This window comes from Myxine glutinosa, chromosome 4, assembly GCF_964187855.1.
Source record: "Myxine glutinosa chromosome 4, kmMyxGlut1.1, whole genome shotgun sequence".
Lineage (NCBI taxonomy): Eukaryota > Metazoa > Chordata > Myxini > Myxiniformes > Myxinidae > Myxine > Myxine glutinosa.
The window spans coordinates 204,074,936-204,147,024 of NC_136264.1; the positions used below are offsets into that span (position 1 = coordinate 204,074,936).

Sequence of the window (72,089 nt, forward strand, 5' to 3'; positions counted from 1 at the left end):
AGACAGCGAGAGGGATGGAGAGAGACAGCGAGAGGGATGGAGGGAGACAACGAGAGGGATGGAGGGAGACAGCGAGAGGGATGGAGGGAGACAGCGAGAGGGATGGAGGGAGACAGCGAGAGGGATGGAGGGAGACAGCGAGAGGGATGGAGGGAGACAGCGAGAGGGATGGAGGGAGACAGTGAGAGGGATGGAGGGAGACAGCGAGAGGGATGGATGGAGACAGCGAGAGGGATGGATGGAGACAACGAGAGGGATGGAGGGAGACAGCGAGAGGGATGGAGGGAGACAGCGAGAGGGATGGAGGGAGACAGCGAGAGGGATGAATGGAGACAGCGAGAGAGATGGAGGGAGACAGCAAGAGGGATGGAGGGAGACAGCGAGAGGGATGAATGGAGACAGCGAGAGAGATGGAGGGAGACAGCGAGAGGGATGGAAGGGAGACAGCGAGAGGGATGGAGGGAGACAGCGAGAGGGATGGAGGGAGACAGCGAGAGGGATGGAGGGAGACAGCGAGAGGGATGGAGCGAGACAACGAGAGGGATGGAGGGAGACAGCGAGAGGGGTGGAGGGAGACAGCGAGAGGGATGGAGGGAGACAGCGAGAGGGATGGAGGGAGACAGCGAGAGGGATGGAGGGAGACAGCGAGAGGGATGGAGGGAGACAGCGAGAGGGATGGAGGGAGACAACGAGAGGGATGGAGGGAGACAGCGTGAGGGATGGAGGGAGACAGCGAGAGGGATGGAGGGAGACAGCGAGAGGGATGGAGGGAGACAGCGAGAGGGATGGAGGGAGACAGCGAGAGGGATGGAGGGAGACAGCGAGAGGGATGGAGGGAGACAGCGAGAGGGATGGAGGGAGACAGCGAGAGGGATGGATGGAGACAGCGAGAGGGATGGATGGAGACAACGAGAGGGATGGAGGGAGACAGCGAGAGGGATGGAGGGAGACAGCGAGAGGGATGGAGGGAGACAGCGAGAGGGATGGAGGGAGACAGAGAGAGGGATGGAGGGAGACAGAGAGAGGGATGGAGGGAGACAGAGAGAGGGATGGAGGGAGACAGAGAGAGGGATGGAGGGAGACAGAGAGAGGGATGGAGGGAGACAGCGAGAGGGATGGAGGGAGACAGCGAGAGGGATGGAGGGAGACAGCGAGCGGGATGGAGGGAGACAGCGAGAGGGATGGAGGGAGACAGAGAGAGGGATGGAGGGAGACAGCGAGAGGGGTGGAGGGAGACAGCGAGAGCGATGGAGGGAGACAGCGAGAGGGATGGAGGGAGACAGCGAGAGGGATGGATGGAGACAGCGAGAGGGATGGATGGAGACAGCGAGAGAGATGGAGGGAGACAGCGAGAGAGATGGAGTGAGACAGCGAGAGGGATGGAGGGAGACAGCGAGAGGGATGGAGGGAGACAGAGAGAGGGATGGAGGGAGACAGAGAGAGGGATGGAGGGAGACAGAGAGAGGGATGGAGGGAGACAGAGAGAGGGATGGAGGGAGACAGAGAGAGGGATGGAGGGAGACAGCGAGAGGGATGGAGGGAGACAGCGAGAGGGATGGAGGGAGACAGCGAGAGGGATGGAGGGAGACAGCGAGAGGGATGGAGGGAGACAGAGAGAGGGATGGAGGGAGACATAGAGAGGGATGGAGGGAGACAGAGAGAGGGATGGAGGGAGACAGAGAGAGGGATGGAGAGAGACAGCGAGAGGGGTGGAGGGAGACAGCGAGAGGGATGGAGGGAGACCGCGAGAGGGATGGAGGGAGACAGCGAGAGGGATGGAGGGAGACAGCGAGAGGGATGGAGGGAGACAGAGAGAGGGAGTGACGGAGACAAAGAGAGGGATGGAGGGAGGCAGAGAGAGGGATGGAGGGAGACAGCGAGAGGGAGGGAAGGAGACAGAGAGAGGGATGGAGGGAGACAGAGAGAGGGATGGAGGGAGACAGAGAGAGGGATGGAGGGTGACAGACAGAGAGAGCGATGGAGGGAGACAGACAGAGAGAGGGATGGAGGGAGACAGACAGAGAGAGGGATGGAGGGAGACAGAGAGGGATGGAGGGAGACAGAGAGGGATGGAGGGAGACAGAGAGAGGGATGGAGGGAGACAGCGAGAGGGATGGAGGGAGACAGCGAGAGGGATGGAGGGAGACAGCGAGAGGGATGGAGGGAGACAGCGAGAGGGATGGAGGGAGACAGCGAGAGGGATGGAGGGAGACAGCGATAGGGATGGAGGGAGACAGCGAGAGGGATGGAGGGAGACAGCGAGAGGGATGGAGGGAGACAGCGAGAGGGATGGAGGGAGACAGCGAGAGGGATGGAGGGAGACAACGAGAGGGATGGAGGGAGACAGCGAGAGGGGTGGAGGGAGACAGCGAGAGGGATGGAGGGAGACAGCGAGAGGGATGGAGGGAGACAGCGAGAGGGATGGAGGGAGACAACGAGAGGGATGGAGGGAGACAACGAGAGGGATGGAGGGAGACAGCGAAAGGGATGGAGGGAGACAGCGAGAGGGATGGAGGGAGACAGCGAGAGGGATGGAGGGAGACAGCGAGAGGGATGGAGGGAGACAGCGAGAGGGATGGAGGGAGACAGCGAGAGGGATGGATGGAGACAGCGAGAGGGATGGATGGAGACAACGAGAGGGATGGAGGGAGACGGCGAGAGGGATGGAGGGAGACGGCGAGAGGGATGGAGGGAGACGGCGAGAGGGATGGAGGGAGACGGCGAGAGGGATGGAGGGAGACGGCGAGAGGGATGGAGGGAGACAGCGAGAGGGATGGAGGGAGACAGCGAGAGGGATGGAGCGAGACAACGAGAGGGATGGAGGGAGACAGCGAGAGGGGTGGAGGGAGACAGCGAGAGGGATGGAGGGAGACAGCGAGAGGGATGGAGGGAGACAGCGAGAGGGATGGAGGGAGACAGCGAGAGGGATGGAGGGAGACAGCGAGAGGGATGGAGGGAGACAGCGAGAGGGATGGAGGGAGACAGCGAGAGGGATGGAGGGAGACAGCGAGAGGGATGGAGGGAGACAGCGAGAGGGATGGAGGGAGACAGCGAGAGGCATGGAGGGAGACAGAGAGAGGGATGGAGGGAGACAGAGAGGGATGGAGGGAGACAGAGAGGGATGGAGGGAGACAGAGAGAGGGATGGAGGGAGACAGAGAGAGGGATGGAGGGAGACAGAGAGAGGGATGGAGGGAGACAGAGAGAGCGATGGAGGGAGACAGAGAGAGGGAGTAAAGGAGATGGAGAGAGGGATGGAGGGAGACGGAGAGAGGGAGTAAAGGAGACATAGAGAGGGATGGATGGAGGCAGAGAGAGGGATGGAGGGAGACAGCGAGAGCGAGAGAAGGAGACAGAGAGAGGGATGGAGGGAGACAGAGAGGGATGGAGGGAGACAGAGAGGGATGGAGGGAGACACAGAGAGAGGGATGGAGAGAGACAGACAGAGAGAGGGATGGAGAGAGACAGACAGAGAGGGATGGAGGGAGACAGAGAGAGATGGAGGTAGACAGAGAGAGGGATGGAGGGAGACAGCGAGTGGGATGGAGGGAGACAGCGAGAGGGATGGAGGGAGACAGCGAGAGGGATGGAGGGAGACAGCGAGAGGGATGGATGGAGACAGCGGGAGGGATGGAGGGAGACAGAGAGAGGGATGGAGGGAGACAGAGAGAGGGATGGAGGGAGACAGCGAGAGGGATGGAGGGAGACAGCGAGAGGGATGGAGGGAGACAGCGAGAGGGATGGAGGGAGACAGCGAGAGGGGTGGAGGGAGACAGCGAGAGGGATGGAGGGAGACAGCGAGAGGGATGGAGGAAGACAGCGAGAGGGATGGAGGGAGACAGCGAGAGGGATGGAGGGAGACAGCGAGAGGGATGGAGGGAGACAGCGAGAGGGATGGAGGGAGACAGCGAGAGGGATGGAGGGAGACAGAGAGAGGGAGTGACGGAGACAAAGAGAGGGATGGAGGGAGGCAGAGAGAGGGATGGAGGGAGACAGCGAGAGGGAGGGAAGGAGACAGAGAGAGGGATGGAGGGAGACAGAGAGAGGAATGGAGGGTGACAGACAGAGGAATGGAGGGTGACAGACAGAGAGAGCGATGGAGGGAGACAGACAGAGAGAGGGATGGAGGGAGACAGACAGAGAGAGGGATGGAGGGAGACAGAGAGGGATGGAGGGAGACAGAGAGAGGGATGGAGGGAGACAGCGAGAGGGATGGAGGGAGACAGCGAGAGGGATGGAGGGAGGGAGCGAGAGGGATGGAGGGAGACAGCGAGAGGGATGGAAGGGAGACAGCGAGAGGGATGGAGGGAGACAGCGAGAGGGATGGAGGGAGACAGCGAGAGGGATGGAGGGAGACAGCGAGAGGGATGGAGCGAGACAACGAGAGGGATGGAGGGAGACAGCGAGAGGGGTGGAGGGAGACAGCGAGAGGGATGGAGGGAGACAGCGAGAGGGATGGAGGGAGACAGCGAGAGGGATGGAGGGAGACAGCGAGAGGGATGGAGGGAGACAGCGAGAGGGATGGAGGGAGACAACGAGAGGGATGGAGGGAGACAGCGAGAGGGATGGAGGGAGACAGCGAGAGGGATGGAGGGAGACAGCGAGAGGGATGGAGGGAGACAGCGAGAGGGATGGAGGGAGACAGCGAGAGGGATGGAGGGAGACAGCGAGAGGGATGGAGGGAGACAGCGAGAGGGATGGATGGAGACATCGAGAGGGATGGCTGGAGACAACGAGAGGGATGGAGGGAGACAGCGAGAGGGATGGAGGGAGACAGCGAGAGGGATGGAGGGAGACAGCGAGAGGGATGAATGGAGACAGCGAGAGAGATGGAGGGAGACAGCAAGAGGGATGGAGGGAGACAGCGAGAGGGATGAATGGAGACAGCGAGAGAGATGGAGGGAGACAGCGAGAGGGATGGAAGGGAGACAGCGAGAGGGATGGAGGGAGACAGCGAGAGGGATGGAGGGAGACAGCGAGAGGGATGGAGGGAGACAGCGAGAGGGATGGAGCGAGACAACGAGAGGGATGGAGGGAGACAGCGAGAGGGGTGGAGGGAGACAGCGAGAGGGATGGAGGGAGACAGCGAGAGGGATGGAGGGAGACAGCGAGAGGGATGGAGGGAGACAGCGAGAGGGATGGAGGGAGACAGCGAGAGGGATGGAGGGAGACAACGAGAGGGATGGAGGGAGACAGCGTGAGGGATGGAGGGAGACAGCGAGAGGGATGGAGGGAGACAGCGAGAGGGATGGAGGGAGACAGCGAGAGGGATGGAGGGAGACAGCGAGAGGGATGGAGGGAGACAGCGAGAGGGATGGAGGGAGACAGCGAGAGGGATGGATGGAGACAGCGAGAGGGATGGATGGAGACAACGAGAGGGATGGAGGGAGACAGCGAGAGGGATGGAGGGAGACAGCGAGAGGGATGGAGGGAGACAGCGAGAGGGATGGAGGGAGACAGCGAGAGGGATGGAGGGAGACAGCGAGCGGGATGGAGGGAGACAGCGAGAGGGATGGAGGGAGACAGAGAGAGGGATGGAGGGAGACAGCGAGAGGGGTGGAGGGAGACAGCGAGAGCGATGGAGGGAGACAGCGAGAGGGATGGAGGGAGACAGCGAGAGGGATGGATGGAGACAGCGAGAGGGATGAATGGAGACAGCGAGAGAGATGGAGGGAGACAGCGAGAGGGATGGAAGGGAGACAGCGAGAGGGATGGAGGGAGACAGCGAGAGGGATGGAGGGAGACAGCGAGAGGGATGGAGGGAGACAGCGAGAGGGATGGAGCGAGACAACGAGAGGGATGGAGGGAGACAGCGAGAGGGGTGGAGGGAGACAGCGAGAGGGATGGAGGGAGACAGCGAGAGGGATGGAGGGAGACAGCGAGAGGGATGGAGGGAGACAGCGAGAGGGATGGAGGGAGACAGCGAGAGGGATGGAGGGAGACAACGAGAGGGATGGAGGGAGACAGCGTGAGGGATGGAGGGAGACAGCGAGAGGGATGGAGGGAGACAGCGAGAGGGATGGAGGGAGACAGCGAGAGGGATGGAGGGAGACAGCGAGAGGGATGGAGGGAGACAGCGAGAGGGATGGAGGGAGACAGCGAGAGGGATGGATGGAGACAGCGAGAGGGATGGATGGAGACAACGAGAGGGATGGAGGGAGACAGCGAGAGGGATGGAGGGAGACAGCGAGAGGGATGGAGGGAGACAGCGAGAGGGATGGAGGGAGACAGCGAGAGGGATGGAGGGAGACAGAGAGAGGGATGGAGGGAGACAGCGAGAGGGGTGGAGGGAGACAGCGAGAGCGATGGAGGGAGACAGCGAGAGGGATGGAGGGAGACAGCGAGAGGGATGGATGGAGACAGCGAGAGGGATGGATGGAGACAGCGAGAGAGATGGAGGGAGACAGCGAGAGAGATGGAGTGAGACAGCGAGAGGGATGGAGGGAGACAGCGAGAGGGATGGAGGGAGACAGAGAGAGGGATGGAGGGAGACAGAGAGAGGGATGGAGGGAGACAGAGAGAGGGATGGAGGGAGACAGAGAGAGGGATGGAGGGAGACAGAGAGAGGGATGGAGGGAGACAGCGAGAGGGATGGAGGGAGACAGCGAGAGGGATGGAGGGAGACAGCGAGAGGGATGGAGGGAGACAGCGAGAGGGATGGAGGGAGACAGCGAGACGGATGGAGGGAGACAGAGAGAGGGATGGAGGGAGACATAGAGAGGGATGGAGGGAGACAGAGAGAGGGATGGAGGGAGACAGAGAGAGGGATGGAGAGAGACAGCGAGAGGGGTGGAGGGAGACAGCGAGAGGGATGGAGGGAGACCGCGAGAGGGATGGAGGGAGACAGCGAGAGGGATGGAGGGAGACAGCGAGAGGGATGGAGGGAGACAGAGAGAGGGAGTGACGGAGACAAAGAGAGGGATGGAGGGAGGCAGAGAGAGGGATGGAGGGAGACAGCGAGAGGGAGGGAAGGAGACAGAGAGAGGGATGGAGGGAGACAGAGAGAGGGATGGAGGGAGACAGAGAGAGGGATGGAGGGTGACAGACAGAGAGAGCGATGGAGGGAGACAGACAGAGAGAGGGATGGAGGGAGACAGACAGAGAGAGGGATGGAGGGAGACAGAGAGGGATGGAGGGAGACAGAGAGGGATGGAGGGAGACAGAGAGAGGGATGGAGGGAGACAGCGAGAGGGATGGAGGGAGACAGCGAGAGGGATGGAGGGAGACAGCGAGAGGGATGGAGGGAGACAGCGAGAGGGATGGAGGGAGACAGCGAGAGGGATGGAGGGAGACAGCGATAGGGATGGAGGGAGACAGCGAGAGGGATGGAGGGAGACAGCGAGAGGGATGGAGGGAGACAGCGAGAGGGATGGAGGGAGACAGCGAGAGGGATGGAGGGAGACAACGAGAGGGATGGAGGGAGACAGCGAGAGGGGTGGAGGGAGACAGCGAGAGGGATGGAGGGAGACAGCGAGAGGGATGGAGGGAGACAGCGAGAGGGATGGAGGGAGACAACGAGAGGGATGGAGGGAGACAACGAGAGGGATGGAGGGAGACAGCGAAAGGGATGGAGGGAGACAGCGAGAGGGATGGAGGGAGACAGCGAGAGGGATGGAGGGAGACAGCGAGAGGGATGGAGGGAGACAGCGAGAGGGATGGAGGGAGACAGCGAGAGGGATGGATGGAGACAGCGAGAGGGATGGATGGAGACAACGAGAGGGATGGAGGGAGACAGCGAGAGGGATGGAGGGAGACGGCGAGAGGGATGGAGGGAGACGGCGAGAGGGATGGAGGGAGACGGCGAGAGGGATGGAGGGAGACGGCGAGAGGGATGGAGGGAGACAGCGAGAGGGATGGAGGGAGACAGCGAGAGGGATGGAGCGAGACAACGAGAGGGATGGAGGGAGACAGCGAGAGGGGTGGAGGGAGACAGCGAGAGGGATGGAGGGAGACAGCGAGAGGGATGGAGGGAGACAGCGAGAGGGATGGAGGGAGACAGCGAGAGGGATGGAGGGAGACAGCGAGAGGGATGGAGGGAGACAGCGAGAGGGATGGAGGGAGACAGCGAGAGGGATGGAGGGAGACAGCGAGAGGGATGGAGGGAGACAGCGAGAGGGATGGAGGGAGACAGCGAGAGGCATGGAGGGAGACAGAGAGAGGGATGGAGGGAGACAGAGAGGGATGGAGGGAGACAGAGAGGGATGGAGGGAGACAGAGAGAGGGATGGAGGGAGACAGAGAGAGGGATGGAGGGAGACAGAGAGAGGGATGGAGGGAGACAGAGAGAGCGATGGAGGGAGACAGAGAGAGGGAGTAAAGGAGATGGAGAGAGGGATGGAGGGAGACGGAGAGAGGGAGTAAAGGAGACATAGAGAGGGATGGATGGAGGCAGAGAGAGGGATGGAGGGAGACAGCGAGAGCGAGAGAAGGAGACAGAGAGAGGGATGGAGGGAGACAGAGAGGGATGGAGGGAGACAGAGAGGGATGGAGGGAGACACAGAGAGAGGGATGGAGAGAGACAGACAGAGAGAGGGATGGAGAGAGACAGACAGAGAGGGATGGAGGGAGACAGAGAGAGATGGAGGTAGACAGAGAGAGGGATGGAGGGAGACAGCGAGTGGGATGGAGGGAGACAGCGAGAGGGATGGAGGGAGACAGCGAGAGGGATGGAGGGAGACAGCGAGAGGGATGGATGGAGACAGCGGGAGGGATGGAGGGAGACAGAGAGAGGGATGGAGGGAGACAGAGAGAGGGATGGAGGGAGACAGCGAGAGGGATGGAGGGAGACAGCGAGAGGGATGGAGGGAGACAGCGAGAGGGATGGAGGGAGACAGCGAGAGGGGTGGAGGGAGACAGCGAGAGGGATGGAGGGAGACAGCGAGAGGGATGGAGGAAGACAGCGAGAGGGATGGAGGAAGACAGCGAGAGGGATGGAGGGAGACAGCGAGAGGGATGGAGGGAGACAGCGAGAGGGATGGAGGGAGACAGCGAGAGGGATGGAGGGAGACAGCGAGAGGGATGGAGGGAGACAGAGAGAGGGAGTGACGGAGACAAAGAGAGGGATGGAGGGAGGCAGAGAGAGGGATGGAGGGAGGCAGAGAGAGGGATGGAGGGAGACAGCGAGAGGGAGGGAAGGAGACAGAGAGAGGGATGGAGGGAGACAGAGAGAGGAATGGAGGGTGACAGACAGAGGAATGGAGGGTGACAGACAGAGAGAGCGATGGAGGGAGACAGACAGAGAGAGGGATGGAGGGAGACAGACAGAGAGAGGGATGGAGGGAGACAGAGAGGGATGGAGGGAGACAGAGAGAGGGATGGAGGGAGACAGCGAGAGGGATGGAGGGAGACAGCGAGAGGGATGGAGGGAGGGAGCGAGAGGGATGGAGGGAGACAGCGAGAGGGATGGAAGGGAGACAGCGAGAGGGATGGAGGGAGACAGCGAGAGGGATGGAGGGAGACAGCGAGAGGGATGGAGGGAGACAGCGAGAGGGATGGAGCGAGACAACGAGAGGGATGGAGGGAGACAGCGAGAGGGGTGGAGGGAGACAGCGAGAGGGATGGAGGGAGACAGCGAGAGGGATGGAGGGAGACAGCGAGAGGGATGGAGGGAGACAGCGAGAGGGATGGAGGGAGACAGCGAGAGGGATGGAGGGAGACAACGAGAGGGATGGAGGGAGACAGCGAGAGGGATGGAGGGAGACAGCGAGAGGGATGGAGGGAGACAGCGAGAGGGATGGAGGGAGACAGCGAGAGGGATGGAGGGAGACAGCGAGAGGGATGGAGGGAGACAGCGAGAGGGATGGATGGAGACAGCGAGAGGGATGGATGGAGACAACGAGAGGGATGGAGGGAGACAGCGAGAGGGATGGAGGGAGACAGCGAGAGGGATGGAGGGAGACAGCGAGAGGGATGAATGGAGACAGCGAGAGAGATGGAGGGAGACAGCAAGAGGGATGGAGGGAGACAGCTAGAGGGATGAATGGAGACAGCGAGAGAGATGGAGGGAGACAGCGAGAGGGATGGAAGGGAGACAGCGAGAGGGATGGAGGGAGACAGCGAGAGGGATGGAGGGAGACAGCGAGAGGGATGGAGGGAGACAGCGAGAGGGATGGAGCGAGACAACGAGAGGGATGGAGGGAGACAGCGAGAGGGGTGGAGGGAGACAGCGAGAGGGATGGAGGGAGACAGCGAGAGGGATGGAGGGAGACAGCGAGAGGGTTGGAGGGAGACAGCGAGAGGGATGGAGGGAGACAGCGAGAGGGATGGAGGGAGACAACGAGAGGGATGGAGGGAGACAGCGTGAGGGATGGAGGGAGACAGCGAGAGGGATGGAGGGAGACAGCGAGAGGGATGGAGGGAGACAGCGAGAGGGATGGAGGGAGACAGCGAGAGGGATGGAGGGAGACAGCGAGAGGGATGGAGGGAGACAGCGAGAGGGATGGATGGAGACAGCGAGAGGGATGGATGGAGACAACGAGAGGGATGGAGGGAGACAGCGAGAGGGATGGAGGGAGACAGCGAGAGGGATGGAGGGAGACAGCGAGAGGGATGGAGGGAGACAGCGAGAGGGATGGAGGGAGACAGCGAGCGGGATGGAGGGAGACAGCGAGAGGGATGGAGGGAGACAGAGAGAGGGATGGAGGGAGACAGCGAGAGGGGTGGAGGGAGACAGCGAGAGCGATGGAGGGAGACAGCGAGAGGGATGGAGGGAGACAGCGAGAGGGATGGATGGAGACAGCGAGAGGGATGGATGGAGACAGCGAGAGAGATGGAGGGAGACAGCGAGAGAGATGGAGTGAGACAGCGAGAGGGATGGAGGGAGACAGCGAGAGGGATGGAGGGAGACAGAGAGAGGGATGGAGGGAGACAGAGAGAGGGATGGAGGGAGACAGAGAGAGGGATGGAGGGAGACAGAGAGAGGGATGGAGGGAGACAGAGAGAGGGATGGAGGGAGACAGCGAGAGGGATGGAGGGAGACAGCGAGAGGGATGGAGGGAGACAGCGAGAGGGATGGAGGGAGACAGCGAGAGGGATGGAGGGAGACAGAGAGAGGGATGGAGGGAGACATAGAGAGGGATGGAGGGAGACAGAGAGAGGGATGGAGGGAGACAGAGAGAGGGATGGAGAGAGACAGCGAGAGGGGTGGAGGGAGACAGCGAGAGGGATGGAGGGAGACCGCGAGAGGGATGGAGGGAGACAGCGAGAGGGATGGAGGGAGACAGCGAGAGGGATGGAGGGAGACAGCGAGAGGGATGGAGGGAGACAGAGAGAGGGAGTGACGGAGACAAAGAGAGGGATGGAGGGAGGCAGAGAGAGGGATGGAGGGAGACAGCGAGAGGGAGGGAAGGAGACAGAGAGAGGGATGGAGGGAGACAGAGAGAGGGATGGAGGGAGACAGAGAGAGGGATGGAGGGTGACAGACAGAGAGAGCGATGGAGGGAGACAGACAGAGAGAGGGATGGAGGGAGACAGACAGAGAGAGGGATGGAGGGAGACAGAGAGGGATGGAGGGAGACAGAGAGGGATGGAGGGAGACAGAGAGAGGGATGGAGGGAGACAGCGAGAGGGATGGAGGGAGACAGCGAGAGGGATGGAGGGAGACAGCGAGAGGGATGGAGGGAGACAGCGAGAGGGATGGAGGGAGACAGCGAGAGGGATGGAGGGAGACAGCGATAGGGATGGAGGGAGACAGCGAGAGGGATGGAGGGAGACAGCGAGAGGGATGGAGGGAGACAGCGAGAGGGATGGAGGGAGACAGCGAGAGGGATGGAGGGAGACAACGAGAGGGATGGAGGGAGACAGCGAGAGGGGTGGAGGGAGACAGCGAGAGGGATGGAGGGAGACAGCGAGAGGGATGGAGGGAGACAGCGAGAGGGATGGAGGGAGACAACGAGAGGGATGGAGGGAGACAACGAGAGGGATGGAGGGAGACAGCGAAAGGGATGGAGGGAGACAGCGAGAGGGATGGAGGGAGACAGCGAGAGGGATGGAGGGAGACAGCGAGAGGGATGGAGGGAGACAGCGAGAGGGATGGAGGGAGACAGCGAGAGGGATGGATGGAGACAGCGAGAGGGATGGATGGAGACAACGAGAGGGATGGAGGGAGACGGCGAGAGGGATGGAGGGAGACGGCGAGAGGGATGGAGGGAGACGGCGAGAGGGATGGAGGGAGACGGCGAGAGGGATGGAGGGAGACGGCGAGAGGGATGGAGGGAGACAGCGAGAGGGATGGAGGGAGACAGCGAGAGGGATGGAGCGAGACAACGAGAGGGATGGAGGGAGACAGCGAGAGGGGTGGAGGGAGACAGCGAGAGGGATGGAGGGAGACAGCGAGAGGGATGGAGGGAGACAGCGAGAGGGATGGAGGGAGACAGCGAGAGGGATGGAGGGAGACAGCGAGAGGGATGGAGGGAGACAACGAGAGGGATGGAGGGAGACAGCGAGAGGGATGGAGGGAGACAGCGAGAGGGATGGAGGGAGACAGCGAGAGGGATGGAGGGAGACAGCGAGAGGGATGGAGGGAGACAGCGAGAGGGATGGAGGGAGACAGCGAGAGGGATGGAGGGAGACAGCGAGAGGGATGGATGGAGACAGCGAGAGGGATGGATGGAGACAACGAGAGGGATGGAGGGAGACAGCGAGAGGGATGGAGGGAGACAGCGAGAGGGATGGAGGGAGACAGCGAGAGGGATGGAAGGAGACAGAGAGAGGGATGGAGGGAGACAGCGAGAGGGATGGAGGGAGACAGCGAGAGGGATGGAGGGAGACAGCGAGAGGGATGGATGGAGACAGCGAGAGGGATGGATGGAGACAGAGAGAGGGATGGAGGGAGACAGAGAGAGGGATGGAGGGAGACAGAGAGAGGGATGGAGGGAGACAGCGAGAGGGATGGAGGGAGACAGCGAGAGGGATGGAGGGAGACAGCGAGAGGGATGGAGGGAGACAGAGAGAGGGATGGAGGGAGACAGAGAGAGGGATGGAGGGAGACAGAGAGAGGGATGGAGGGAGACAGCGAGAGGGATGGAGGGAGACAGAGAGAGGGATGGAGGGAGACAGCGAGAGGGATGGAGGGAGACAGCGAGAGGGATGGAGGGAGACAGCGAGAGGGATGGAGGCAGACAGAGAGAGGGATGGAGGGAGACAGAGAGAGGGATGGAGGGAGACAGAGAGAGGGATGGAGGGAGACAGCGAGAGGGATGGAGGGAGACAGCGAGAGGGATGGAGGGAGACAGCGAGAGGGATGGAGGGAGACAGAGAGAGGGATGGAGGGAGACAGAGAGAGGGATGGAGGGAGACAGAGAGAGGGATGGAGGGAGACAGAGAGAGGGATGGAGAGAGACAGCGAGAGGGATGGAGGGAGACAGCGAGAGGGATGGAGGGAGACCACGAGAGGGATGGAGGGAGACAGCGAGAGGGATGGAGGGAGACAGCGAGAGGGATGGAGGGAGACAGAGAGAGGGAGTGACGGAGACAAAGAGAGGGATGGAGGGAGGCAGAGAGAGGGATGGAGGGAGACAGCGAGAGGGAGGGAAGGAGACAGAGAGAGGGATGGAGGGAGACAGAGAGAGGGATGGAGGGAGACAGAGAGGGATGGAGGGAGACAGAGAGAGGGATGGAGGGAGACAGCGAGAGGGATGGAGGGAGACAGCGAGAGGGATGGAGGGAGACAGCGAGAGGGATGGAGGGAGACAGCGAGAGGGATGGAGGGAGACAGCGAGATGGATGGAGGGAGACAGCGAGAGGGATGGAGGGAGACAGCGAGAGGGATGGAGGGAGACAACGAGAGGGATGGAGGGAGACAGCGAGAGGGATGGAGGGAGACAGCGAGAGGGATGGAGGGAGACAGCGAGAGGGATGGAGGGAGACGGCGAGAGGGATGGAGGGAGACGGCGAGAGGGATGGAGGGAGACGGCGAGAGGGATGGAGGGAGACACCGAGAGGGATGGAGGGAGACAGCGAGAGATATGGAGGGAGACAGCGAGAGGGATGGAGGGAGACAGCGAGAGGGATGGAGGGAGACAGCGAGAGGGATGGAGGGAGACAGCGAGAGGGATGGAGGGAGACAGCGAGAGGGATGGATGGAGACATCGAGGGATGGATGGAGACAGCGAGAGAGATGGAGGGAGACAGCGAGAGGGATGGAGGGAGACAGCGAGAGGGATGGAGGGAGACAGCGAGAGGGATGGAGGGAGACAGCGAGAGGGATGGAGGGAGACAGCGAGAGGGATGGAGGGAGACAGAGAGAGGGATGGAGGGAGACAGAGAGGGATGGAGGGAGACAGAGAGGGATGGAGGGAGACAGAGAGAGGGATGGAGGGAGACAGAGGGATGGAGGGAGACAGAGAGAGGGATGGAGGGAGACAGAGAGAGTGATGGAGGGAGACAGAGAGAGGGAGTAAAGGAGATGGAGAGAGGGATGGAGGGAGACGGAGAGAGGGAGTAAAGGAGACATAGAGATGGATGGATGGAGGCAGAGAGAGGGATGGAGGGAGACAGCGAGAGCGAGAGAAGGAGACAGAGAGAGGGATGGAGGGAGACAGAGAGGGATGGAGGGAGACAGAGAGGGATGGAGGGAGACACAGAGAGAGGGATGGAGAGAGACAGACAGAGAGAGGGATGGAGAGAGACAGACAGAGAGGGATGGAGGGAGACAGAGAGAGATGGAGGTAGACAGAGAGAGGGATGGAGGGAGACAGCGAGTGGGATGGAGGGAGACAGCGAGAGGGATGGAGGGAGACAGCGAGAGGGATGGAGGGAGACAGCGAGAGGGATGGATGGAGACAGCGGGAGGGATGGAGGGAGACAGAGAGAGGGATGGAGGGAGACAGAGAGAGGGATGGAGGGAGACAGCGAGAGGGATGGAGGGAGACAGCGAGAGGGATGGAGGGAGACAGCGAGAGGGATGGAGGGAGACAGCGAGAGGGGTGGAGGGAGACAGCGAGAGGGATGGAGGGAGACAGCGAGAGGGATGGAGGGAGACAGCGAGAGGGATGGAGGGAGACAGCGAGAGGGATGGAGGGAGACAGCGAGAGGGATGGAGGGAGACAGCGAGAGGGATGGAGGGAGACAGCGAGAGGGATGGAGGGAGACAGCGAGAGGGATGGAGGGAGACAGCGAGAGGGATGGAGGGAGACAGCGAGAGGGATGGAGGGAGACAGCGAGAGGGATGGAGGGAGACAGCGAGAGGGATGGAGGGAGACAGAGAGAGTGATGGAGGGAGACAGAGAGAGGGAGTAAAGGAGATGGAGAGAGGGATGGAGGGAGACGGAGAGAGGGAGTAAAGGAGACATAGAGATGGATGGATGGAGGCAGAGAGAGGGATGGAGGGAGACAGCGAGAGCGAGAGAAGGAGACAGAGAGAGGGATGGAGGGAGACAGAGAGGGATGGAGGGAGACAGAGAGGGATGGAGGGAGACACAGAGAGAGGGATGGAGAGAGACAGACAGAGAGAGGGATGGAGAGAGACAGACAGAGAGGGATGGAGGGAGACAGAGAGAGATGGAGGTAGACAGAGAGAGGGATGGAGGGAGACAGCGAGTGGGATGGAGGGAGACAGCGAGAGGGATGGAGGGAGACAGCGAGAGGGATGGAGGGAGACAGCGAGAGGGATGGATGGAGACAGCGGGAGGGATGGAGGGAGACAGAGAGAGGGATGGAGGGAGACAGAGAGAGGGATGGAGGGAGACAGCGAGAGGGATGGAGGGAGACAGCGAGAGGGATGGAGGGAGACAGCGAGAGGGATGGAGGGAGACAGCGAGAGGGGTGGAGGGAGACAGCGAGCGGGATGGAGGGAGACAGCGAGAGGGATGGAGGGAGACAGCGAGAGGGATGGAGGGAGACAGCGAGAGGGATGGAGGGAGACAGCGAGAGGGATGGAGGGAGACAGCGAGAGGGATGGAGGGAGACAGCGAGAGGGATGGAGGGAGACAGCGAGAGGGATGGAGGGAGACAGCGAGAGGGATGGAGGGAGACAGCGAGAGGGATGGAGGGAGACAGCGAGAGGGATGGAGGGAGACAGCGAGAGGGATGGAGGGAGACAGCGAGAGGGATGGATGGAGACAGCGAGAGGGATGGATGGAGACAGCGAGAGAGATGGGGGGAGACAGCGAGAGGGATGGAGGGAGACAGCGAGATGGATGGAGGGAGACAGAGAGAGGGATGGAGGGAGACAGAGAGAGGGATGGAGGGAGACAGAGAGAGGGATGGAGGGAGACAGAGAGAGGGACGGAGGGAGACAGAGAGAGAGGGATGGAGGGAGACAGAGAGAGGGATGGAGGGAGACAGAGAGAGGGATGGAGGGAGACAGAGAGAGGGATGGAGAGAGACAGAGAGAGGGATGGAGGGAGACAGAGAGAGGGATGGAGGGAGACAGAGAGAGGGATGGAGGGAGATAGAGAGAGGGATGGAGGGAGACAGAGAGAGGGATGGAGGGAGACAGAGAGAGGGATGGAGGGAGACAGCGAGGGATGGAGGGAGACAGAGAGAGAGATGGATGGAGGGAGACAGAGAGAGAGGGATGGAGGGAGACAGAGAGAGGGATGGAGGGAGACAGAGAGAGGGATGGAGGGAGACAGAGAGAGGGATGGAGGGAGACAGATAGAGAGATGGAGGGAGACAGAGAGAGGGGTGGAGGGAGACAGAGAGAGGGGTGGAGGGAGACAGAGAGAGGGATGGAGGGAGACAGCGAGAGGGATGGAGGGAGACAGCGAGAGGGATCGAGGGAGACAGCGAGAGGGATGGAGGCAGACAGCGAGAGGGATGGAGGGAGACAGCGAGAGGGATGGAGGGAGACAGCGAGAGGGATGGAGGGAGGGAGCGAGAGGGATGGAGGGAGACAGCGAGAGGGATGGTGGAAGGCAGCGAGAGGGATGGAGGAAGGCAGCGAGAGGGATGGAGGGAGACAGCAAGAGGGATGGAGGGAGACAGTGAGAGGGATGGAGGGAGACAGCGAGAGGGATGGAGGGAGACAGCGAGAGGGATGGAGGGAGACCGCGAGAGGGATGGAGGGAGACAGCGAGAGGGATGGAGGGAGACAGCGAGAGGGATGGAGGGAGACAGTGAGAGGGATGGAGGAAGACAGCGAGAGGGATGGAGGGAGACAGCGAGAGGGATGGAGGGAGACAGCGAGAGGGATGGAGGGAGACAGCGAGAGGGAGGGAGGGAGACAGAGAGAGGGAAGGAGAGAGAGAAGGATGGAGGGAGACAGAGAGAGGGATGGAGGGAGACAGATATAGAGAGGGATGGAGGGAGACAGAGAGAGAGAGGGATGGAGGGAGAGAGAGAGAGAGAGAGAGAGAGATAGAGAGAGAGAGAGAGAGAGAGAGAGAGGGATGGAGGGAGACAGAGAGAAGGATGGAGGGAGACAGAGAGAGGGAGTGACGGAGACATAGAGAGGGATGGAGGGAGGCAGAGAGAGGGATGGAGGGAGACAGCGAGAGGGATGGAGGGAGACAGAGAGAGGGATGGAGGGAGACAGAGAGACGGATGGAGGAAGACAGAGAGAGGGATGGAGGGAGACAGAGAGAGGGATGGAGGGAGACAGAGAGAGGGATGGAGGGAGACAGAGAGAGGGATGGAGGGAGACAGAGAGAGGGATGGAGGGAGACAGAGAGAGGGATGGAGGGAGACAGAGAGGGATGGAGGGAGACAGAGAGGGATGGAGGGAGACAGAGAGGGATGGAGGGAGACAGAGAGAGGGATGGAGAGAGACAGAGAGAGGGATGGAGGGAGACAGCGAGAGGGATGGAGGGAGACAGAGAGAGGGATGGAGGGAGACAGAGAGAGGGATGGGGGGAGACAGAGAGAGGGATGGAGGGAGACAGAGAGACGGATGGAGGAAGACAGAGAGAGGGGTGGAGGGAGACAGAGAGAGGGGTGGAGGGAGACAGAGAGAGGGATGGAGGGAGACAGAGAGAGGGATGGAGGGAGACAGCGAGAGGGATGGAGGGAGACAGCGAGAGGGATTGAGGGAGACAGCGAGAGGGATGGAGGCAGACAGCGAGAGGGATGGAGGGAGACAGCGAGAGGGATGGAGGGAGACAGCAAGAGGGATGGAGGGAGGGAGTGAGAGGGATGGAGGGAGACACAGAGAGAGGGATGGAGAGAGACAGACAGAGAGAGGGATGGAGAGAGACAGACAGAGAGGGATGGAGGGAGACAGAGAGAGATGGAGGTAGACAGAGAGAGGGATGGAGGGAGACAGCGAGTGGGATGGAGGGAGACAGCGAGAGGGATGGAGGGAGACAGGGAGAGGGATGGAGGGAGACAGCGAGAGGGATGGATGGAGACAGCGGGAGGGATGGAGGGAGACAGAGGGAGGGATGGAGGGAGACAGAGAGAGGGATGGAGAGAGACAGCGAGAGGGATGGAGGGAGACAGCGAGAGGGATGGAGGGAGGGAGCGAGAGGGATGGAGGGAGACAGCGAGAGGGATGGAGGGAGACAGCGAGAGGGATGGAGGGAGACAGCGAGAGGGATGGAGGGAGACAGCGAGAGGGATGGAGGGAGACAGCGAGAGGGATGGAGGGAGACAGCGAGAGGGATGGAGGGAGACAGCGAGAGGGATGGAGGGAGACAGCGAGAGGGATGGAGGGAGCCAGCGAGAGGGATGGAGGGAGACAGCGAGAGGGATGGAGGGAGACAGCGAGAGGGATGGAGGGAGACAGCGAGAGGGATGGAGGGAGACAGCGAGAGGGATGGAGGGAGACAGCGAGAGGGATGGAGGGAGACAGCGAGAGGGATGGATGGAGACAGCGAGAGGGATGGATGGAGACAGCGAGAGGGATGGGGGGAGACAGCGAGAGGGATGGAGGGAGACAGCGAGATGGATGGAGGGAGACAGAGAGAGGGATGGAGGGAGACAGAGAGAGGGATGGAGGGAGACAGAGAGAGGGATGGAGGGAGACAGAGAGAGGGATGGAGGGAGACAGAGAGAGGGATGGAGGGAGACAGAGAGAGGGATGGAGGGAGACAGAGAGAGGGACGGAGGGAGACAGAGAGAGAGAGGGATGGAGGGAGACAGAGAGAGGGATGGAGGGAGACAGAGAGAGGGAAGGAGGGAGACAGAGAGAGGGATGGAGAGAGACAGAGAGAGGGATGGAGGGAGACAGAGAGAGGGATGGAGGGAGACAGAGAGAGGGATGGAGGGAGACAGAGAGAGGGATGGAGGGAGATAGAGAGAGGGATGGAGGGAGACAGAGAGAGGGATGGAGGGAGACAGAGAGAGGGATGGAGGGAGACAGAGAGGGATGGAGGGAGACAGAGAGAGAGAGGGATGGAGGGAGACAGAGAGAGGGATGGAGGGAGACAGAGAGAGGGATGGAGGGAGACAGAGAGAGGGATGGAGGGAGACAGAGAGAGGGATGGAGGGAGACAGAGAGAGGGATGGAGGGAGACAGAGAGAGGGGTGGAGGGAGACAGAGAGAGGGGTGGAGGGAGACAGAGAGAGGGATGGAGGGAGACAGAGAGAGGGATGGAGGGAGACAGAGAGAGGGATGGAGGGAGACAGCGAGCGGGATGGAGGGAGACAGCGAGAGGGATCGAGGGAGACAGCGAGAGGGATGGAGGCAGACCGCGAGAGGGATGGAGGGAGACAGCGAGAGGGATGGAGGGAGACAGCGAGAGGGATGGAGGGAGGGAGCGAGAGGGATGGAGGGAGACAGCGAGAGGGATGGAGGAAGGCAGCGAGAGGGATGGAGGAAGGCAGCGAGAGGGATGGAGGGAGACCGCGAGAGGGATGGAGGGAGACAGCGAGAGGGATGGAGGGAGACAGCGAGAGGGATGGAGGGAGACAGCGAGAGGGATGGAGGGAGACAGCGAGAGGGATGGAGGGAGACAGCGAGAGGGATGGAGGGAGACAGCGAGAGGGATGGAGGGAGACAGCGAGAGGGATGGAGGGAGACAGCGAGAGGGATGGAGGGAGACAGCGAGAGGGATGGAGGGAGACAGACAGAGGGATGGAGGGAGACAGAGAGAGGGATGGAGGGAGACAGCGAGAGGGATGGAGGGAGACAGCGAGAGGGATGGAGGGAGACAGCGAGAGGGATGGAGGGAGACAGCGAGAGGGATGGAGGGAGACAGCGAGAGGGATGGAGGGAGACAGCGAGAGGGATGGAGGGAGACAGCGAGAGGGATGGAGGGAGACAGAGAGAGGGATGGAGCGAGACAGCGAGAGGGTTGGAGGGAGACAGAGAGAGGGATGGAGGGAGACAGCGAGAGGGATGGAGGGAGGCAGCGAGAGGGATGGAGGAAGGCAGCGAGAGGGATGGAGGAAGGCAGCGAGAGTGATGGAGGGAGACAGCGAGAGGGAGAGAAGGAGACAGAGAAAGGGATGGAGGGAGACAGAGAGAGGGATGGAGGAAGGCAGCGAGAGAGGGATGGAGGAAGGCAGCGAGAGTGATGGAGGGAGACAGCGAGAGGGAGAGAAGGAGACAGAGAAAGGGATGGAGGGAGACAGAGAGAGGGATGGAGGGAGACAGAGAGAGAGGGATGGAGGGAGACAGAGAGAGGGATGGAGGGAGACAGAGAGAGGGATGGAGGGAGACAGAGAGAGGGATGGAGGGAGACAGAGAGAGGGATGGAGGGAGACAGAGAGAGGGATGGAGGGAGACAGAGAGGGATGGAGGGAGACAGAGAGAGGGGTGGAGAGAGACAGAGAGAGGGGTGGAGGGAGACAGAGAGAGGGATGGAGGGAGACAGAGAGAGGGATGGAGGGAGACAGAGAGAGGGATGGAGGAAGACAGAGAGAGGGATGGAGGGAGACAGAGAGAGGGATGGAGGGAGACAGAGAGAGGGATGGAGGGAGACAGAGAGAGGGATGGAGGGAGACAGAGAGAGGGATGGAGGGAGACAGAGAGAGGGATGGAGGGAGACAGCGAGAGGGATGGAGGGAGACAGAGAGAGGGATGGAGGGAGACAGAGAGAGGGATGGAGGGCGACAGAGAGAGGGATGGAGGGAGACAGAGAGAGGGATGGAGGGAGACAGAGAGAGGGATGGAGGGAGACAGAGAGAGGGATGGAGGGAGACAGAGAGAGGGATGGAGGGAGACAGAGAGAGGGATGGAGGGAGACAGCGAGAGGGATGGAGGGAGACAGAGAGAGGGATGGAGGGAGACAGCGAGAGGAATGGAGGAAGACAGAGAGAGGGATGGAGGGAGACAGAGAGAGGGATGGAGGGAGACAGAGAGAGGGATGGAGGGAGACAGAGAGAGGGATGGAGGGAGACAGCGAGAGGGATGGAGGGAGACAGAGAGAGGGATGGAGGGAGACAGAGAGAGGGATGGAGGGAGACAGAGAGAGGGATGGAGGGAGACAGCGAGAGGGATGGAGGGAGACAGAGAGAGGGATGGAGGGAGACAGCGAGAGGGATGGAGGGAGACAGAGAGAGGGATGGAGGGAGACAGAGAGGGATGGAGGGAGACAGAGAGAGGGATGGAGGGAGACAGCGAGAGGGATGGAGGGAGACAGAGAGAGGGATGGAGGGAGACAGCGAGAGGGATGGAGGGAGACAGAGAGAGGGATGGAGGGAGACAGAGAGGGATGGAGGGAGACAGAGAGAGGGGTGGAGGGAGACAGAGAGAGGGATGGAGGGAGACAGAGAGAGGGATGGAGGGAGACAGAGAGAGGGATGGAGGGAGACAGAGAGAGGGATGGAGGGAGACACAGAGAGAGGGATGGAGAGAGACAGACAGAGAGAGGGATGGAGAGAGACAGACAGAGAGGGATGGAGGGAGACAGAGAGAGATGGAGGTAGACAGAGAGAGGGATGGAGGGAGACAGCGAGTGGGATGGAGGGAGACAGCGAGAGGGATGGAGGGAGACAGGGAGAGGGATGGAGGGAGACAGCGAGAGGGATGGATGGAGACAGCGGGAGGGATGGAGGGAGACAGAGGGAGGGATGGAGGGAGACAGAGAGAGGGATGGAGAGAGACAGCGAGAGGGATGGAGGGAGACAGCGAGAGGGATGGAGGGAGACAGCGAGAGGGATGGAGGGAGACAGCGAGAGGGATGGAGGGAGACAGCGAGAGGGATGGAGGGAGACAGCGAGAGGGATGGAGGGAGACAGCGAGAGGGATGGAGGGAGACAGCGAGAGGGATGGAGGGAGACAGCGAGAGGGATGGAGGGAGACAGCGAGAGGGATGGAGGGAGACAGCGAGAGGGATGGAGGGAGACAGCGAGAGGGATGGAGGGAGACAGCGAGAGGGATGGAGGGAGACAGCGAGAGGGATGGAGTGAGACAGCGAGAGGGATGGAGGAAGACAGCGAGAGGGATGGAGGGAGACAGCGAGAGGGATGGATGGAGACAGCGAGAGGGATGGATGGAGACAGCGAGAGAGATGGGGGGAGACAGCGAGAGGGATGGAGGGAGACAGCGAGATGGATGGAGGGAGACAGAGAGAGGGATGGAGGGAGACAGAGAGAGGGATGGAGGGAGACAGAGAGAGGGATGGAGGGAGACAGAGAGAGGGATGGAGGGAGACAGAGAGAGGGATGGAGGGAGACAGAGAGAGGGACGGAGGGAGACAGAGAGAGAGAGGGATGGAGGGAGACAGAGAGAGGGATGGAGGGAGACAGAGAGAGGGAAGGAGGGAGACAGAGAGAGGGATGGAGAGAGACAGAGAGAGGGATGGAGGGAGACAGAGAGAGGGATGGAGGGAGACAGAGAGAGGGATGGAGGGAGACAGAGAGAGGGATGGAGGGAGATAGAGAGAGGGATGGAGGGAGACAGAGAGAGGGATGGAGGGAGACAGCGAGAGGGATGGAGGGAGACAGAGAGAGGGATGGAGCGAGACAGCGAGAGGGTTGGAGGGAGACAGAGAGAGGGATGGAGGGAGACAGCGAGAGGGATGGAGGGAGGCAGCGAGAGGGATGGAGGGAGACAGAGAGAGGGATGGAGGGAGACAGAGAGAGGGATGGAGGGAGACAGCGAGAGGGATGGAGGGAGACAGCGAGAGGGATGGAGGGAGACAGCGAGAGGGATGGAGGGAGACAGCGAGAGGGATGGAGGGAGACAGCGAGAGGGATGGAGGGAGACAGCGAGAGGGATGGAGGGAGACAGCGAGAGGGATGGAGGGAGACAGAGAGAGGGATGGAGCGAGACAGCGAGAGGGATGGAGGCAGACCGCGAGAGGGATGGAGGGAGACAGCGAGAGGGATGGAGGGAGGCAGCGAGAGGGATGGAGGAAGGCAGCGAGAGGGATGGAGGAAGGCAGCGAGAGTGATGGAGGGAGACAGCGAGAGGGAGAGAAGGAGACAGAGAAAGGGATGGAGGGAGACAGAGAGAGGGATGGAGGGAGACAGAGAGAGAGGGATGGAGGGAGACAGAGAGAGGGATGGAGGGAGACAGAGAGAGGGATGGAGGGAGACAGAGAGAGGGATGGAGGGAGACAGAGAGAGGGATGGAGGGAGACAGAGAGAGGGATGGAGGGAGACAGAGAGAGGGATGGAGGGAGACAGAGGGATGGAGGGAGACAGAGAGAGGGGTGGAGAGAGACAGAGAGAGGGGTGGAGGGAGACAGAGAGAGGGATGGAGGGAGACAGAGAGAGGGATGGAGGGAGACAGAGAGAGGGATGGAGGAAGACAGAGAGAGGGATGGAGGGAGACAGAGAGAGGGATGGAGGGAGACAGAGAGAGGGATGGAGGGAGACAGAGAGAGGGATGGAGGGAGACAGAGAGAGGGATGGAGGGAGACAGCGAGAGGGAAGGAGACAGAGAGAGGGATGGAGGGAGACAGACAGAGAGAGGGATGGAGGGTGACAGACAGAGAGAGGGATGTAGGGAGACAGACAGAGAGAGGGATGGAGGGAGACAGAGAGAGGGATGGATGGAGACAGAGAGAGGGATGGAGGGAGACAGCGAGAGGGATGGAGGGAGACAGCGAGATGGATGGAGGGAGACAGAGAGAGGGATGGAGGGAGACAGAGAGAGGGATGGAGGGAGACAGAGAGAGGGATGGAGGGAGACAGAGAGAGGGATGGAGGGAGACAGAGAGAGGGATGGAGGGAGACAGAGAGAGGGACGGAGGGAGACAGAGAGAGAGAGGGATGGAGGGAGACAGAGAGAGGGATGGAGGGAGACAGAGAGAGGGAAGGAGGGAGACAGAGAGAGGGATGGAGAGAGACAGAGAGAGGGATGGAGGGAGACAGAGAGAGGGATGGAGGGAGACAGAGAGAGGGATGGAGGGAGACAGAGAGAGGGATGGAGGGAGATAGAGAGAGGGATGGAGGGAGACAGAGAGAGGGATGGAGGGAGACAGAGAGAGGGATGGACGGAGACAGAGAGGGGTGGAGGGAGACAGAGAGAGAGAGGGATGGAGGGAGACAGAGAGAGGGATGGAGGGAGACAGAGAGAGGGATGGAGGGAGACAGAGAGAGGGATGGAGGGAGACAGAGAGAGGGATGGAGGGAGACAGAGAGAGGGATGGAGGGAGACAGAGAGAGGGGTGGAGGGAGACAGAGAGAGGGGTGGAGGGAGACAGAGAGAGGGATGGAGGGAGACAGAGAGAGGGATGGAGGGAGACAGAGAGAGGGATGGAGGGAGACAGCGAGCGGGATGGAGTGAGACAGCGAGAGGGATCGAGGGAGACAGCGAGAGGGATGGAGGCAGACCGCGAGAGGGATGGAGGGAGACAGCGAGAGGGATGGAGGGAGACAGCGAGAGGGATGGAGGGAGGGAGCGAGAGGGATGGAGGGAGACAGCGAGAGGGATGGAGGAAGGCAGCGAGAGGGATGGAGGAAGGCAGCGAGAGGGATGGAGGGAGACAGCGAGAGGGATGGAGGGAGACAGCGAGAGGGATGGAGGGAGACAGCAAGAGGGATGGAGGGAGACAGCGAGAGGGATGGAGGGAGACCGCGAGAGGGATGGAGGGAGACAGCGAGAGGGATGGAGGGAGACAGCGAGAGGGATGGAGGGAGACAGCAAGAGGGATGGAGGAAGACAGCGAGAGGGATGGAGGGAGACAGCGAGAGGGATGGAGGGAGACAGCGAGAGGGATGGAGGGAGACAGCGAGAGGGATGGAGGGAGACAGCGAGAGGGAGGGAGGGAGACAGAGAGAGGGATGGAGAGAGACAGCGAGAGGGATGGAGGGAGACAGCGAGAGGGATGGAGGGAGACAGAGAGAGGGATGGAGGGAGACAGAGAGAGGGATGGAGGGAGACAGAGAGACGGATGGAGGAAGACAGAGAGAGGGATGGAGGGAGACAGAGAGAGGGATGGAGGGAGACAGAGAGAGGGATGGAGGGAGACAGAGAGAGGGATGGAGGGAGACAGAGAGAGGGATGGAGGGAGACAGAGAGAGGGATGGAGGGAGACAGAGAGAGGGATGGAGGGAGACAGAGAGGGATGGAGGGAGACAGAGAGGGATGGAGGGAGACAGGGAGAGGGATGGAGGGAGACAGAGAGAGGGATGGAGAGAGACAGCGCGAGGGATGGAGGGAGACAGCGAGAGGGATGGAGGGAGACCGTGAGAGGGATGGAGGGAGACAGCGAGAGGGATGGAGGGAGACAGCGAGAGGGATGGAGGGAGACAGCGAGAGGGATGGAGGGAGACAGAGAGAGGGAGTGACGGAGACAAAGAGAGGGATGGAGGGAGGCAGAGAGAGGGATGGAGGGAGACAGCGAGAGGGAGGGAAGGAGACAGAGAGAGGGATGGAGGGAGACAGAGAGAGGGATGGAGGGTGACAGACAGAGAGAGGGATGGAGGGAGACAGACAGAGAGAGGGATGGAGGGAGACAGACAGAGAGAGGGATGGAGGGAGACAGAGAGGGATGGAGGGAGACAGAGAGGGATGGAGGGAGACAGAGAGGGATGGAGGGAGACAGAGAGAGGGATGGAGGGAGACAGAGAGAGGGATGGAGAGAGACAGAGAGAGGGATGGAGGGAGACGGAGAGAGGGATGGAGGGAGAGGGAGTAAAGGAGACATAGAGAGGGATGGATGGAGGCAGAGAGAGGGATGGAGGGAGACAGCGAGAGGGAGAGAAGGAGACAGAGAAAGGGATGGAGGGAGACACAGAGAGAGGGATGGAGAGAGACAGACAGAGAGAGGGATGGAGAGAGACAGAGAGAGATGGAGGGAGACAGAGAGAGGGATGGAGGGAGACAGATAGAGGGATGGAGGGAGACAGAGAGAGGGATGGAGGGAGACAGAGAGAGGGATGGAGGGAGACAGCGAGAGGGATGGAGGGAGACAGCGAGAGGGATGGAGGGAGACAGCGAGAGGGATGGAGGGAGACAGCAAGAGGGATGGAGGGAGACAGAGAGAGGGATGGAGGGAGACAGAGAGAGGGATGGAGGGAGACAGCGAGAGGGATGGAGGGAGACAGCGAGAGGGATGGAGGGAGACAGAGAGAGGGATGGAGGGAGACAGAGAGAGGGATGGAGGGAGACAGAGAGAGGGATGGAGGGAGACAGCGAGAGGGATGGAGGGAGACAGCGAGAGGGATGGAGGGAGACAGCGAGAGGGATGGAGGGAGACAGCGAGAGGGATGGAGGGAGACAGCGAGAGGGATGGAGGGAGACAGCGAGAGGGATGGAGGGAGACAGCGAGAGGGATGGAGGGAGACAGCGAGAGGGATGGAGGGAGACAGCGAGAGGGATGGAGGGAGACAGCGAGAGGGATGGAGGGAGACAGAGAGAGGGATGGAGGGAGACAGCGAGAGGGATGGAGGGAGACAGAGAGAGAGGGATGGAGGGAGACAGCGAGAGGGATGGAGGGAGGCAGCGAGAGGGATGGAGGGAGGCAGCGAGAGGGATGGAGGAAGGCAGCGAGAGTGATGGAGGGAGACAGCGAGAGGGATGGAGGGAGACAGCGAGAGGGATGGAGGGAGACAGAGAGAGGGATGGAGGGAGACAGCGAGAGGGATGGAGGGAGACAGAGAGAGGGATGGAGGGAGACAGAGAGAGGGATGGAGGGAGACAGAGAGAGGGATGGAGGGAGACAGAGAGAGGGATGGAGGGAGACAGAGAGAGGGATGGAGGGAGACAGAGAGAGGGATGGAGGGAGACAGAGAGAGGGATGGAGGGAGACAGAGAGACGGATGGAGGAAGACAGAGAGAGGGATGGAGGGAGACAGAGAGAGGGATGGAGGGAGACAGAGAGAGGGATGGAGGGAGACAGAGAGAGGGATGGAGGGAGACAGAGAGAGGGATGGAGGGAGACAGAGAGAGGGATGGAGGGAGACAGAGAGAGGGATGGAGGGAGACAGAGAGAGGGATGGAGGGAGACAGAGAGAGGGATGGAGGGAGACAGAGAGAGGGATGGAGGGAGACAGCGAGAGGGATGGAGGGAGACAGAGAGAGGGATGGAGGGAGACAGAGAGAGGGGTGGAGGGAGACAGAGAGAGGGGTGGAGGGAGACAGAGAGAGGGATGGAGGGAGACAGAGAGAGGGATGGAGGGAGACAGAGAGAGGGATGGAGGGAGACAGAGAGAGGGATGGAGGGAGACAGAGAGAGGGATGGAGGGAGACAGAGAGAGGAATGGAGGGAGACAGCGAGAGGGATGGAGGGAGACAGCGAGAGGGATGGAGGGAGACAGCGAGAGGGATGGAGGGGAACAGCGAGAGGGATGGAGGGAGACAGCGAGAGGGATGGAGGAAGGCAGCGAGAGGGATGGAGGGAGACAGCGAGAGGGATGGAGGGAGACAGCGAGAGGGATGGAGGGAGACAGCGAGAGGGATGGAGGGAGACAGCGAGAGGGATGGAGGAAGGCAGCGAGAGGGATGGAGGAAGGCAGCGAGAGGGATGGAGGGAGACAGCGAGAGGGATGGAGGGAGACAGCGAGAGGGATGGAGGGAGACAGCGAGAGGGATGGAGGGAGACAGCGAGAGGGATGGAGGGAGACAGCGAGAGGGATGGAGGGAGACAGCGAGAGGGATGGAGGGAGACAGCGAGAGGGATGGAGGGAGACAGAGAGAGGGATGGAGGGAGACAGAGAGAGGGATGGAGGGAGACAGCGAGAGGGATGGACGGAGACAGAGAGGGGTGGAGGGAGACAGAGAGAGAGAGGGATGGAGGGAGACAGAGAGAGGGATGGAGGGAGACAGAGAGAGGGATGGAGGGAGACAGAGAGAGGGATGGAGGGAGACAGAGAGAGGGATGGAGGGAGACAGAGAGAGGGATGGAGGGAGACAGAGAGAGGGGTGGAGGGAGACAGAGAGAGGGGTGGAGGGAGACAGAGAGAGGGATGGAGGGAGACAGAGAGAGGGATGGAGGGAGACAGAGAGAGGGATGGAGGGAGACAGCGAGCGGGATGGAGGGAGACAGCGAGAGGGATCGAGGGAGACAGCGAGAGGGATGGAGGCAGACCGCGAGAGGGATGGAGGGAGACAGCGAGAGGGATGGAGGGAGACAGCGAGAGGGATGGAGGGAGGGAGCGAGAGGGATGGAGGGAGACAGCGAGAGGGATGGAGGAAGGCAGCGAGAGGGATGGAGGAAGGCAGCGAGAGGGATGGAGGGAGACAGCGAGAGGGATGGAGGGAGACAGCGAGAGGGATGGAGGGAGACAGCAAGAGGGATGGAGGGAGACAGCGAGAGGGATGGAGGGAGACCGCGAGAGGGATGGAGGGAGACAGCGAGAGGGATGGAGGGAGACAGCGAGAGGGATGGAGGGAGACAGCGAGAGGGATGGAGGAAGACAGCGAGAGGGATGGAGGGAGACAGCGAGAGGGATGGAGGGAGACAGCGAGAGGGATGGAGGGAGACAGCGAGAGGGAGGGAGGGAGACAGAGAGAGGGATGGAGAGAGACAGCGAGAGGGATGGAGGGAGACAGCGAGAGGGATGGAGGGAGACAGAGAGAGGGATGGAGGGAGACAGAGAGAGGGATGGAGGGAGACAGAGAGACGGATGGAGGAAGACAGAGAGAGGGATGGAGGGAGACAGAGAGAGGGATGGAGGGAGACAGAGAGAGGGATGGAGGGAGACAGAGAGAGGGATGGAGGGAGACAGAGAGAGGGATGGAGGGAGACAGAGAGAGGGATGGAGGGAGACAGAGAGAGGGATGGAGGGAGACAGAGAGGGATGGAGGGAGACAGAGAGGGATGGAGGGAGACAGGGAGAGGGATGGAGGGAGACAGAGAGAGGGATGGAGAGAGACAGCGCGAGGGATGGAGGGAGACAGCGAGAGGGATGGAGGGAGACCGTGAGAGGGATGGAGGGAGACAGCGAGAGGGATGGAGGGAGACAGCGAGAGGGATGGAGGGAGACAGCGAGAGGGATGGAGGGAGACAGAGAGAGGGAGTGACGGAGACAAAGAGAGGGATGGAGGGAGGCAGAGAGAGGGATGGAGGGAGACAGCGAGAGGGAGGGAAGGAGACAGAGAGAGGGATGGAGGGAGACAGAGAGAGGGATGGAGGGTGACAGACAGAGAGAGGGATGGAGGGAGACAGACAGAGAGAGGGATGGAGGGAGACAGACAGAGAGAGGGATGGAGGGAGACAGAGAGGGATGGAGGGAGACAGAGAGGGATGGAGGGAGACAGAGAGGGATGGAGGGAGACAGAGAGAGGGATGGAGGGAGACAGAGAGAGGGATGGAGAGAGACAGAGAGAGGGATGGAGGGAGACGGAGAGAGGGATGGAGGGAGACGGAGAGAGGGAGTAAAGGAGACATAGAGAGGGATGGATGGAGGCAGAGAGAGGGATGGAGGGAGACAGCGAGAGGGAGAGAAGGAGACAGAGAAAGGGATGGAGGGAGACACAGAGAGAGGGATGGAGAGAGACAGACAGAGAGAGGGATGGAGAGAGACAGAGAGAGATGGAGGGAGACAGAGAGAGGGATGGAGGGAGACAGATAGAGGGATGGAGGGAGACAGAGAGAGGGATGGAGGGAGACAGAGATAGGGATGGAGGGAGACAGCGAGAGGGATGGAGGGAGACAGCGAGAGGGATGGAGGGAGACAGCGAGAGGGATGGAGGGAGACAGCGAGAGGGATGGAGGGAGACAGAGAGAGGGATGGAGGGAGACAGAGAGAGGGATGGAGGGAGACAGCGAGAGGGATGGAGGGAGACAGCGAGAGGGATGGAGGGAGACAGAGAGAGGGATGGAGGGAGACAGAGAGAGGGATGGAGGGAGACAGAGAGAGGGATGGAGGGAGACGGAGAGAGGGAGTAAAGGAGACATAGAGAGGGATGGATGGAGGCAGAGAGAGGGATGGAGGGAGACAGCGAGAGGGAGAGAAGGAGACAGAGAAAGGGATGGAGGGAGACACAGAGAGAGGGATGGAGAGAGACAGACAGAGAGAGGGATGGAGAGAGACAGAGAGAGATGGAGGGAGACAGAGAGAGGGATGGAGGGAGACAGATAGAGGGATGGAGGGAGACAGAGAGAGGGATGGAGGGAGACAGAGAGAGGGATGGAGGGAGACAGCGAGAGGGATGGAGGGAGACAGCGAGAGGGAGGGAGGGAGACAGCGAGAGGGATGGAGGGAGACAGCAAGAGGGATGGAGGGAGACAGAGAGAGGGATGGAGGGAGACAGAGAGAGGGATGGAGGGAGACAGCGAGAGGGATGGAGGGAGACAGCGAGAGGGATGGAGGGAGACAGAGAGAGGGATGGAGGGAGACAGAGAGAGGGATGGAGGGAGACAGAGAGAGGGATGGAGGGAGACAGCGAGAGGGATGGAGGGAGACAGCGAGAGGGATGGAGGGAGACAGCGAGAGGGATGGAGGGAGACAGCGAGAGGGATGGAGGGAGACAGCGAGAGGGATGGAGGGAGACAGCGAGAGGGATGGAGGGAGACAGCGAGAGGGATGGAGGGAGACAGCGAGAGGGATGGAGGGAGACAGCGAGAGGGATGGAGGGAGACAGCGAGAGGGATGGAGGGAGACAGAGAGAGGGATGGAGGGAGACAGCGAGAGGGATGGAGGGAGACAGAGAGAGAGGGATGGAGGGAGACAGCGAGAGGGATGGAGGGAGGCAGCGAGAGGGATGGAGGGAGGCAGCGAGAGGGATGGAGGAAGGCAGCGAGAGTGATGGAGGGAGACAGCGAGAGGGATGGAGGGAGACAGCGAGAGGGATGGAGGGAGACAGAGAGAGGGATGGAGGGAGACAGCGAGAGGGATGGAGGGAGACAGAGAGAGGGATGGAGGGAGACAGAGAGAGGGATGGAGGGAGACAGAGAGAGGGATGGAGGGAGACAGAGAGAGGGATGGAGGGAGACAGAGAGAGGGATGGAGGGAGACAGAGAGAGGGATGGAGGGAGACAGAGAGAGGGATGGAGGGAGACAGAGAGACGGATGGAGGAAGACAGAGAGAGGGATGGAGGGAGACAGAGAGAGGGATGGAGGGAGACAGAGAGAGGGATGGAGGGAGACAGAGAGAGGGATGGAGGGAGACAGAGAGAGGGATGGAGGGAGACAGAGAGAGGGATGGAGGGAGACAGAGAGAGGGATGGAGGGAGACAGAGAGAGGGATGGAGGGAGACAGAGAGAGGGATGGAGGGAGACAGAGAGAGGGATGGAGGGAGACAGCGAGAGGGATGGAGGGAGACAGAGAGAGGGATGGAGGGAGACAGAGAGAGGGGTGGAGGGAGACAGAGAGAGGGGTGGAGGGAGACAGAGAGAGGGATGGAGGGAGACAGAGAGAGGGATGGAGGGAGACAGAGAGAGGGATGGAGGGAGACAGAGAGAGGGATGGAGGGAGACAGAGAGAGGGATGGAGGGAGACAGAGAGAGGAATGGAGGGAGACAGCGAGAGGGATGGAGGGAGACAGCGAGAGGGATGGAGGGAGACAGCGAGAGGGATGGAGGGGAACAGCGAGAGGGATGGAGGGAGACAGCGAGAGGGATGGAGGAAGGCAGCGAGAGGGATGGAGGGAGACAGCGAGAGGGATGGAGGGAGACAGCGAGAGGGATGGAGGGAGACAGCGAGAGGGATGGAGGGAGACAGCGAGAGGGATGGAGGAAGGCAGCGAGAGGGATGGAGGAAGGCAGCGAGAGGGATGGAGGGAGACAGCGAGAGGGATGGAGGGAGACAGCGAGAGGGATGGAGGGAGACAGCGAGAGGGATGGAGGGAGACAGCGAGAGGGATGGAGGGAGACAGCGAGAGGGATGGAGGGAGACAGCGAGAGGGATGGAGGGAGACAGCGAGAGGGATGGAGGGAGACAGAGAGAGGGATGGAGGGAGACAGAGAGAGGGATGGAGGGAGACAGCGAGAGGCATGGAGGGAGACAGCGAGAGGGATGGAGGGAGACAGCGAGAGGGATGGAGGGAGACAGCGAGAGGGATGGAGGGAGACAGCGAGAGGGATGGAGGGAGACAGCGAGAGGGATGGAGGGAGACAGCGAGAGGGATGGAGGGAGACAGAGAGAGGGATGGAGCGAGACAGCGAGAGGGATGGAGGGAGACAGAGAGAGGGATGGAGGGAGACAGCGAGAGGGATGGAGGGAGGCAGCGAGAGGGATGGAGGAAGGCAGCGAGAGGGATGGAGGAAGGCAGCGAGAGTGATGGAGGGAGACAGCGAGAGGGAGAGAAGGAGACAGAGAAAGGGATGGAGGGAGACAGAGAGAGGGATGGAGGGAGACAGAGAGAGAGGGATGGAGGGAGACAGAGAGAGGGATGGAGGGCGACAGAGAGAGCGATGGAGGGAGACAGAGAGAGGGATGGAGGGAGACAGAGAGAGGGATGGAGGGAGACAGAGAGAGGGATGGAGGGAGACAGAGAGAGGGATGGAGGGAGACAGAGAGGGATGGAGGGAGACAGAGAGAGGGGTGGAGGGAGACAGAGAGAGGGATGGAGGGAGACAGAGAGAGGGATGGAGGGAGACAGAGAGAGGGATGGAGGAAGACAGAGAGAGGGATGGAGGGAGACAGAGAGAGGGATGGAGGGAGACAGAGAGAGGGATGGAGGGAGACAGAGAGAGGGATGGAGGGAGACAGAGAGAGGGATGGAGGGAGACAGAGAGAGGGATGGAGGGAGACAGCGAGAGGGATGGAGGGAGACAGAGAGAGGGATGGAGGGAGACAGAGAGAGGGATGGAGGGCGACAGAGGGAGGGAGGGAGACAGAGAGAGGGATGGAGGGAGACAGAGAGAGGGATGGAGGGAGACAGAGAGAGGGATGGAGGGAGACAGAGAGAGGGATGGAGGGAGACAGAGAGAGGGATGGAGGGAGACAGCGAGAGGGATGGAGGGAGACAGAGAGAAGGATGGAGGGAGACAGCGAGAGGGATGGAGGGAGACAGAGAGAGGGATGGAGGGAGACAGAGAGAGGGATGGAGGGAGACAGAGAGAGGGATGGAGGGAGACAGAGAGATGGATGGAGGAAGACAGAGAGAGGGATGGAGGGAGACAGAGAGAGGGATGGAGGGAGACAGAGAGAGGGATGGAGGGAGACAGAGAGAGGGATGGAGGGAGACAGTGAGAGGGATGGAGGGAGACAGAGAGAGGGATGGAGGGAGACAGAGAGAGGGATGGAGGGAGACAGAGAGAGGGATGGAGGGAGACAGCGAGAGGGATGGAGGGAGACAGAGAGAGGGATGGAGGGAGACAGCGAGAGGGATGGAGGGAGACAGAGAGAGGGATGGAGGGAGACAGAGAGGGATGGAGGGAGACAGAGAGAGGGGTGGAGGGAGACAGAGAGAGGGATGGAGGGAGACAGAGAGAGGGATGGAGCGAGACAGACAGAGAGAGGGATGGAGGGTGACAGCGAGAGGGATGGAGGGAGACAGAGAGAGGGATGGAGGGAAACAGAGAGAGGGATGGAGGGAGACAGAGAGAAGGATGGAGGGAGACAGAGAGAGGGATGGAGGGAGACAGAGAGAGGGATGGAGGGAGACAGAGAGAGGGATGGAGGGAGACAGCAAGAGGGAAGGAGACAGAGAGAGGGATGGAGGGAGACAGACAGAGAGAGGGATGGAGGGAGACAGCGAGAGGGATGGAGGGAGACAGAGAGAGGGATGGAGGGAAACAGAGAGAGGGATGGAGGGAGACAGAGAGAAGGATGGAGGGAGACAGAGAGAGGGATGGAGGGAGACAGAGAGAGGGATCGAGGGAGACAGACAGGGATGGAGGGAGCAGAGAGAGGAATGGAGGGAGACAGCGAGAGGAATGGAGGGAGACAGACAGACAGAGAGAGGGATGGAGGGTGACAGACAGACAGAGAGAGGGATGTAGGGAGACAGACAGAGAGAGGGATGGAGGGAGACAGAGAGAGGGATGGATGGAGACAGAGAGAGGGATGGAGGGAGACAGAGAGAGGGATGGAGGGAGACAGAGAGACGGATGGAGGGAGACAGAGAGAGGGATGGAGGGAGACAGAGAGAGGGATCGAGGGAGACAGAGAGACGGATGGAGGGAGACAGAGAGAGGGATCGAGGGAGACAGACAGGGATGGAGGGAGCAGAGAGAGGAATGGAGGGAGACAGCGAGAGGAATGGAGGGAGACAGCGAGAGGGATGGAGGGAGACCGCGAGAGGAATGGAGGGAGACAGCGAGAGTGATGGAGGGAGGCAGAGAGAGGAATGGAGGGAGACAGCGAGAGGGATGGAGGGAGACAGCGAGAGGGATGGAGGGAGACAGCGAGAGGGATGGAGGGAGATAGCGAGAGGGATGGAGGGAGACAGAGAGAGGGAAGGAGAGAGAGAGAGAGAGAAAGGAAATGGCTGGTCCAAGAGGACTGAGTGGCACTCTGACCGTAACTGGGCAGCATGGATGTATGGGAAAGATTTGGCCGCCACGTTGGCGGGTACAACCACCACGACGAGTCGTCCCCGATAGTTGTCCTTGTGTGTGTTTAACACAAAGGTATTTCATTGTTTGAATTGTATTTCAAGTTGACAATCACTGAGAGTGTTTATTGATTTGGACTCGACCATTCATTGATAAGTTTACTGTAACATGTTACCCAGTACATGAGTAACGTACTCCAGTGGACATGTCGGACTTTACTTTTCCACATCCTGTTTAGATCCACAGTTCATGGACCCTTTAAACAAGACCCGCTGATTTCACAACTCCAAACACCACTGGCTGCTTCATTTGCTGACGAGGCCTTTTCCTGCACTGATGTAAGATTTGAAACCGTTCCTCCATAATAATCTATCTATAATTCCAGTAATCTCTGTCTGTACGTCTGTACGTCTGTACGTTTGTTTGTCTGTGACCGCTGTTTCTCGACAACCACGGGTCCGATATACTTTTAACTTGCCAGGTATATTGCTGGGGACCCGAGGATGTGCCTTTTCAAGGTTTCATATTAATCGGACAATTACTTACCGAGCTATGTCCAAAAAACGATTCAACCAATCAGAGAGCAGCGAACGATCGCGTGTGCCGAACGTGGCGGGCACACTCTGCCTCGGATGGCACATTTGACAGCGTATTCATTTATTTCACGTTTGCAAACTATGTTGGCGTTAAACTATGTTTTACAACTAATAAAAACGAATTTGCGATTCATTCGCTTTCCTGCGCGTTTGTGCACGCGATGGCGATTTCTTTACCAAACTCCGGAAGCCGTTCGCTTTGGACCAAACCATTGCATGTAAATAGAGGGGGGGGATTGTTACCACTCGCAAGCCGTTCGCTTTGGACCAAACCATTTCATGTAAATAGAGGGGGGGGATATAATTTTAGATATAGATATAGTACGGGCATGCCCTACTAGTTTTAAATGTACGAAATTACTGTTGTTTACTTGTCAGGAGTCTAATTCTTCTATGATGCTAAGTGGTTACGATTGCAACCTAATTATAACAGTAACAATGGATTAAGATCATTTGGGTTCCACTTCCATCACAGCTCATCACTGCCCGTGCTGTTTGAGATGATGTAATCGTTGGAATTGCTCCCATCTTGGGATTGTGTGTACGATGGCGTTTCTCCTTTTAACTTCCATAAGAGATACAACAGTGGCCCAGCACAGGCCTTGCAGGGCCAAGCCAACACACCGATGCCCTTGATCAGGCCAAGCAGCCACCGAGGGATGGAAATCGGTTCATATTCCGTGCAGGTTTCGCTGGAGACTTTCACTATTATGCAGATTCCCTGGATTAATGCCATGCAGAGTAGCAATTTGTTGCGCTGCATTTCCATGCACAGCTCTCTCCTTGGGAAAGCACACATTGCATCGCCTGCTTTGCGTAAATTGGCGGCGGAGAATGCGGTGCAAAAAGCAGCGACGAGGGACACGAAGCAGAAATGGAATCCAAAACGCCACCACGTGGCGACCTCGACGTAGGCATCTGCCATTTTGCAGAGTTCCGCAGATCTTGTGCTTGGCTCGGGGCAAGGTCGCACGGAAAGGAGCAGGAGCTCGGGCAGTGCCAATATAGCGGAGCCACCCCAAATCAGGCCAAGCTTGCTCCCGATGGAAAGCAAAGACTCGGGGCGACTGTGATGGCCGATCCGTGTTGCAGCCCTCGTCCGCTCAAGTCCCATCGTGCAGATCGTATAGGTCGAGAGGTTCATTGCAAAGGTCTAGAGGAGGGACAAAAGTCAGGGTTCAGAGGTCTTTAGCTCAAAACGTGTTTGTGATATGCTGATTGACTTTCTGTCTCTGTCTGTCTGTCACATGCAACTGCTCCCAGTGAAGTGATGCACTGAAATATTTAGAGGCACTCAAAGCAAAAATTGCACTGCAATCGTAGCTTTGCGGCAAATTATACGGGAAGGCAATTAAACACATGATTGAAAATAATACAGTACCATGTTGTTTATATATATATACATATACAGTCACGTGAAAAAGTAAGTACACCCCATACAAAGTTTTGACTTTTTCAACATATTTCAACATACAGCTATTTGATCTTCATTTGAACAATATTGATAGATAAAGGTGATATAATGTAACAAATATCATGAAACATTTACATTTTGTAGTCCATTGTATAATTTAAATATACATAAATGCAAATTTCGCATGTGGAAAAAGTAAGTACACCCCTAAAATTATCACTACTTCAAATACCTAAAATTAGAATCAGGTGCACCAGCTCAGGTGCAAATGATTAGAACATCGTTGGAGAGGATCTTGGAGGAACCTGTCTTATTTAAACCTCAGACATTTAGTTTGGTTTGCTCTTTGATGTTGAAGTGTGCGGCGTCACCATGCCTAGATCAAAAGAGCTATCTGAGGACTTCAGAAAGAAGGTTATAGATGCCTACGAGTCTGGGAAGGGATTTAAAAAGATCTCCAAACAACTTGAAATCAATCAATCGACTGTCCGGAAGATCATCTACAAGTGGAGAAGATTCCAAACAACTGCCAACTTGTTCAGGCCAGGCCGCCCCAGCAAGTTCAGGTTGAGAGCAGACCGCAAGATGCTGAAAGAAGTCTCTAAGAACCCCAGAATGTCATCATGGGACCTACAGGTAGCTCTTGCCACTGTTGATGTCTAAGTGCACGAGTCTACCATTAGAAAGAGGCTGCACAAATTTGATCTACATGGGAGGTGTGCCAGGAGGAAACCTTTGCTGTCCAGAAAGAACATCAGGGCAAGACTAAAGTTTGCCAATGAACACCGAGGCAAAGACCAGCACTTCTGGAACAATGTGCTCTGGACAGATGAGTCAAAGGTAGAGCTATTTGGCCACAGTACCAGAAGACATGTTTGGCGAAACCCAAAGACAGCATTTGACCACAAGAACCTGATACCAACTGTAAAGCATGGTGGTGGAAATATTATGGTTTGAGGCAGCTTTGCTGCATCAGGGCCTGGGCAGCTCACCATCATAGAATCCACTATGAATTCTTCATTGTACCAGAGGGTGCTTGAGGATAATGTGAGGCCATCTGTCAGAAAGTTGAAGCTCAACCGAGGGTGGACCTTGCAACATGACAATGACCCTAAACATACCAGTAAATCCACCAAGGCATGGCTGAAAAGAAATAAATGGAGGGTTCTGGAATGGCCAAGTCAAAGCCCGGATCTAAATCCCATCGAGATGTTGTGGGGGGACTTGAAACGAGCTGCGCATGCAAGAAACCCCTCAAACATCGCACAGCTGAAAGAATTCTGCATGGAGGAGTGGGCAAAAATTTGTCCCAGTCGATGTCAGAGACTGGTAGACAGTTATAAGAAATGCCTACTTGAGGTTGTTTCTGCCAAAGGGGGCAATACCCACCTGTTAGAGCCAAGGGTGTACTTACTTTTTCCACATGCGAAATTTGCATTTATGTTTATTTAAATTATACAATGGACTACAAAATGTAAATGTTTCATGATATTTGTTATATTATATCACCTTTATCTATCAATATTGTTGAAATGAAGATCAAATAGCTGTATGTTGAAATATGTTGAAAAAGTCAAAACTTTACATGGGGTGTACTTACTTTTTCACGTGATTGTATATATAAAAAGGAGCAACCCTGACTGTAAACAATATTTTTCCCAATCTATGAAACTATCGAGACTTTCCTGAATCTGATCACCTCCCGCTCTGATATCTATCCTCCTTACAACCAAGCTTTGTATCATCCGCATATTTAGAAAGCTGACTCTTAACTCCACTCCTTAGGTCGTTGATGTAAATTATGAATAATAATGGTCCGAGGACTGACCCATAAGGTTCACCACTACTTACATTCTCCCAGCAAGACCTCGCAAACGCTCTACTTATCACGAATCCAGTTCGCTACCTGACCAGCCACTCCACAAGCGCTCACCTTGCCTAACAACTTCCCACATGGTACCTTATCAAATGCCTTCTGAAAGTCTAGATTTGCTCTGTCCACAGCCACTCCACAAGTCCTCACCTTGCCTAACAACTTCCCACATGGTACCTTATCAAATGCCTTCTGAAAGTCCAGATATGCTCTGTCCACAGCCACCCCACAAGCCCTCACCGTGCCTAACAACTTCCTACATGGTACCTTATCAAATGCCTTCTGAAAGTCCAGGTATGCTCTGTCCACAGCCGCTCCACAAGCCCTCACCGTGCCTAACAACTTCCCACATGGTACCTTATCAAATGCCTTCTGAAAGTCCAGATTTGCTCTGTCCACAGCCGCTCCACAAGCCCTCACCGTGCCGAACAACTTCCTACATGGTACCTTATCAAATGCCTTCTGAAAGTCTAGATATGCTCTGTCCATAGCCACTACACAAGCCATCACCTTGCCTAACAACTTCCCACATGGTACCTTATCAAATGCCTTCTGAAAGTCTGGATATGCTCTGTCCACAGCCACTCCACAAGCCCTCACCTTGCCTAACAACTTCCTACATGGTACCTTATCAAATGCCTTCTGAAAGTCTGGATATGCTCTGTCCACAGCCAGTCCACAAGCCCTCACCGTGCCTAACAACTTCCTACATGGTACCTTATCAAATGCCTTCTGAAAGTCTAGATTTGCTCTGTCCACAGCCACTCCACAAGCCCTCACCGTGCCTAACAACTTCCAACATGGTACCTTATCAAATGCCTTTTGAAAGTCTGGATATGCTCTGTCCACAGCCGCTCCACAAGCCCTCACTGTTCCTAACAACTTCCTACATGGTACCTTATCAAGTGCCTTCTGAAAGTCTGGATATGCTCTGTCCACAGCCGCTCCACAAGCCCTCACCTTGCCTCACAACTTCCCACATGGTACCTAATCAAACGCCTTCTGAAAGTCTGGATATGCTCTGTCCACAGCCACTCCACAAGCCCTCACCTTGCCTAACAACTTCCTACATGGTACCTTATCAAATGCCTTCTGAAAGTCTGGATATGCTCTGTCCACAGCCACTCCACAAGCCCTCACCGTGCCTAACAACTTCCCACATGGTACCTTATCAAATGCGTTCTGAAAGTCTGGATTTGCTCTGTCCACAGCCACTCCACAAGCCCTCACCATGCCTAACAACTTCCTACATGGTACCTTATCAAATGCCTTCTGAAAGTCTAGATATACTCTGTCCACAGCCGCTCCACAAGCCCTCACCGTGCCTAACAACTTCCCACATGGTACCTTATCAAATGCGTTCTGAAAGTCTGGATTTGCTCTGTCCACAGCCACTCCACAAGCCCTCACTGTGCCTAACAACTTCCCACATGGTACCTTATCAAATGCCTTCTGAAAGTCTAGATTTGCTCTGTCCACAGCCACTCCACAAGCCCTCACCGTGCCTAACAACTTCCTACATGGTACCTTATCAAATGCCTTCTGAAACTCTGGATTTGCTCTGTCCACAGCCACTCCACAAGCCCTCACCTTGCCTAACAACTTCCTACATGGTACCTTATCAAATGCCTTCTGAAAGTCTAGATATACTCTGTCCACAGCCGCTCCACAAGCCCTCACCGTGCCTAACAACTTCCCACATGGTACCTTATCAAATGCCTTCTGAAATTCTAGATTTGCTCTGTCCACAGCCACTCCACAAGCCCTCACCTTGCCTAACAACTTCACACATGGTACCTTATCAAATGCCTTCTGAAAGTCTAGATTTGCTCTGTCCACAGCCGCTCCACAAGCCCTCACCTTGCTTAACAACTTCCTACATGGTACCTTAGCAAATGCCTTCTGAAAGTCTAGATATACTCTGTCCACAGCCGCTCCACAAGCCCTCACCGTGCCTAACAACTTCCTACATGGTACCTTATCAAATGCCTTCTGAAAGTCCAGATATGCTCTGTCCACAGCCACTCCACAAGCCCTCACTGTGCCTAACAACTTCCCACATGGTACCTTATCAAATGCCTTCTGAAAGTCCAGATATGCTCTGTCCACAGCCACTCCACAAGCCCTCACCGTGCCTAACAACTTCCTACATGGTACCTTATCAAATGCCTTCTGAAAGTCCAGATATTCTCTGTCCACAGCCACTCCACAAGCCCTCACTGTGCCTAACAACTTCCTACATGGTACCTTATCAAATGCCTTCTGAAAGTCTGGATATGCTCTGTCCACAGCCGCTCCACAAGCCCTCACCGTGCCGAACAACTTCCTACATGGTACCTTATCAAATGCCTTCTGAAAGTCTGGATATGCTCTGTCCACAGCCACTCCACAAGCCCTCACTGTGCCTAACAACTTCCCACATGGTACCTTATCAAATGCCTTCTGAAAGTCTAGATTTGCTCTGTCCACAGCCGCTCCACAAGCCCTCACCGTGCCGAACAATTTCCTACATGGTACCTTATCAAATGCCTTCTGAAAGTCTAGATATGCTCTGTCCATAGCCACTACACAAGCCATCATCTTGCCTAACAACTTCCCACATGGTACCTTATCAAATGCCTTCTGAAAGTCTGGATATGCTCTGTCCACAGCCACTCCACAAGCCCTCACCTTGCCTAACAACTTCCTACATGGTACCTTATCAAATGCCTTCTGAAAGTCTGGATATGCTCTGTCCACAGCCACTCCACAAGCCCTCACCGTGCCTAACAACTTCCTACATGGTACCTTATCAAATGCCTTCTGAAAGTCTAGATTTGCTCTGTCCACAGCCACTCCACAAGCCCTCACCGTGCCTAACAACTTCCAACATGGTACCTTATCAAATGCCTTTTGAAAGTCTGGATATGCTCTGTCCACAGCCGCTCCACAAGCCCTCACTGTTCCTAACAACTTCCTACATGGTACCTTATCAAGTGCCTTCTGAAAGTCTGGATATGCTCTGTCCACAGCCGCTCCACAAGCCCTCACCTTGCCTCACAACTTCCCACATGGTACCTAATCAAACGCCTTCTGAAAGTCTGGATATGCTCTGTCCACAGCCACTCCACAAGCCCTCACCTTGCCTAACAACTTCCCACATGGTACCTTATCAAATGCCTTCTGAAAGTCTAGATTTGCTCTGTCCACAGCCACTCCACAAGTCCTCACCTTGCCTAACAACTTCCCACATGGTACCTTATCAAATGCCTTCTGAAAGTCTGGATATGCTCTGTCCACAGCCACTCCACAAGCACTCACCTTGCCTAACAACTTCCTACATGGTACCTTATCAAATGCCTTCTGAAAGTCTGGATATGCTCTGTCCACAGCCACTCCACAAGCCCTCACCGTGCCTAACAACTTCCCACATGGTACCTTATCAAATGCCTTCTGAAAGTCCGGATATGCTCTGTTCACAGCCGCTCCACAAGCCCTCACTGTTCCTAACAACTTCCTACATGGTACCTTATCAAGTGCCTTCTGAAAGTCTGGATATGCTCTGTCCACAGCCGCTCCACAAGCCCTCACCTTGCCTAACAACTTCCCACATGGTACCTAATCAAACGCCTTCTAAAAGTCTGGATATGCTCTGCCCACAGCCACTCCACAAGCCCTCACCTTGCCTAACAACTTCCCACATGGTACCTAATCAAACGCCTTCTAAAAGTCTGGATATGCTCTGTCCACAGCCACTCCACAAGTCCTCACCTTGCCTAACAACTTCCCACATGGTACCTTATCAAATGCCTTCTGAAAGTCTGGATATGTTCTGTCCACAGCCGCTCCACAAGCCCTCACTGTGCCTAACAACTTCCCACATGGTACCTTATCAAATGCCTTCTGAAAGTCTGGATATGCTCTGTCCACAGCCGCTCCACAAGCCCTCACTGTGCCTAACAACTTCCCACATGGTACCTTATCAAATGCCTTCTGAAAGTCTAGATATGCTCTGTCCACAGCCACTCCACAAGCCCTCACCTTGCCTTACAACTTCCCACATGGTACCTTATCAAATGCCTTCTGAAAGTCTAGATATGCTCTGTCCACAGCCGCTCCACAAGCCCTCACTGTGCCTAACAACTTCCCACATGGTACCTTATCAAATGCCTTCTGAAAGTCCAGATATACTCTGTCCACAGCCACTCCACAAGCCCTCACCGTGCCTAACAACTTCCCACATGGTACCTTGTCAAATGCCTTCTGAAAGTCCAGATTTGCTCTGTCCACAGCCACTCCACAAGCCCTCACTGTGCCTAACAACTTCCTACATGGTACCTTATCAAATGCCTTCTGAAAGTCCAGATTTGCTCTGTCCACAGCCGCTCCACAAGCCCTCACCATGCCGAACAACTTCCTACATGGTACCTTACCAAATGCCTTCTGAAAGTCTGGATATGCTCTGTCCACAGCCACTCCACAAGCCCTCACCTTGCCTAACAACTTCCCACATGGTACCTTATCAAATGCCTTCTGAAAGTCTGGATATGCTCTGTCCACAGCCACTCCACAAGCCCTCACCGTGCCTAACACGTCCTACATGGTACCTTATCAAATGCCTTCTGAAAGTCTAGATATACTCTGTCCACAGCCACTCCACAAGCCCTCACCGTGCCTAACAACCACCTACATGGTACCTTATCAAATGCCTTCTGAAAGTCTGGATATGCTCTGTCCACAGCCACTCCACAAGCCCTCACCTTGCCTAACAACTTCCCACATGGTACCTTATCAAATGCCTTCTGAAAGTCTAGATATGCTCTGTCCACAGCCACTCCACAAGCCCTCACCTTGCCTAACAACTTCCCACATGGTACCTTATCAAATGCCTTCTGAACGTCTGGATATGCTCTGTCCACAGCCACTCCACAAGCCCTCACCGTGCCTAACACGTCCTACATGGTACCTTATCAAATGAATTCTGAAAGTCTGGATATGCTCTGTCCACAGCCACTCCACAAGCCCTCACCGTGCCTAACACGTCCTACATGGTACCTTATCAAATGCCTTCTGAAAGTCTGGATATGCTCTGTCCACAGCCACTCCACAAGCCCTCACCTTGCCTAAGAACTTCCTACATGGTACCTTATCAAATGCCTTCTGAAAGTCCAGATTTGCTCTGTCCACAGCCACTCCACAAGCCCTCACTGTGCCTAACAACTTCCTACATGGTACCTTATCAAATGCCTTCTGAAATTCTAGATATACTCTGTCCACAGCCACTCCACAAGCCCTCACTGTGCCTAACAACTTCCTACATGGTACCTTATCAAATGCCTTTTGAAAGTCTGGATATGCTCTGTCCACAGCCGCTCCACAAGCCCTCACTGTTCCTAACAACTTCCTACATGGTACCTTATCAAGTGCCTTCTGAAAGTCTGGATATGCTCTGTCCACAGCCGCTCCACAAGCCCTCACCTTGCCTAACAACTTCCTACATGGTACCTTATCAAATGCCTTCTGAAAGTCTAGATATACTCTGTCCACAGCCACTCCACAAGCCCTCACTGTGCCTAACAACTTCCTACATGGTACCTTATCAAATGCCTTCTGAAAGTCCAGATTTGCTCTGTCCACAGCCACTCCACAAGCCCTCACTGTGCCTAACAACTTCCTACATGGTACCTTATCAAATGCCTTCTGAAAGTCTAGATTTGCTCTGTCCACAGCCACTCCACAAGCCCTCACCGTGCCTAACAACTTCCTACATGGTACCTTATCAAATGCCTTCTGAAAGTCCAGATTTGCTCTGTCCACAGCCATTCCACAAGCCCTCACCATGCCTGACAACTTCCTACATGGTACCTTATCAAATGCCTTCTGAAAGTCTGGATTTGCTCTGTCCACAGCCACTCCACAAGCCCTCACCGTGCCTAACAACTTCCTACATGGTACCTTATCAAATGCCTTCTGAAAGTCTAGATATGCTCTGTCCACAGCCGCTCCACAAGCCCTCACTGTGCCTAACAACTTCCCACATGGTACCTTATCAAATGCCTTCTGAAAGTCCAGATATACTCTGTCCACAGCCACTCCACAAGCCCTCACCGTGCCTAACAACTTCCCACATGGTACCTTGTCAAATGCCTTCTGAAAGTCCAGATTTGCTCTGTCCACAGCCACTCCACAAGCCCTCACTGTGCCTAACAACTTCCTACATGGTACCTTATCAAATGCCTTCTGAAAGTCCAGATTTGCTCTGTCCACAGCCGCTCCACAAGCCCTCACCATGCCGAACAACTTCCTACATGGTACCTTACCAAATGCCTTCTGAAAGTCTGGATATGCTCTGTCCACAGCCACTCCACAAGCCCTCACCTTGCCTAACAACTTCCCACATGGTACCTTATCAAATGCCTTCTGAAAGTCTGGATATGCTCTGTCCACAGCCACTCCACAAGCCCTCACCGTGCCTAACACGTCCTACATGGTACCTTATCAAATGCCTTCTGAAAGTCTAGATATACTCTGTCCACAGCCACTCCACAAGCCCTCACCGTGCCTAACAACCACCTACATGGTACCTTATCAAATGCCTTCTGAAAGTCTGGATATGCTCTGTCCACAGCCACTCCACAAGCCCTCACCTTGCCTAACAACTTCCCACATGGTACCTTATCAAATGCCTTCTGAACGTCTGGATATGCTCTGTCCACAGCCACTCCACAAGCCCTCACCGTGCCTAACACGTCCTACATGGTACCTTATCAAATGCCTTCTGAAAGTCTGGATATGCTCTGTCCACAGCCACTCCACAAGCCCTCACCGTGCCTAACACGTCCTACATGGTACCTTATCAAATGCCTTCTGAAAGTCTGGATATGCTCTGTCCACAGCCACTCCACAAGCCCTCACCGTGCCTAACACGTCCTACATGGTACCTTATCAAATGCCTTCTGAAAGTCTGGATATGCTCTGTCCACAGCCACTCCACAAGCCCTCACCTTGCCTAAGAACTTCCTACATGGTACCTTATCAAATGCCTTCTGAAAGTCCAGATTTGCTCTGTCCACAGCCACTCCACAAGCCCTCACTGTGCCTAACAACTTCCTACATGGTACCTTATCAAATGCCTTCTGAAAGTCCAGATTTGCTCTGTCCACAGCCACTCCACAAGCCCTCACTGTGCCTAACAACTTCCTACATGGTACCTTATCAAATGCCTTCTGAAAGTCTAGATTTGCTCTGTCCACAGCCACTCCACAAGCCCTCACCGTGCCTAACAACTTCCTACATGGTACCTTATCAAATGCCTTCTGAAAGTCTGGATTTGCTCTGTCCACAGCCACTCCACAAGCCCTCACTGTGCCTAACAACTTCCTACATGGTACCTTATCAAATGCCTTCTGAAAGTCTAGATATGCTCTGTCCACAGCCTCTCCACAAGCCCTCACCATGCCTAACAACTTCCTACATGGTACCTTATCAAATGCCTTCTGAAAATCTAGATATACTCTGTCCACAGCCACTCCACAAGCCCTCACCGTGCCTGACAACTTCCCACATGGTACCCTATCAAATGCCTTCTGAAAGTCTGGATTTGCTCTGTCCACAGCGATTCCCTCATCCACCCAATCAGAAACTGCTACATAAAACGGAAATAAAGTTTGACAACTTCACTTCCTTTTAATAAGCCCATGCTGTCTGCTTTTAATTAGTTTAAATGTTTTTCAATTAGTCAATAACGTTCTGCTCATCTACATTCATTTGCTCCTCTTTTTCATGCCTGTGGAACCAAGTTCCACTTCCTCTTCAATCTCATTCTTCCCTCCAGCTCCAGGTCTTCAAGACATCTGTTCACCACCAACTCAGATTGTCCCCAATCCCAAACCATGATGTTTTTTACCCCTGTTAACCCTCCTCAAGCCCTTTTCTTTCCAAGTTTCCAGTTTTTTTCCTTCCTGAGAGTTTGCTTCTGTATCCAACTTGTTCACCCTGCACGATCCCATATACCCCTCATTCTTCCCCACTTCCCTTATTCCTCCAAGTCTTCCTCTATTTTGTCACTCGTCTCTGTCAATGGTTTGTCCCCCCCCCCCCTCTCTTTCTACTGTTCCTTTTGTTCTGTTACATCCTGATCCATTCTACGTTCTAGCTCCTCCACGTTGCTCGACAAAAAGAAGACTAAGAAGATGGGGTGACAACTTTTGGGATGGTCGAATAATGTCAAGAGTGGCTTAGTCCATGTGAGTAAAACCTGTAAGCGCACACTATGCCATGTGACGGCATCACTGAAATGTTGCGACAATGTTGGTGATATGCAGAGTTTTAGTTCAATTTTATTAACTTTTTTTTTTTGGTATACAAGATCGAGGCTTGTGTAAGAGCTAACATCAATCAATCACGAACAAAAAAAAACAAAAACGGATATAAAACATACAATTAATGGAGCAGGAGACAAGATGGGGAGAGAGAGGGAAGCACACAAGTACAACAGCAGATAACAGGGACATTGGGGGATCTGTGGGAGGGAGAGGGCTTGGGGGGGGGGGGCATGGAAAGGTGGGGAGGGGGGTGGGAGCGGTATAAAAAACATGGACACTGCTAGGACTTCCAGGCATGAAGTCGGTATTTCAAAAAAGTGGATCTGGGGTGAATTAACGGGGGTAGACAGGATCAAGGTTTTGGATGGGGGAAGATAAGAGATGGTGGTGAACAGCTGTTTTAAAGACCTGGAGGGAGGAGTGGGATTGAAGAGAGTGAGGGAGTTTGGTCCAGAGGCGGGAGAAAAGAGGAATGAAAGAGCAAAGAGGAAAGACATTTCCTCTGGTATCAGGCATTGTCTCCACAATCCTGGCTCAGATTCAAAGTGTCAGGTGGAATCGCTCAGCGATAAGGACTCACTGTGACAAAATGACACAAAATCACCAAACGAAACCACCAAACAATGACAATAATGGCCAAAGAATGCCAGTCATTGAAGGCAATCCAGAAATTATCAATTGCTTGAAATTGGGCCTGCAGCTTCAAAATAAATGGAAGTAATTTGGTTTGGCAGGCGTGAAAAGATTACTAAAAATGATCCATGTTGGTGATCAGTCTCAAGAGGGTTTTGATGCAGCGGAAACTTTTTCTTGTCTAACCTACAGACAAACCACTGCAGATACCAAACGGATCCGCTTTTTCGCATTTTTTGTGACTGCTCTACCATGATACCGGTTTGTGAAATCGGATCTTTGAAGCATTTTCGAATCGCTTAGAATACCTGCATGCGCTGCCATTCCCCTCGTTTGAGGATGGCCGAGAGCATAGGTTCTTAACCAGGGGTATCTGTACCCCGTGGGGGTACAAAACCTCCAGGCTGGGGGTAGAGACACGCCGCCCCAAAATAACTTTCAATTCAAAAAGAAGGATATAACTATTTAAAGAAAAAAGGGTTAAAATGTTTTTATTTAAAAAATTACAAGGGTTTGGGTTTTTTTAAAATAATAATTTAGGACTTTAGGTGTTCATAATTATTTTATCGTTTAAATATATTTTTATTCTTTCTTTAAAATAGTGAGATGGCTTTCCCGTGGCCGGGTGCTTACTCGTGTCTTCGAACTGCACGAATAAATCGAGCAGTTTCTTAGAAAGCAAGAAGGTGACATTGCTGACCACTTTGAAAATAGGGAGTTCATTTTGTCCCTGGCATACCTGTCAGATATATTCACACACCTCAACGATTTGAACACCTGCATCCAAGAAACAAGGATGAACATGATCACTGCCAGGGAACAGGTGTCTGCCTTCACCCAACAACTTCCAATTTGGATGCAGCGCATTGAGAATGGAAATTTTGCAAACTTTCCTAAACTTGATGAGGCTGCTAATGCGGAAAAAGAACGATCCCTCGTGACTTAAGTGAAAGAACATTTACAGGTGCTGAACCAGTCCTTCCAAGGATACTTTCACCATGGAGAGGTTTCTATTGCACAGAGATGGATACGGGATCCGTTTGTTTTCAACCTGGATTCCATGGATGATCGTGATATAATGAAAGATGATCTTGTTGAGCTGAAGGTTAATGAAAAATTCCGAATGGAGTTTGAATCAATGCAGCTCGACGTCTTGTGGTGTGCACAACTCAAAACGTTCCCACGGTCAGCAGAGAGACCTCTGGAGATCCTCGTGCCATTTGCGACCACCTATTTGTTTTCAACGCTCCTACACATCAAAACAAAGGCCAGGAACCGTTTGGATGCAAGTGACGACATTCGTCGTGACTATTTCAGAGAAAGAACCTCGTTGCAGCATCATCATTGATGAAAAACAACAAAAGAGCCGCTAGAAATGTGTCTGTGTGTACTGTGTAGATGTTTTTCTACAAAAGTTATTATTGTACTATAATCTGCTTCAACAAAGTGACTTGTCAGCAAACACTATGCATTATGATTATTGTTTCCATAAATGTGTTTTTTTATGTGAAAACAATGAAACTTTCTTAATCTATTGTAGTTTTAAGTCATTTTTGACAGGGGGTAAAGGAAAATATGATGAAAACTCAAGGGGTACGGGCACTTTAAAAGGTTAAGAACCACTGGCCTAGAGGTACGCACATTGTGGCCTAGACATAAAAACTATCACCTCTGAGCTGTCAATCCTACGTTGGATTCTCCGCTCGCTACAAATAGTCATGCTGGTGTTTTACAGCCAGGGTGAGGTATCAACGTGTGTGCCATCCTTCAGATGGACGTTAAATGGGACACCCTGTCTGCCGGCATTGGATCGTGTTCGAAAAAGATCCCACAGTGTCTGCAAAGAGTAGACAAGCTATCCCCGGTACCCTGAACAAATGATAAATTCCTACCCCAACCTACAGGGGGCGCTCTATCAGCGGCACAGTTGCGCTCCAAGCAAAGGATGCCACCCGCAGCCATGTGCTCATACAGAAGAACAGAAGAAGAAAACCACAATTTCACCCCTATTAGATATGTTATCCTTGCTCACCAAGTTTGTGATGAGGAGAGGGCAAATAAAAACTGCTTCTATAAATCTAGTCAAATCGTTAGGTACACAGTGTGTGTCTGGTTTTGCTGTTCTAACCAAATTACTCGCTTACTTAGCAGCTTTACATGACGTGCAATGTTTCTTTATAACTTGCAAAGTGAATGCATTGTTTACTATTGATATGGGTACTGCTGCTGCTCAAACTACTACTAGTAGAAGAAGAAGACTACTCATTTTTGCATCTTCAGATGCATCGGGCTGCCAAAGCAGCTTCTTGGCTATTAGACCTACAGGGCCTCTATTTGCTTGAAGCGGGTGAAACTTTGCCTGAGATTGGGACTGTTGTTGCTTATTTGCTCAAATTTGCGGAGTATGTTTAGTTTTTTTTACTTTCTGGTTGAAAGCACCTTCTTTCTTCAAAAAAAGAAAACATATATATATACAAGCCTGGTGTTGGCTTAGCGGTTAGGGTGCCGGCTTGGGATCCTAGGATCCTGGGTTCGAATCCCGGTCGATTGCTGAATTAATGCCAGGGGGTTGACTCAGCCTGTCATCCTTCCGAGGTCGGCAAATTGAGTACCAGCTTGCCGGGATGAATGATCCCGGTCTGTACCCCGGCTTAGAATAGGTACACCGTATCCCTGTGCATCGTAAGAGGCGACTAAGGGTTGGCGTCAGGAAGGGCATCCGGCCATAAAAGCATTGCCTCAAACAGGGAACCATGATTGTCATGGGGCCCGCAAGGCTAACCCCTGCTCTAGCGGGGAGAAATGGCCTTAAAACGATCATTTATTCATTCATTCATATATATATTGTTACGGATCTCTACGTCGGCCTTTCCCCCTTAAGAAGGGGGGATTAATCCCCTTGTCCGCGACTGACCGACGTGAGTCCTGGGGGTCCCAACGCTCCTTCAGGTCGGGAGCAGCCAGGGTATTTGGTCTACAAAAAGTCCCAAGGACCTGAGTGCCACTCCTGACCGTGAAGCAAGGGAGGGACTCCCGCTCAAACCCCGGTTTTAGATGGTCTAGTTGCCGAGCGGTTTTTAGCAACCCGAAGTTCGAGTCATTAGCATTCACTAACCCGATTCCGAAACGTTGGCCAAATCGTGCCACAGGTATTCAATTTGTAAAAGACGAAGACGAAGGATGTGAAGAAGAAGGAGACAAAAGGTATGAAGGACAAATATAATTTATTACTAATATTTACACAATTAAAAGAAACCAAGGAGCAGGAAGGATAATAAAATAAAAACAGAAGAAGAAGAAGTGGACACAGTGCACCTTAGCTTACCTATAAACAGTCTTACTTAACCCAGGACAGAACAAACAAAAGACAGACTCACACAAATGGGGAATGAAAGGTGGATTGGCTGGAGGGATCAGAAGGTTCAGGTGGTCCACAGAGCTGGAAGGATGTGGGTGGTGGGTGTGATCCCGGCTCGAGTTGAGCAGCCGCCGACTCTCCCCAATCGTCTCCGCACGGCAACGTGGCTTCCTGGCCGCAACTGCCGTCACCGCCGTCGACGCTCCAACCTGCGGTGGTTAAACCTGCCGTTGGTTCAAAGCTGCGGTTTGTTCAAAAGCTGCTGGTTCGTTCAAAAGCTGCGGTGGACTCTTTTGTGCATCTCTCTCCCTCAATCTCCTGCTTTTTGCCGCCGTGGGGATGTCGCATGCTTTTCCAGGACTCCTCTGTATCTCATCTGAGGTGGGGGCGTCTCCCACGGGTTATATAAGCCCCACCCTTGAACCTTCGCGAACCTCCCAGATCGTTCTCTCTCTGCCCTCTCAAGCCAAACCCCTTCGTGCTGGATTGGTTGAGCGGGGCCGACTCACTCCTCCTTCCTATGACGAGGTGGAGAAACGCCTTTCTTCTCCGAGCTGGCCGCGTGCTCAATGGAGTTTTGGGATGAAGAAAACCGCCCAAATGCAGTTGGCAATGGATGCTTTGGGAATGGGAGCTTTGGGAATGGAAGGGAACTACCTTGTTTGAATTCGGTGCAATGGAGTATTAATTAATGGAAGACAAGGCCTTAACCTACATAGAATAAGGAGATAACTGTATAGAAGGATATATAATTGGCTACGTGATTGTATATGGCATAACTACGGGAACGACCTTTGACCTTTATACACAACAAATGAAGGAAGGAGGGTGATATTTTACAACAATTAAACACAATTCTCAAATCCATAACAATATAATTATATATATATATATATATATATATATATATATATATATATATATATATATATATATATATATATATATGTATATATATATATACACACACACATACACAGTGCCTTCAGAAAGCATTCACACCCCTTGACTTTTTCACATTTTGTTTTGTTACAGCCTGAATTTAAAATGGATTAAATTGAGATTATTGTGGTCACTGATCTACACATATAATAATATGAATGATCGTTTTAATAAGGCCATTTAAGACCCCATAATGTCAAAGTGCAATTTCTTTTTAGAAAATTTTTCTAAATAATTAAAAATGTAAAGCTGAAATGTCTTGAGTCAATAAGTATTCAACCCCTTTGTGATGACACTCCAAATTGAACTCTGGTGCATTCAATATCCTTTGATCTTCCTAAGATGTCTCTGAGAGCATGAGGCAAAATATTCCGTGGTCTGATGAGATGAAATGGACCTCGGCCTGAATGCAAAGCGCTACGTCTGGCAGAAACCGAGCACATCTCATCACCCATCTTAACACCATCCCTACTGTGAAGCATGCAGCATCATGCTATGGGGATGCTTTTCAGCGACAGGGACTGGGAGACTTGGTAGGCTAGAGGGAAAAATGAATGGTGGCAAATCCTTGAGGAGAACCTGCCTCAGAGTGCAAAAGATCTTAGACTGCAGCGAAAATGTTATGTTTCAACAGGAGAAAGACCCCAAGCATACAGCCAAATTAACACTGGAATAGCTGCAGAGCAAGAACGTGAACATCCTTGTGTGGCCCAGCCAAAGCACAGACTTGAATTCCATTGATAATCTGTGGAAAGACTTGAGGATTCCTGTTCACTGACATTCCCCACCCAACTTGACATAGCTTAATGAAATCTGCAAGGAAGAATGGGAGAAACTCCCCAAATCCAGATGTGCAAAGCTGATAGACATCTATATATATATAAAACACAGTTTGTGTGTGTGTGTGTGTGTGTGTGTGTGTGTGTGTGTAATGTTACCGATAGACTCCTAAACAGAGAGGCTTACGTGCTTGATATTTGGCATAGACATGGCCATTGAGCTTGGGACGAACATGGCCGAACTCAAAATATTTGACGATCCATATTTTTTATTCATATTTACCTCAGCGCATGGAATCAACGGAATCAGAGCAGGTGGGCGCTGATTCGCTCAGAGCGATCACCTGATGATGCTATGACGCTATGAACGCTATGAACGCTATGAACGATATGAACGCTATGACGCTATGAAAAAAAAAATCGCTATGACGCTATGAAACGCTATGAACGCTATGACGCTATGATGCTATGAAACGCTATGACGCTATGAACGATATGAACGCTATGACGCTATGAAAAAAAAAATCGCTATGACGCTAAGACGCTATGAACGCTATGACGCTATGAAAAAAAAAATCGCTATGACGCTAAGACGCTAAGACGCTATGACGCTATGAACGCTATGAACGCTATGACGCTATGAAAAAAAAAATCGCTATGACGCTATGAACGCTATAACGCTATGAAAAAAAAATCGCTCGCTTTACCAAGGGGCTCGCTCTCCCCCCGTTCCTCTCCCCTTCCCCCTCCCCCTCCCCTCCCCCGCCCGGCAATGCCGGGTACTTCTGCTAGTACCCAATAAAAGTCGAAGCTGTAATCGCTGCCAAAGGTGCTTCTACGAAGTATTGACTCAGGCGGTTGAATACTTATGTGAATTAGATATTTTGGTATTCCATTTTTATTTTTTTTATTTTTTTTAAGGATTAAAAAAAATTCCACTTTGACAGTATGGGGTATTACGTGTAGATCGGTGACAAAAAAATCTCAGTTTAATCAATATTAGATTCAGGCTGTAACAACAAAATGTGAAAAAAGTCAAGGGGTGTGAATACTTTCTGAAGGCACTGTGTGTCAGTCAAATGTTCTGCATTGATGGAATAACTCAACTGACATTCCTCTCGGTCTCAAGGCGGAACCACAAGGACTCCTTCAGGTTTTCCAGACTTTAAGGTACCAGAGGGTACAAGTGCGTCCACAGAACCAACCTCTGCCTTGTCAGCGCAAGTTGCAGCTGAAAAAGCATCATCAAACACAAACGTCTAAACTTATATTAACAACTATGATTCTCACCTCCGCATAGCCCAGAGCTGGATATATCCTCGGACTCGAGTAGCATATTGGGAAGATTTCGGCACAGGCCATTGTGGGCACGTACACCACGAGATAGGCGAATTCACAAACAGCTTGGCTTCCTAAGAGAGTTTCCGTTAAACTGGAACACCTCCTTTTTATGCACATTATCCAAACGACCGTTATATTTCCGCAAACACCGACTATCAGCATCAGGACAGAGCTGACCAGGATGGACAAAGCGATATAAAAATTATCCTCAGAGGCTAACATTTTGTCCCAAGGCATTATTCCTCGAAGCGCTGCATGTCTGAGCTGGAGTATAAAATTTTAATTTGCTGCTCTCATCTCCATTTACATTGCAGGAAGGCAAGGTTACTTTCCACCATGCGCCGGGTGATACATTGCATATGGAATTTCACCTTCTGTTAAAGTTCTTTGAAAAGTGAACCATGTGCTTCGTATATATAATGATTATTCATTACCGACTTGCATGTGACTTGAAAAAATGAGATCCGAATGGAAGTTTTCCATTATATTTGCGACAAGGCCCGACATACACTACTCGCAATGAGTTAGGGATATTGGCAGGTTCTTCGGTGTGGTTGATTTTGTGTATTAATTATGATGAAAAAAGTTGTTGGTCCTAATTCTATGGTTATTAATGAGTGAAAAAAAAACAGCATTCTTGATTTCAATACCCGAACCCGAACCCCGATAAAAAAAATAAACTCACTCCCACAATATCCCTAACTTATTGTAAGTTCATAACTTATATTCTAAATCTACCACGACTTCTTTAACAGCCCCAATTAATCTCACCTTCTTGTTTTTTTTTGGCCCAAGTCTGTTTTTGGCCCGGCCCGAAAAAGGTTTTTTTTTGGCCCGGCCAGAAAAAGTTTTTTTGGCCCAAGTCCGTCTGTTTTTGGCCCGGCCAGGAAAAAGTTTTTTTTTGGCCCAAGTCTGTCTATTTTTGGCCCAAGTCTGTCAAGAACCGGCTAGCCTGGCTAAACTTTTGACTGAAGGTGATTTGGGAAGGAATTTGTAACTTGTTCGGGGTGCCGTTGATAATCTGTGCGCTCTTCGCAAAAGACACACCATGGGATCTTTAACGCCCACCAACGACCTTTTTTTTTTTCTTTTTCTTTTTTTGTATACTGAATCGAGGCTCGTGAAAGAGCTAACATTTATTTCACAAACAAATCAACCAGACAAACAAAATATATAAAAAGAGGGAGCGGAAGACGATATGGGGAGAGAAGGGGAAGCACACACCCACAACATTTGAGAGCAGGGAGAAGTGTGGGAGGGAGAGGGCTTGGGGGGAGGAGGCGTGGGAAGGGGGGGGGGGGGGGAGGGAGAGGTATAAAACATAAGGGGACCGAAATTAGCGGGGGTAGAAAAGATCAAGGTTTTGGATGGGGGAGGATAAGAGATGGTGGTGAACAGCTGTTTTAAAGACCTGGAGGGTGGAGTGGGATTGAAGAGAGTGAGGGAGTTTGTTCCAGAGGCGGGAGAAAAGAGGAATGAAGGAGTGAAGGTGAGCAGAAAGTCTTGATTTTGGCAGTTTAACCATAAGAGGGTTGCAGGCAGATCTTGTGCGACCTGTAGGAATATTTGGGGGACAGAGCCCAGAGAGAGCTGGGGGGGGCAAGGCCAGAGAGGAGTCGGTAGAAGACGGAAAGACCACCAACCTGCCTGCGGTGAGTGAGTGAAAGGCCCTTGGAGTTAGCTTCATCACGGGAGATTCCAATGATTCTGAACGCTTTGGTTTCAACAGCGTGAAGACGAGCTAGGTGTGAGGCAGGAGCACCAGACCAGAGGGGAGAGCAGTATTCCATAGAGCTGTGGATGAAGGCCTTGTATGTGATGAGGAGCTCAGGTGTGCCAAGGAAGGACTTCGCACGACGGAGGATGCCCAGTCGGCGACTGGCTTTGGAGGCCAGATTTGTGATGTGGTTTTCCCAGGAGAGATCATGGCAAATAGTGAGACCCAAAAGCTTGAGTGACAGAACTTCTTGGAGAGGATTATTCAGAAAGTGGATGGGAGGGTTGTCCAGTCGGTCTTTTCGGAGAGACATCGTAAGAGTGTGAGATTTATCAGGATTGAAAGACATGTTCCATTTGTTTGCCCAGTCTGTGATTTTGTCCAGGTCTGCAGAGAGTGAGGAGGCTGCAGACTGCTGATCTGAGGGATGAGGAATGGAGCGACAGAGAGTAGAATCGTCAGCAAAGAGATAGAGAGGATTTTCAAGAGAGTCAGAGAGATCATTGATGAAGATCCGAAAAAGCACAGGGCCCAGAACACTACCTTGGGGAACTCCAGCCTGAACAGGAGGAGGAGATGAGAGAAACCCATTCAGGGCCACACGTTGACTACGACCAGAGAGGAAGTCCGCCAGCCATGCATGGAGATTTCCATGGATACCAAAGGAGGAGAGTTTGGTGAGCAGAGCAGGGTGCCAGACCGTATCGAAGGCACGTGAAATGTCAAGGGAGACAGCTCTAATTTCCTATTTGGCGTTGAGGACCTCCATCCATTGTTGAGAAAGCAGAAGCAGCATGTCCAGAGTAGAGTGACCAGGTCTGAAACCAAATTTATGATCAGAGATCAAGCCATTGGAGAAGAGGAAAGATTTCATATCTGAAGCAATGATGGATTCCATGACTTTGCTGATAATTGGGAGAAGGCTGATTGGTCTGTAGTTGCTAGGATCTGTTTTTGCACCTTTTTTGTGCAAAGCGGTGATGTTGGCTGATTTCCAAGCAGATGGCAGATGACCTTGAGCAAAAGAGAGGGTGAAGAGAACAGAAAGAGGGAGTGAAAGAGCGGAAGAACATGATTTTAGGACCCGTGGGCTGATGCCGTCAGGACATGATTTTAGGAAGAACATGATTTTAGGACCCGTGGGCTGATGCCGTGCAGAATCAGAGTCGAGGGTTGACCGAAACTTTTCCACCTTGTCAGGAGGAAAGGACACAGAGTCCAGGAGCAGCTGGGTACGACTGGGTACGGTGGGTACAGAGAGGGATGGGTTTGGGACACAAGATTTAGAGGCAAACACAGAGTTGAGGCATTCAGCTTTTTCACGTGCGGAGTCAGCCGTTAAGCCGTTTGAGGTGAGGGAGGGGGAACAAACACCAGAAACAGATTTGACCAGACGCCACCAGGATTTGGAAGAGGGAGACAGATAAGAGAGTTCGGTCTTGAGAACGGTGAGATATTGTTTCCTGGCTCTCCTGAGGGTGGACACACACTTGTTTCGGGCTTTGTGAAAGGAAATGAGATTTCCTTCCGTTGGATTTGCTTTCCAGGAGACGAAAGCAAGTTGTTTCAGGGCAACAGCCTCACCACAAGAATCCGTGTACCATGGACGGGAGGAAGGGTATGACAACTGAAGACGAGATGGGATAAATCTGTGCATGAGAGAGAGCAATTTACTTTGAAAGAATTCCCAGGATGAGTGGACGTCGGAGGCGGTAGAGATGGGAGACCAGTCCAGATGATTGATGGCTGCTTGAAGACCGTGCCAGTTGGCCTGAGTGAAATGCCAGACTCATCGATGCTGAGGAGGCTCTCTGAGAATGGTCAGAGAGATGTCCACTTTGACAAGCACATGATCAGATGAGCCGATTGGAGCGGAAGAAAAGCAGCAGACATTTTCAGGGAAGTTAGTCATAACCAAGTCCAGAAGAGAAGATGCTCCGTTGACTGAGATCCGGGTCGGGAAATTGACAAATTGTGTCAGTCCCAGTGAGTCGCAGAAGTCCTTTGCTGAAGAGCCATGGCTGGTGAGAGAGGTACCCACACCCAGCCAACTGGCATGGTGACAATTGAAATCACCACCAATGAGGAAGAGAGAGTTGGGATGGGTAGATAGAAGTTGGTCCATATTATCAGACAGCGAGATGTAGATAGAGTCATCACTGTTTGGTGGACGGTACAACACACATATGAACAAAAGGTGGGAGCAAAGGGGAAGCGTAGCCAAAGGTATTCCTGGGGGTGAGGTGGAGAGAGGGCAGTGGAGGGCGAGTGAGGAAGAGAGTTTTTTATAAAGATAGCAACCCCACCTCCAGGATGAGGCTCAGGTCTATCATACCGGAGGAGGGAGTAACCTGGGAGAGATACCAAGGCATCAGAGACATCATGAAGGAGGAAAGTTTCTGTTAAGCAGCTCACATCTGGTTTGTCAGAAGCAACCTGTATGGAGAGATCAGTCAAGTTTGAGCGAAGGCCCCGGATGTTTGAGGTCCATACCGTTAATGAAGAGGAAGGGGGAGCATCGGATACAGAACAGGGGGGGGGGGAGGGGTAGTGTAAGATGTGGAAGAGGTAGGGAGAGCTGTTGAAGGTGTGTCAGAGATTTCAGAGATTTCAGAATAGCTTGGAGAAAGGGAAGAATGGGGCAGACAAAAGGTTTGATGGAGATTGGGTGAGGCACAGTGAGGTGTTATTTGAGGAGGGGGAAGAGCGAGGCAGAAGGTTGGGGGAGATGAAGGTGAAAGTTGGAAGGGGGAAGAAGCAGGGAGGATGCTTTGAGGAGGAGGGGTGAGAGGGGAGTCTAGGAGGGGAGGAGCGAGGGAGAGTCTCGGAGGGGAGGGGTGTGGGGGGAGTTTAGGAGGGAGGGGAGGGAAGGGGCAAGGGGGGAGATTTGAAAGGGATGGGTGATGGGGAGGATTTGGAGGGGAGGGGTGATGGGGAAGTTTTGGAGGGGAGGGTGGATGGGGAAGTTTTGGAGGGAAGTGGGGATGGGGAAGATTTGGAGGGGAGGGGTGAGATTGGATTTTGAAAAGTGTACGATTCATGGGAAACGAACATTTTTTGCAAAATGAGTTTGAGACCTTCGAGTCAAAAATACGTTTGAGGACGCTGAAGGAGGGGTGGAGTTCTGGAGAGTTTAGGGAATGTAGAAAAGAGGAACTGTAAGAGATGGTATTATTTTTTTTTTTTGGAATGAATAGATTTGGTGAGCAAGACGAAAGCATCCTTTTGTAGGAGAAGAAGAAAAAGGTGTTATAATATATGAGAGAAAACAGTTGTTCAGGGGAGAGATTATACATTTGTAACCACGTGATCGCGTGATCACAAACAACGTGAACGAAGAACGAACGAACAAATAAGAACAACAAATAAACAAATAAGACCTGAGAAGGAAATATTTTTTTGGGGGGGTTTTTTTTTTTTTGAGTAGAGATATTAAACAAGAAAGTATGGGGTGAACGACTGGGATGAAACAGAGAGCGAAAATAATTGCAGCGCATTCGACGAACCGCTGAGAGAAAACAAAACCACAAGGTCGGAGACGGTAGCCTAAGCCTACGAGTACTAGGCCTCAGAACACTCGACACGCATTAACCGACGATTGTGTATACATGTACGAAAAATTAACACCGAAATTTTCCTAAAAGACATGCTATAGGTACACACACCGAAAGATAGATACAGTCTCGACAAAAACACAATTGTGAAAGATTACTTAGCTTCGAAAGCGTGAGCGCATGGAACAGCTTCGAAAAGACGTGACCTTTGCTGGTCAACTTTAAACTGGAAATGAACAAGTCATTGTTTGTGCAGTGCATTCCACATTCTGTCCACATTCTGGATTCTGGTTTCTGGATTGTCATGCTGGTTTGTCCACATTCTGGAAATCCCCCATGAATTTATCCACTAAGGTCCCAAAAATGTTTTGCCATAAGCTTTCTGGCTGATGGCTGAACTGCAAGTGTCGTTCGCCATCTTTGCTTTTACAATGCTTTGACCAGCATTGACATAATTTCCAGGTTGATAATACACAAGGATAAAGACGAATCTTTGGTGCAGGAGGAGGTCATTTGGCCAATCATGCCTGCGCTACACCAACCCCAGAAACCATTACCCATCCACACGCAAGCTCCCTCAAATCTTCCCAATAATATCGCTGTACCCCATCCATCTGCAATGCATCCTGGTACCTATCTAATTCCAATTTAAACCTATCTACACTTTCTGTCGCCACTGCCTTCAAGTGAGACCATTCCATATATTATCTACTGTGACTGAGCGATCTCTGCCTTAATCCTATCCAAACTCTCATCTTCTTTGCTTCTTTGCCGTCGTTGATGCAGCTTCTTTTACACCACCCGATCGAACGCGTTACATTAGTTCTTTGTGCCTGATGTTTGTGTCCTAGATAATGTCCATAAAACATAGGCTATGAGCCAGACCCCCCAAATTGACGGGTCGGTACCATACAGATGGAGTAAGGCTCATTGTGATTTTTAGCAAGATATATGTCCCTAGATATGAAAAAAAAAGTGATAGCAGTGTATAACTCTCGGCCATCACTGTGTTATCACCCGAAATATTATTATACGCCTGCTTCGCTTCGCCAAAAAATGTGATATTTGCTAAAATTGGAATAAATATGTTTTTAAGGACCACAGAGTGCCAATAATTTGCATACTGGATGCCAACTAATATAGTAATAGAAATATAGAACATTTGTGGGGGTTATTTATCAAATTTTTGATATAATGACAAAAAATATGTTAAATTTAGTGAAAAAGTGGTCGAAATCGCTTCGAGTTCAGAATTCACATTGTACATTTTTGTCAATATTTCAAAAATGAAAACTCCCAGAGTAACATTTGACCCCTTAAAATCTTCGCAAGGAACCTTCAGTCAAGATGGTTGAACGGTTGGTTGAACGGTTAAGGGGTATGGTTGAACATATTTTGAACTTTGCCAAAATATGTGCCCCAAACAACCACCATATTACAAAGTAATGATATATTCCAATGCAGTGGTTCCTTGCGAAGATTTTGAGGGGTCAAATGTTACTCTGGGAGTTTTCATTTTCTGGGAGAGAGATCGCGAGATCTTGGAGACGGCGGCAGGGTTTTTCGAAGCTCCACACGGTCTCCACGTTTTTCGAAGTTAAGTCTGTTCACAATTGTATTTTGTCGAAACTGTATTTATCTTTCGGTGTGTGAAGTTATTGTGTGCAACTTTGGTTGTTTCTCGGTGTTTATCTTTCATAAATTGATCGTCTGTTTGCCGTGTCGCGAGCAAGGCCTTGTACAGTGTGCACTGTACAACCTTGAGGCTTTGTTTTTCTCTCAGTGGTCCGTCGTTTGTGATCCAATAACTTTCGTTCTCTGTATTCCCAGGCTTTTCACCCATAGCCTACTTCCTTGTGTAAATCTCAACTCAAAAAAAAAAAAAAAAAAAAAAAAAAAACATTTCCTTCTCTGATCTCATTCGTTTATTCATTCTTATTCGTTCGTTCGTTCTTCGACCACGTGTTTCTCCCCCATTTCCCCAGATAGTTTTCACTCATTAACCTTCAATGTTTACACTTTCCCCTCAAGTTATGTATTCCGTCATATTTTATAACACCTTTTTCTTCTTCTTCTTTAAAAGGCTGCTTTCGACTTGCTCACCAAATCAATTCATCCCAAAAAAAATATCCATCTCCTATAGTGCCTTTTTTCTACATTCCCTAAACTCTCCTGCACTCCATCCTCCATCCAGCGTCCTTAAACGTATTTTTAACTCGAAGGTCACAAGAAACTCATTTTGTAATAAATGTTCGTTTCCCATAAATCGTACACTTTCTAAAATCCAATCTCACCCCTCCCCTCCAAATCTTCCCCATAACCCCTCCCCTCCAAATCTTCCCCATCACCCCTCCCCTCCAAATCTTCCCCATCACCCATCCCTTTCAAATCTCCCCCCTTGCCCCCTCCCTCCTAAACTACCCCCTCACCCCTCCCCGCCAAGACGCCCCCTCGCCCCTCCCCTCCTAGACTCCTGCCTCACCCCTCCCCTCCAAATCTCCCCCATATCCCATCCCTTTCAAATCCCTCCCCTTGTCCCTTCCCTCCCAAACTCCCCCCTCACCCCTCCCCTTCAAATCTCCCCACCCTCATTGCTTCTCAATTTCCCCCCGCTCACTCCCCCTCCTCAAAGCGTCCTCCCCGCTTCTTCCCCCTTCAAACTCTCACCTCCATCTCCCCCAACCTTCTGCCTCGCTCTTCCCCCTCCTCAAATAACACCTCATTGTGGCTCACCCAATCACCATCAAACCTTTTGTCCGCCCCATCCTTCCCTTTCTCCGAGCTATTCTGAAATCTCTGACACACCTTCAACAGCTCTCCCTACCTCTTCCACCTCTTCCACATCTTACCCTACCCCTCCTCCCCCCTGTTCTGTATCTGATGCTCCCCCTTCCTCTTCATTAACGGTATGGACCTCAAACATCCGGGGCCTTCGTTCAAACTTAACTGATCTCTCCATACAGGTTGCTTCTGTCAAACCAGACGTGATCTGCTTAACAGAAACTTTCCTCCTTTATGATGTCTCTGATTCCATAGTATCTCTCCCGGGCTACTCCCTCCTCCGGTATGATAGACCTGAGCCTCGTCCTGGAGGCGGGGTTGCTATCTTTATCAAAAACTCTCTTCCTCACTCGCCCTGCACTGCACTCTCTCCACCTCACCCCCAGGAATACCTCTGGCTACGGCTTCCCCTTCGCTCCCACCTCTTGTTCATATGTGTGTTGTACCGTCCACCAAACAGTGATGACTCCATCTACATCTCGCTGTCTGATGATATGGACCAACTTCTATCTACTCATCCCAACTCTCTCTTCCTCATATGTGGTGATTTCAACTGTCATCATGCCAGTTGGCTGGGTGTGGGTACCTCTCTCACCAGCCATGGCTCCTCAGCAAAGGACTTCTGCGACTCACTGGGACTGACACAATCTGTCAATTTCCTGACCCGGATCTCAGTCAACGGAACATCTTCTCTTCTGGACTTGGTTATGACTAACTTCCCTGAAAATGTCTGCTGCTCTTCTTCTGCTCTGATCGGATCATCTGATCATGTCCTTGTTAAAGTGGACATCTCTCTGACCATCCTCAGGGAGCCTGCTCAGCGTCGACGAGTCTGGCATTTCACTCAGGCCAACTGGCACGGTCTTCAAGCAGCCATCAATCATCTGGACTGGTCTCCCATCTCTACCACCTCTGACATCAACTCATCCTGGGAATTCTTCCAAAGTAAATTGCTCTCTCTCATGCACAGATTTATCCCATCTCGTCTTCAGTTGTCATACCCTTCCTCCCGTCCATGGTACACGGAATCTTGTGGTGAGGCTGTTGCCCAGAAACAACTTGCCTTCGTCTCCTGGAAAGCAAATCCAACGGAAGGAAATCTCATTTCCTTTCACAAAGCCCGAAACAAGTGTGTGTCCACCCTCAGGAGAGCCAGGAAACAATATCTCTCCGTTCTCAAGACCGAACTCTCTTATCTGTCTCCCTCTTCCAAATCCTGGTGGCGTCTGGTCAAATCCGTTTCTGGTGTTTGTTCCCCCTCCATCCCCTCCCTTACCTCAAACGGCTACACAGCTGACTCCGCACGTGAAAAAGCTGAATGCCTCAACTCTGTGTTTGCCTCTAAATCTTGTGTCCCAAACCCATCCCTCTCTGTACCCACCATACCCAGTCGTACCCTGCTGCTCCTGGACTCCGTGTCCTTTCCTCCTGACAAGGTGGAAAAGTTTCTGTCAACCCTCGACTCTGATTCTGCAACTGGACCCGACGGCATCAGCCCACGGGTCCTAAAATCCTGCTCTGCTGCTCTATCTCACCCTCTCTCTGTTCTCTTCACCCTCTCTTTTGCTCAAGGTCAACTGCCATCTGCTTGGAAATCAGCCAACATCACCGCTTTGCACAAAAAAGGTGCAAAAACAGATCCTAGCAACTACAGACCAATCAGCCTTCTCCCAATTATCAGCAAAGTCATGGAATCCATCATTGCTTCTGATATGAAATCTTTCCTCTTCTCCAATGGCTTGATCTCTGATCATCAATTTGGTTTCAGACCAGGTCACTCTACTCTGGACATGCTGCTTCTGCTGTCTCAACAATGGATGGAGGTCCTCAATGCCAAACAGGAAATTAGAGCTGTCTCCCTCGACATATCACGTGCCTTCGACACGGTCTGGCACCCCGCTCTGCTCACCAAACTCTCCTCCTTTGGTATCCATGGAAATCTCCACGCATGGCTGGCGGACTTCCTCTCTAGTCGTCGTCAACGTGTGGCCCTGAATGGGTTTCTCTCATCTCCTCTTCCTGTTCAGGCTGGAGTTCCCCAAGGCAGTGTTCTGGGCCCCGTGCTTTTTCTGGTCTTCATCAATGATCTCTCTGACTCTCTCGAAAATCCTCTCTATCTCTTTGCTGATGACTCCACTCTCTGCCGCTCCATTCCTCTTCCCTCAGATCGGCAGTCTGCTGCCTCCTCACTCTCTGAAGACCTGGACAAAATCACAGACTGGTCAAACAAGTGGAACATGTCTTTCAATCCTGACAAATCTCACACTCTTACTATGTCTCTCCGAAAAGATCGACTGGACAACCCTCCCATCTACTTTCTCAACAATCCTCTCCAAGAAGTTCTGTCGCTCAAGATTTTGGGTCTCACTATCTGCCATGATCTTTCTTGGGAAAACCACATTTCCAAGCTGGCCTCCAAAGCCAGTCGCCGACTGGGCATCCTCCGTCGTGCGAAGTCCTTCCTCGGCACACCTGAGCTCCTCACCACATACAAGGCTTTCATCCGCAGCTCAATGGAATACTGTTCTCCCCTATGGGCTGGTGCTCCTGCCTCACACCTAGCTCGGCTTCACGCTGTTGAAACCAAAGCTTTCAGAATTATTGGAATCTCCCGCGATGAAGCTATCTCTGAGGGCCTTTCACTCACTCACCGCAGGCAGGTAGGTGGTCTTTCTGTCTTCTACCGACTCCTCTCCGGCCTTGCACCCCCAGCTCTCTCTGTGCTCTGTCCCCCAAATATTCCTACAGGTCACACAAGATCTGCCAGCAACCCTCTGATGGTTAAACTGCCGAAATCTCGGCTCTCCGCTCACCTTCACTCTTTCATTCCTCTTTTCTCCCGCCTCTGGAACAAACTCCCTCACTCCCTTCAATCCCACTCCTCCCTCCAGGTCTTTAAAACAGCTGTTCACCACCATCTCTTATCTTCCCCCATCCAAAACCTTGATCTTTTCTACCCCCGCTAATTCACCCCAGATCCACCTTGTTTGAAATTCCAACTTCTTTCCTGGAAGTCCTGGCAGTGTCCATATGTTTTATACCTCTCCCACTGCCCCCTTCCCACGCCCCCCCCCCCCCAAAGCCCTCGCCCTCTCTCAGATCTCTCGATTGTCTCCATGTCTCTCGGTCCCTGCTCTCAAATGTTGTGTTGTGTCCTTCCCCCTCTCTCCCCATCTTGTCTACCGCTCCCTATGTTATATGTTTTATGTGTCGGTTTGTCTTTCTGTGTGATTAATGTTCGCTCTTTCACGAGCCTCGATCTTGTATACAAAAAAAAAAAAAAAAAAAAAAAAAAAAAAAATCACATTTTTTGGCGAAGCGAAGCGGGCGTATAATAATATTTCGGGTGATAACACAGAGATGGCCGAGAGTTATACACTGCTATCACTTTTTTTTCATATCTAGGGACATATATCTTGCTAAAAATCACAATGAGCCTTACTCCATCTGTATGGTACCGACCAACACCCTTGGCTCATAGCCTAACAGTAAGTTTCCTGTTTGGAATGATTCTCATTTCTTGTTTCACCGCCAGACAGACAGTGAAAAACTGATCTCGCTTCTCTCTGCGCATGCTCGATCGGGACAAATTCAGCACCAAAGTACTGCTAAATGCCAGGTTATTTGTGTTACATTTGCTCCTTTCCAATCCTCCGGTACCTGTCCTGACTCCAACAATCTGTTAAAGATATCCACCAACACCACGCTTATCTGCTCCGTCACCTCCCACAACTCTCTAGGATGCACATTATCCGGTCCTGGAGCTTTATCATCCCTTAGTTTGTCTCGCTGTTTATTCACTTCCTCTACTCCGACTTAGATCTATTCTAAAATCCCTTAGTCACCCTCGAGATAGATACTCTCCGCTATTAGAAGTTCCCTTGACTGTTCTCATGTAAATGTAGAAGCGAAAAAAGCTATTTAATAATCCCGTCATCACACCCTATATCATCTACCAATAATTATTAAGACCCAAAATACTCTTTAAGACCCTTCAGACTTCCCAAGACCCGCAAGGCCCCATGGATCTCAGGACCCCTTAGATCCAAAGACCCTTAAGACTGACCCCTTTTACCTTTAAGACTTTTGACACCTTTAGAACCTTTCACCCTTTAGACCTTTTATACCTTTTAAACCCTACAATCTTCAGACCTTTGCACTCCTTAAGTCCCTTTAGACCCCTTAGACCTTAACAACATTTAGACCCCTTGCACTCTCCGGACAGATTAGACAGCTTGGACCCTTCACCATTTAGAGCTTGAGACCACTTGGACCTTTTCAGACTCTTTTTTTTAATGCTGGAAAGGGGAAAAGGCACCAGCCTGGAAGCAAAAGATGAGAGTTAGGACAGTTTGTAATTAATGGGAGATAATTAATAGACGTAGTCATGGTTCAATAATAAGTAATTAATAGACACTCTCACGGTCCAACTTATGCTCAAACAGTACGTAGTTAATAGACGTAGTCAAGGTCCAATAATAAGTAATCAATAGACGCTCTCACAGTCCAACTTATGCTCAAACAGTGCGTAATTAAAAGACATACTGACAGGGGCCGACCAAGACTTCTTTTCCACGAGTGTTCACTGTACACCTGTGTTTTTGCAGTACCAGCAGAGTTTTATATACAGTACTAGCAGAGTACCCACCCTGTGTGTGGGTCGAGTTTGCACATCACTTGCTAAACAAAAGTATCGTCCTACTCTGTGTTTTGCAAGAAGACTATAGATGTTTGAATGGTGTGCGCTTAAAAGGTTCTAGATGGCCAAAAGTTCTAAAGCAGGGGTTCCCAAACTCAGGGTCGTGACCCAAACCCAAGGTCGTGACCCAAACCTGAAACACCCCCCTCAAATTCCCAGTTTTTTCACATCAAATGCATTTTATGGTGGCGGAGTTATCAGTGGCTTGTACTTCAGGGTCAAACATCGGGAAGTGGGTCCGAGAGAGGCCTATCGTGACCTGGTGACGTTCCCCTAACAGTATACAACCTGCTGGAAAGGGGAGAAAGCCACCTGTTTGTGCATTGGCAGGTGGGATTACAGTAGTAAACAAGAAAAAGAGCAATCAGAAATTGCAAACCACCGCCAGGATGTATTTTCAGTGGTTTTTAAGGATTTTGTGTTAAAACAAATATGGCGGCCGAACCACGTGATCGATGACGTCATCCTTATTACGTTTTCTCCACCAATTGATGCCTACATAATGCTCAAAAAATTTCATCTTGATCGGATGAAGTTTTGTACTTGTCGAATTATGACGTCATAATGGAGGCACCTATGACATCATCATTAATATATTTTATTCCCCATGGAGAGGTCTTTACAATGAGCCATGTCTCAATTTTTTCTATTCAGCACTTTCGGAGATATAGAGGTGCAAAATTTTTTCGGTTTTTCCAAGATGGTGGCCGAACCGCGTGACCGATGAAGTCATCATTATTTTTTTTCTTCACCAGCTTATGCCGAATTGGCGCTGAAGAAATTTAATCTTGATAGGATGAAGTTTTGTACTTGTCGAATTATGATGCCATAATGGAGGCACCTGTAGCATCATCATTAACATATTTTATTCCGCATGGAGAGTTCTTTACAATGAGTCATGTCTCATTTTTTTCTATTCAGCAGTTTCCGAGTTATAGAGGTGCAAAGTTTTTCGATTTTTCCAAGATGGCGGCCGAACCACGTGACCTATGACGTCATAAGTTTCATTCAAAAAATTCTACAGGTGGAGTTGCACCTATGGTGAAAATTTCCTGTCAGTCGGACCAACGGTTGCAGAGAAAATCATATTTATTCTGTGCAGACAAACAGACAAAGAAGACGGCATGCGGAGCACGATACTTGCAAAATCCGCCCCCCCCCCCCCCCCCAAGAAGAAAAATTCCATTGATATAGCAAATTGTCCATTTCATCAATATTTACTTGAAAATTTTCAAGTAAATCGGATGAAAATTGATTGTTTTTCAGATGTAAAGTGATGATTGTGGAAGTTTGACCTTGAGTTGACCTTTGACCTTTTGGCCTCAAATAGTTCATTTCCCAATTTAGTGACTCGATATGCAGATGCTGTTCAATTTTCAAGTCAATTGGTTGAAAATTGACGGCTTTTCAGATGAAAATTGATGATTTTAAAAATTTGACCTTGAGTTGACCTTTGACCTTTTGACCTCAAAAATAGGCATTTCCCAATTGAGTGACTCAATATACAAATGCTATTCAATTTTCAAGTCAATCGGATTTAAAATGGCGATTTTACAAATTTGACCTCCAGATGACCTTTGACCTCAATCAACAGGCTTCTCAATTGGAACGACCTATACAACTTGGTGAAGTTTCGTGTCGATCGGTTTTGAATTGTGACCTGTAGGCCAGTGACAGACAGACAGACAGACAGACAGAACCACAAACGCAACCGACCAATATACTTGAAAAATCTTCGATTTTGCAAGTAACAAACAGACAAATAAACAGACTCAAATGCAATGCCCTCTCCTCTGGCGAGGGTAACAATGATACTTGCTTTACAAGATGTTGTATAATCTCTCTGCTTGAGTGTGCATGTCATTTTGGTTATGGCTTTTATGCTTCAAAGTTTAAATATAAAATTATACATAAGAATTACAATCGTTCTTATTACCCTCGCCAGAGGAGAGTGTATTGCATTTGAGTCTGTTTGTTTGTCTGTTTGTTACTTGCCGGAAAAGATTCCAGAAAAGATTCTGGCAAGTACGTTGATCGGTTGGTTTGTCTGTCTGTTTGTACGCAGCACTCCGTCTACACCGTTGCATGTAGAATCGCCAAACTTTACACACATATTTGTCTTGCCCTGGAATAGACTGTGCCCAATTTTTTAGCTCTCTCGGCCCAAGGCCTCCATTATGACGTCATAATTTGATAATTCGACAAGTACAAAACTTCATCCAATCAAGATGCAATTTCTTGAGCGACATGACGGCATAAACTGGTCGAGAAAAAAAAAATGATGACGTCATCGGTCACGTGGTTCGACCGCCATCTTGGAAAAACCGAAAAACTTTGCACCTCTATATCTCCGAAAGTGCTGAATAGAAAAAATTGAGACATGGCTCATTGTAAATAACTCTCCATGGGGAATAAAATATGTTAATGATGATGTCATTGGTGCCTCCATTATGACATCATAATTCGACAAGTACAAATCTTCATCCGATCAAGATGAAATTTCTTGAGCATCATCAAGGGATAAATTAGTTTAGAAAGCAAATAATGATGGCGTCATCGGTCACGTGGTTTGGCCGCCATATTTCTCCAAAATGGCCGATAAAAAAGTACATTCCGGCAAGTCCTCATTCTCTGACCGATTTTTCATTTGTATGTCTATTTGTTTGTTTGTCTGTTTGTTTGTTTGTTTGTTCATCTGTTTGTTTGTTTGTTTGTCTATTTGTTTGTTTATTTGTCTGTTTGTTTGTCTTTGTTTGTTTGTCTTTGTTTGTTTGTCTGTCTATTTGTTTGTTTGTCTGTCTATTTGTTTGTTTGTTTGTCTGTTTGTTTGTATATTTGTTTGTTTGTCCATCTGTTTGTTTGTCTGTTTGTTTGTCTGTTTGTCTGTTTGTCCACACAGAATAAATATGATTTTCTCTGCAACCGTTGGTCCGATTGACCGGAGATTTTCACCATAGGTGCAACACCACCTTTATAATTTTTTAAATGATAATTATGACGTCATAGGTCACGTGGTTTGCCCGCCATCTTGGAAAACCGAAAAAATTTGCACCTCTATATCTCCGAAAGTGCTGAATAGAAAAAAATTGAGACATGGCTCATTTTAAAGAACTCTCCATGGGGAATAAAATATGTTAATGATGATGTCATAGGTGCCTCCATTATCACGTCATAATTTGACAAGTACAAAACTTCATCCAATCAAGATGAAATTTCTTGAGCATAATTTAGGGCTAAATTGGTGGAGAAAAAAAAATGATGCCGTCATCAGTCACGTGTTTCGGCCGCCATATTTGATTTAACACAAAAGCCTTAAAAACCACTGATAATACATCCTGGCGAGGGTTTGCAATCTCTGATTGTTCTTTCTTGTTTTATTATTTTTTACCTCCACGACCTAAAGTGGATGGCGATTATGTTTTCACCCCTGTCTGTCTGTAAAAGATATATCAAAACGTTGTGGACGGCTTTGGTGGACACATTGGGTGTTTTTGGGAAAGATTGCATGTTTGGTGAAGATACATATCAAGATACTAGGAATTTTCTAAATGTTTCATCACCATTGAGTGATAGGTCCAAAAACGACATATCACACAATATCTCAAAAAGTTCAAACAAGGAATAATTGATTGGATTTTGGTGAAGATCCCGATCCAGATATGACCTATCATTGGGATACAAAAGGTAAACTGTTCAACCTGGCGGAGGTATGCTCTGTACCGAGTGCCATTCTAGTTATTATTAGTCCCCTACCGGTGTACACCGGAGGGGACTATAGGTTTTCACGCCGTCCCTCCGTCCGTCAGTCCGTCAGTCCGTCACGCAAAGAACAGTTTTCCGGACTTTTTTTCTAAACGCTTAACGCTAATGATTTCAAACTTGGCAAATGGTTTCCTCATGATAAGTTACAGATGAAGTTCGAACTTCACGACGTTTCGATCATTTTTGACAAAGTTATGGCACTTTGAACTTTGGGAATTCTGATCATTCTGATGATCCTTAACTCAGTGCCATTTTAAGTTTTAATTTCCTTTAAAAAAGATTTTCTCTGCAATAATAGGACCGATTGAGATCAAATTTTCACCATATGAGGGACTCGGTCTGTAGAATATTTTAATGGTAATTATGACGTCACATGTCACGTGGTTCGGCCGCCATATTGTTTTTCGTGAAAACACGAAAAACCCTTTTTCTCTGCAACGGCTGAACAGATTGAGGCCAAACTTTGTAGGCAGAATCGAATACCCATGACGAACAAAAAAGTCAGCGAGCATGACGTCATGCTTCACATGGTTTCAGTGTTATGACGTTTTTAAACATGAACCTTTAAAACCGAGCTCCTCCCTCATTTTTGATCCAATCGAGGGGAAACTTCACAGATCTGTTTAGCATGTCAATCTACTAAAATGTCCTCTTGGAATTTGCGATAGGGCACGTGGTTTGGCAGATATCGTTAATTAAACGAAAATATTTTTTTTAAATGGATATCTCTTGTTTATTCTAGAGTTCTCAAGCCGCACCGTGCGCCCTCAGCCTCGTCTCGCGAACGTCAACAGCGCGACACAGCGCACGCTTTCGTGAGGGGCGGAGCCAAGCCGAGCAACATATATATACACATCGATCATTGATCGTGAACCGGAAAATATAATAAATTACTGATATTTAGCGACTCGAAAGGTTCTTTATCAACAACTTATTTTCTCGTGCTTCTGCTGACCTGTCTGCAAGGTGTACAAATCGAAGTCCCGAGTGCGAATCACAGGTGAGCCCGTCCTGACGTAATTAGCGATTGGGAACGATTCAGAACCTGTGGGTAAATAACCCTTTGGTAATTTCCCCAACAGTTTTCCGGACGACAGACTGCCGGTAGGGGACATGTATTGCAGCGCAATACTCAGAATGCTTGTTATTATTATTATTGTTATTATTATTTATAATCCTCAATATTTTCCAAAACATTTGGAAGACACCTGGATTCACTTTCACATGCACCAATAACCTCAAGGCCTGAGGCAGCTTTTTGGTGGCTTTTGTTGCCTTTTGCACGAATTGAAGGCTCCAGTTACTTTTAAGAGGTTATCTATCTATAATTCCAGCAATCTCTGTGTGTGTGTGTGTGTGTCTGTGTGTGTGTGTGTGTGTGTGTGTGTGTCTGTGTGTGTGTTTGTTTGTCTGTGACCGCTGTTTCTCGACAACCACGGGTCCGATATACTTGAAACTTGCCAGGTATATTGCTGGGGACCCGAGGATGTGCCTTTTCAAGGTTTTAAATTAATCGCAGAAGTAGTTACCGAGCTATGTCCAAAAAACGATTCAACCAATCAGAGAGCAGCGAGCTATCGCGTGTGCCGAACGTGGCGAACACACTCTGCCTCGGACGGCACATTTGAGAGCGTATTCATTTATTTCACGTTGGCAAACTATGTTGCCGCTATGTTG

At 52.7% G+C, this 72,089-nt stretch overlaps 1 long non-coding RNA gene across 1 annotated transcript; it reads left to right on the forward strand.

The window, feature by feature from the left end:
• Positions 1-34,931: 34,931 nt before the first annotated feature.
• Positions 34,932-48,394, forward strand: LOC137426300 (uncharacterized). The gene is made up of 3 exons (XR_010984268.1): positions 34,932-34,998; positions 46,678-46,768; positions 48,226-48,394. It is a non-coding gene; the product is annotated as an uncharacterized LOC137426300 (long non-coding RNA).
• The last annotated feature ends 23,695 nt before the right edge of the window (positions 48,395-72,089 follow it).